The sequence below is a fragment of the Xenopus tropicalis genome, chromosome 5, assembly GCF_000004195.4.
Source record: "Xenopus tropicalis strain Nigerian chromosome 5, UCB_Xtro_10.0, whole genome shotgun sequence".
Taxonomy (NCBI): Eukaryota; Metazoa; Chordata; class Amphibia; order Anura; family Pipidae; genus Xenopus; species Xenopus tropicalis.
In genome coordinates this window covers 44085421-44157509 of record NC_030681.2, presented here as the reverse complement: position 1 = coordinate 44157509, position 72089 = coordinate 44085421, and the positions used below count along the sequence as shown (strand labels likewise).

General features: G+C 38.7%; 2 protein-coding genes across 5 annotated transcripts; one reads left to right on the top strand and one right to left on the bottom strand.

Moving 5' to 3' along the window:
• Window positions 1–34276: 34276 nt before the first annotated feature.
• On the bottom strand, window positions 34277–43397 carry sod2 (superoxide dismutase 2). Its single transcript, NM_001005694.1, has 5 exons — window positions 43327–43397; window positions 40515–40717; window positions 38163–38279; window positions 35853–36032; window positions 34277–35005 (listed from the first exon to the last, which is right to left on the bottom strand). The coding sequence occupies exons 1-5, from the start codon at window positions 43353–43355 to the stop codon at window positions 34860–34862; spliced, it is 675 nt and encodes a 224-aa protein (NP_001005694.1). The 5' UTR covers window positions 43356–43397; the 3' UTR covers window positions 34277–34859.
• Window positions 43398–47039: 3642 nt separating this feature from the next.
• wtap (WT1 associated protein) lies at window positions 47040–69851 on the top strand. 4 transcript variants are annotated; one of them, XM_012962846.3, is made up of 8 exons: window positions 47044–47350; window positions 52275–52310; window positions 52420–52475; window positions 53874–53932; window positions 55806–55933; window positions 57054–57232; window positions 66285–66439; window positions 68615–69851. In XM_012962846.3, exons 2-8 carry the CDS (start codon window positions 52281–52283, stop codon window positions 69187–69189), a joined length of 1182 nt encoding a protein of 393 aa, XP_012818300.1. In that variant the 5' UTR covers window positions 47044–47350; window positions 52275–52280; the 3' UTR covers window positions 69190–69851.
• The last annotated feature ends 2238 nt before the right edge of the window (window positions 69852–72089 follow it).

Sequence of the window (72089 nt, the reverse complement as noted above, 5' to 3'; positions counted from 1 at the left end):
GGGCAGCTATTGGGAAGGGGAAGAAGCACACCAGTGTGTCGGCAATGCCTTTAAATCATTTATTTGCAGAAATGAACAAACAGACCAAGCTTTCGGGGGTGACCCCTTCTTCAGGTGGACCTGAAGAAGGGGTCACCCCCGAAAGATTGTGCTGTTTGTTCATTTCTGCAAATAAATTATTTAAAGGCATTGCCAACACACTGGTGTGCTTCTTCCCCTTTGCAAAGATACATGGAAAAAAGCGGCTGTGGAAGTCAAGCATCCTTTGAGAACATGTATGTAAGTGGTGTGCTGAAGATTTTTCTTTATGTTGGGGAAGCTATTGGGGCATCTTTGGAGGCACAGATCTTCCCTGCTGGGGTTGCCTTGGGTTGGTACAGAATGCAAAGACATAATGTACAAGATTTCTAGCCTACTTCTTTTGTTAGGCTTTAGTTCTCTTTGGTATGGATGAGCCCAAGAATTCAATATAATTAATCCTATATCTGTATTGAAAAATCAGAGAGTAGGCTGTGGTTTCCTACAGACCTATTGCTCCGCACTTTCTCAATCCCCTGGAGTTAGTGTAGCTGTGACTTTCAAATCAGTGCCCACAATCCAACCAGTACCACCAGGTCAGAGGGCCGTTACCAGTCTCACCCTCTGAAATACCCCATAGTTATGGCCCTTGGAAAAGTCAGGAGTAATCAGCATCTTTACTTTGAGTAATGGTTTATAGTGCTACAATACACTTTCTTCTTCCTTAGCCCCCTCCTGTTTACTGAAGTGGAAAATTCTTCTAAAAGTCCCGGGGGCTCATTTATTACTGCCAGGGGTGATTTTGTGCCTTTAGCCACCCTAAACCGTGTTTTCTGAGGCATGGGTCGAGGGGGGGGCATAGCTAGAAGAGCCAAAATTCAGCAATGAGGCGCCCTTTAACCTGCTCCAATTCTGCAAGTTTAGTAACATGGCTGAGGGGAAAGAGCAATGTATCTGCTGCTCAAGTGGCAGCAGACCTGAAAGGACTCATTCACAGAGGTCAATGGGCAGCCATTAAACTCTCCACAGAATGCTGGCTGCAAATGACATTGGAAACCAAAGTTTCGGTGTGGGCGGAATTATGAGAATGCATTTGTGATGTCATGCTACAACATTTTCCTGTATCACTCTGTCAGTCCTTAATTTGTGTATATCTGGAGTATACATATCCTGGCGGAGAGATACAAGGGTCATAAATTAGCAATTTGAAAAGATGAAAGGAGGGAAATGATCTTTCCATGAGTTTCTTTGCACTGATCAACAAGATAGTTTTCACTAAACATGTGCCATCTATATTTGAAAACTTACAGACCCCTTTAGATGTACAGTTCAAACACATTGCACAATAGCATCCACAATGTGATATAGGCCACTTAACAGAGATGCCATTGTACTCTGTGTATCATCGTATTCTAACAACTGTTCATAATTTACCCCTGATGTACACAGATAGACAAATGAGGCTTTAATGCTTAAGGAGAACAAATGACTTCTATATTTAATATGCTTTTTATAATTCATTTGATTATAGAGGCATTTACTAGGAAACATACACTAAGCAATAACTTACATAACGATTCAATTTGCTTGATTACAGAAACACCATGGTATAAGCATCAGTGTTAAGGAATAGGATATTCACAGTATTCCGAGAAAAGAGACATATGGGCAAGCGGAGTTATCATTTACAATTACTTTTTCAGATGGAACAACTGAAGGAACTGAATGGAAAAGAAATTTGTCACTGGAGTAGGGGCATACTGAACAGTATTTTGACACATTTAAAACTCATGTGAACGTGTCACTTCAGTTTGAGGCATGGTAGGTTACAGTGAATGTAGTCTTGTCATGGCATTGAACTGGATTTTATTTACTTTTATACACAGGTAACTGTCAGGAGCTGCTAATTATAAAACATTTTAGAAATGTCCCCTGTAGGAAGCATCACCCCGTACCCCCCTCCCCCAGCTGCACCTCAATAAGTATGAGGTATGTGCATCTAGGAGTTTGTATATGTTCTCCTTATGTTTGCAGGGCCGGATTTCTCTATTGGGCGCCCCGAGGCTGGCTGGCCGGCCACCTCAGCACGCAAGCCTCGCGCATGCGCACCGCAATTCCCCGCACCCCCCCGGGCGTGCCACTTCATTCATTCAGAGCCGTGGGGAGAAGACACGCTAAAGTTTCGCCGCTTCCTCTCCCCATTACTCCGCATGGGGGCAAATTATTCTGGTGTGGCAGGGTGCCCCTAAATTTCTGCCGCCCTAGGCCTTGCCACAAATCCGGGCCTGTATGTTTGCATGGCCTTTCTCTCACACTCCAAAAATACACAGGCAGGTTAACTGGCTCCTCATAAAAATGACCATAGTGTACGTGATAAGGACCTACCTAAAATGTTCCACTCGGTGACCACTGACCCAGTTCTTAGCACAACAAGGAACTTGTCAGTATCATATTAATGTTGATTCAGAAACCATGCATGAATATAGAAATGACATGCAGGTACTAATTGGTCCAGTCTACAATATAGAACTGCTGGTCTGGAGCCACAAACACAAGCTCCTCGTATTTTGAGCAACACCGAGAGGAAAGTGATGCTTATGAACTTTCACTTAACCTCTCTCATGGGTCATTGCTGTGAATCGTTTGCCTTTTCTATTGATGTTTTAATTGCTTCCTCCCCAGATGTGCTTGAGTTCTGCAGGAAGAGAAAGGCAGTAGGAATACGGGATACTTATCTTGGAAATGAATGCAGTTATATGGGTCTCAGATGCACAAGTTTTATCTTTACTATAAGCTCTGTACTTTACAAGTTGTGAAGATATAGCAGAAATAATATTTCTCTATATATTTTAATTGTTTGCTGAAAAACATGTATGGACCAATAAAGATATCTAAAAGCCAGACAGGCCAGAACAAAGCTTAAACTTTTTTTTCCAAAAAGATATAGGTTTGGGATTTATAAACAGAAAGTTAAGGACCTGGGTTTTTCTCCACTTTTCTGAATTTTTATCAGTGCACAGAAACAGTAACACAAACATTACAATGTAGGGAATAACATAATCAGTTTCCAGATAGATCACACACACAAACCTGTAAACCATATGATATAGTAAAGTACTTTTTATTTTATAATTTATTAAGTTTATTGTTTGCAGCACTAATAGACTGGCCAAATTGGCCCTAGGGGCACATCCCTTTCTTTAAAAATCTTATATTTACACATGAGAAAGACAGAGAAAACTATCTTGGAATTCTCTGAACTATAAGCAAATATGTAACTATACTATAAATGTAATTGTTATTCAAAGCAGTATCTGGGGATTTGTTATTCCCTGCATTGCTGGCTCCGACTGTTGCAGAAGCTAGCTGAAAAAATCTATGCAGAAACATGTGTGGCATTTTCAATGAACTTTTGGAAACCATAGGGCTGATTCACTAAAGTGTGTTAATTTTTATCGTACGCTTTTTTGCGTTAAAATAGACGTGAAAATGAACGCACGATTCACTACAGTATTACCGTGTGCGTTAATTTGCGCACTGAAATAATATTAACGCATGATTCACAAACACTTAGACGCACTAAATATCGCATTAGTCTATGCGAAAATTAACACCTACTTGGGCCAGGCGGTAATTATAGAAAAGTACAGTTAATGAGCTTTTGGCAACACAATATGGACTTAGCAGTGGGATTTATTCAAGTCTGTGTTGGCCCTAGAGTTGTGCAGCCTCCAGTTTGCAGGGAAATGGTCATTTTCAGTACAGTAATTTTCCGCAAGTATTTGTATGTATGTCTAACATGGCGTGCGTTTATTCGCATGACTATTTATATGCTACTATTTATATGCTACTATTTATATGCTACTATTTATATGCGGCTACTATTTATATGCGGCTACTATTTATATGCGGCGACTATTTATGCGCGGCGACTATTTATACGCGGGGCGTTGATTAGCGCATGTACCATCAAATACCGCACGAAAATAGTCTTCGCGACTAAATTAACGCATGCAGTATCGTGCGTAAATTAACGCAAGTATGCTTTTAGTGAATCATGGGTTAAGTCGTGAAAAATTAGACGCGCTAAAAATTTTACCGCATGGTATAAATAGCACACGTTTTAACGCACTTTAGTGAATCGGCCCTCATATATTAGAAAGTGGCAAAATATTTCACATATATATTGGCAGCTTTTAGGACAGCTTTTTGTGTTTTGGGGTGGTTTTTCATCTGAGAGCAAAATAGATGTGCTGCATTCAACCACTCCATGATATGTTATCTTCCTTTAGTCATACTGGCCTTCTCTCCCTGTGTAACTCAGCCACAGCTGGAGAGGAAGCAATTAAAACATTAATAGAAAGAAATGGCAAATAATTCACATAAATGTGTTATAAGTTAGTGTTCACAGACATCACTGTTTCCTTTCAAAGATAAAAAAAATGAACTTGCATAAGCAATAAAGGTTCTAAGCAACGCACCATGGAACAACAGTAATACCTACAAAATAACGGAAAAAGACATTAAACCCTAAACTACACCTACAATGTTACGGAAAAAGTAATAAAACCCTAAACTAAACCCTAAAAAGGATTATGGTTAAAAATGCCATATTTTATACTGTATACTGTACTTACTGCACCAGCCTAAAGTGTCAGCATCTCAATAGCAGCAATGATCCAGGACTTGTCACAGAAGCTTCCCATCTTGTCAGTGACATTCACAATGTCAGTGTGCTCTGGGCAGCTGTGGGAAGCTAAGCTTAGGGAACTGCGCAAATTAACAACTAGAAAATGAGGTTGGCCTGTAATATAAGCTAATATACAGGGCTGGTTATTAAATCCTTATGCTAATTGCACTAGTTTCAGATTTGTCATACTGTATAGTAATTATTTGTATTAATTACTAATCAGCCATATATTGTGACATTTATATTCTGTATATACTGTATATTGTGCATCAGTCCCTAAGCTCAGTAACTGACAGCAGCACAGAGCATGTGCGGTAAATCAGCAGAAAAGAAGATGGGGGCTACTGGGGGCATCTGTGAAGGCACAGATGTGGATGCCTTGGACTGGTACAGAAACCCAAAATATAATGTAAACATTTCCTTTATTCTTTAGTTCTCCTTTAAGATCTTGAAATACTATATGGCAATTGCTATTTTATAACGTACTTCCCAAATAAATGATTACAAAGCATTTGTTAAAATATCAATAAGTTTTGCTAAACAGCACAAAACATGCACTTTGAAGTGTTGGGTGCATGCTGAGGCCTACTGCTATGGTAAACACAATGTAAAGACATTCGGATCATTAGTGTAGACCTTTTGAATAAGTGGCTAAAATGCAAATACTGGGCCTTAAGGAGACCATACACTAGTCAACCAGGTATTTTATCTGACTGATTAGCACATGGGCTGTAATAGCAGCCATACACACAGGCCCTGGCATGTCAATTACACAGAGGCCAAAAAAGCCTCCCCCCCCTCAGCCCCTCTGGCATTGGCCTGAATCCAAAGATTGCCAGTCCAGTGCTGCATTCGCAGCATGGTTGCCTTATGATTGATCCATTCATTTTTCAGAATAATCAGAACCGCAGAAAGTGAAGAGCAGCTACACTTCGTCATCTGCCAATGTACCTTGCACTAGCAGATAGGATTAAGAGGCCCAAATAAGAATACATATCCATAGTACATGGAAATTGGTTGGGATCATGAGGCCAATAATCAGAACAGGAGCAAGTAAAGAGGAGCTGCAGTTTTGGATCCTCGTGTGCCAGTGCATTCTTCATTAGTATACATGCTGCATTGACTGCTAAGATTTTCAAACTGTCCTGATAGTGAACCAACTGATGTCCATAATTTCCATAATCAGGTGAGATTTAGGGGCCACAATACATATGCCAAAAACTGTAAATTGTTTTTACTGAATTTATCAGTAGATGTAGGGCCAGCTTTACTTCACAACTTTATTAAATATTTGTTAAATTCTTTCTCTCTGTTTTATAGAGATCACGGGGTGTTTTACCCAATGCACCCCAGGCTAGTGGAAAGTAGATTATACTCCCATACCTACACTGCAGGAGACTTAATTATATACTGTGCTTGTTGCATTGCCATTGATGAGTCATGTTAGTATGGTTGCAATGTTCACTGTTATCACATCATCATTATTACATCACTCATAATGTTCCTAGGTGTTTTATAGAACTGAGTTCCTGGTTTCTGGCCTTATACTACTCCTGATTTTGTCTTGGCTGCACCCTATCCTGACCTGTGTCTGTTAAACCACAGTAACATCTCTAAAAATGCAATACGTTTATGTACTATACAGTTATATGGCCAACATTACATTGTTATCATATATGAAATGATGTCACTGTTTTATACTGAGGGTGGTAAGATGGAGAATTTGGTCCAAATTTTAAGAGTTCCGAATAACTAGCCTGATATAAGAGGGAGGCAGGGGAGAAGGTAGTTAACAAGTTGCTTTCCCCAATTTCTCTCTTTTACAAACTTCAGCTGAAGCCAGTTCTGAACAGAGGCTGGTTTCTGTGAGGTTCTGACATAAAGCTTGGCAAATTCCCCTTCTGAGCAGCTCATGGCTTTTGATTGACTTGATCATGACTTGATAATTTTTTTTGCTGAATCAACAGTGGAAATGAGCCTCCGCCTCCTTGGGCCTAAAGAGGACTGCCAAGTGGTAAGGTTCACTTTCACTGACTTACCTAAGTAGAAGTTTCATTGGCCCATTAGATGATTTGAGCAGAATAGGGGAGGGAGTAAAAGGAATGCACAGAGAAGCATAAGGGCCACTTTGTTGGCTGAAAGGATAAGAGGAGATGCGTTAAAGAATTGTAGGTAATGCTTGATGGGGTAGGGCAAGAAATGGAAAATTCAGATTCATTAATATTTAGTACTGGGTACTATCAAATGCATTTGGGAAGCCTGGACAGGTACAGTCTCGCAGGAAAAAAGAGCCAAAACTATTAATGGGAACCAAGCAGATTTACACCTTATGTAGTGTAAGGCGATAATTAAATGGAGGGACATGTTGCTTCAGGGACTATCAGCCTTACCAATATATATTTTATGCAACTCTTAATCTACAGGTGAGGGCCCTTGTGAAATGTTGTAGGCAGGGTGTTGTAGAACTATATAACTCAGGATAAATCAATAAAATGGATGCCAAGAGATAGGATATGACCCCCCTCATATACTCACAATTTCAAGCTCCCAGTTATCACTCCTAGCTTTCAGGATTGCTCTCAAGTGAAACGCAGAGAAGCTCCTCTACTCTCTAGGTCTGTACACTTTGTCCCTATTCTGGGCAGTAGTGCACCCAGTATTCTAATTCTTACTCTTTACTAAATCTCCTTGGTGGAGCTCAGGCTGCTCATCGCTAGCTAATCTGCTCATATTGATCACACCTAGGGGCATATTTATAATAGTGTGCAAGCCAACATCAACAATGATGTTGCCCATAGCAACCAATCAGCAATTAGAATTGAATGGTCACCTACAAGTTAGAAAATAAAATCTATGGGCAACATCATCATTGATGTTGGCTTACACACTATAATAAATATGCCCACTACTGTCAAGTTGGTTTTCATAAATGGAACTACAAGGGTCATACTTTGGCACAGGAAGAGAATCATATTTAGCTTCTAACACTAAGGACCCCCTTAGCTGTCTAACATCTAGGCGACTGCCTGAGATAAGGTGTAACTATTTTACCAGTCCTACATTACATTATTTGCAGCTGGCTTAATATCACCCCATAGAAGAAAAATATATTTAAAACGTCTGCATGTTCCTTGTCCCCATTAGTAAAGTCTTAGCATTTTTTAGTTCCCTGCATTTTTTCAATTTACATATATATGTTATTTTAGAAGTAGCTATTATATTGTATTAATTTATTGTCTGCAACCTGATTTCTGTTGTTACACATTGTGCTAGATCCTTTATAGTGACACATGTCTTTTAATTGAATTACCTTCATTTTATCCATAGTATCTTTTCCTTTTGGCACTTAAGTACAATAAAGAGCAAATTTAATATATTTTTTGATAAACTCTTTTCTATTGCTCGTGTTTGGAACTTGAGTTCTTATATTAAAAATGGACCTTTAGTCACTTGTAACAAGCTTATTTAAATATGTATTTCCTTTGTGTGAAATGCTCAGTTCTAGTATGTATGTATATATACAGTATATATATATATATATATATATATATATATATATATATATATATATATATACTATTTTATATTTTATCTATTTATTTTTAAATTTACTTGGCAGGTTGGAGTTTTTGTGTTTTCTCATACTTGGAGCTTGGAGCAATATTTTCATGATTCAACTTTACTTGTTCCTTACACATCTGTCTCTAGATAGCACCCTTGTAGAACCTTTGCATTTCAGCTTTAATTGATTGTTTTAAAAACAGTTTATAGATTGCAGTTTATAAACATGCACCTAAAATTCCTATATAAATGAATCAGTTAGGGAGTTCCACACTGGTGAACCATGGTAACCCTTATTTTTACTCTTTGACAAATATTCCCCGGTTCCTTAATGGCCATAATATCTGGTATTTGTGTAACCCTTACTTGGCACACTCACTTCTGATGGGCTGTATATTTGCTTAGATGGGAGATTTTGTCCTCTTTTGCTGATAAAAGGTACTGGGAACTACGATTCAGCACAGTGCCTCCACCTAATGGACACTGAGGAGCACACCTCAAGGGGATTTCCACTAGGAAATAATCACACACAGTTTGCAGCAAATATCAACTTTATATAGTTGTCTCAACTGCTGGCAAAACAACAACTTTATAAGCTGCTGGGCCCGCCCCTGATTTCTGGCTCCGCACCTAGGCACACCTTTCTCTCCCAACAGTGCACTGGGTCATCCAGCCAATTGGGTTCCACCCCAGTCTGTAGCCTGCTAGTGAAGGTGACAGTCCAAGTATTAATGTACAAATGTCACATTTATTGTTTAAACCAATGTACTTCTCCGGTGTTTAACAAACATCAAAACACAAAAAAGGTTACAGGTTACTGAAGCAGTACTGAATCCATTAATTTTAATACAAAATCTTGCTTCCTTGTCATGCACTCACCATTCTGAATTTCTTTTTTCTTACTCATGTTGGAATATTTTTTTAAAATTGCATTAGAAAGCTCACTGTTTCTAACATACTATATACCCAATGAACCAAAGTGCTTACTTCTATTTCAGTGCAGGTATAGGATCCATTATCCAGAACACCAAAACTCAGTTTTGTTTTTTTAAAACCACTGTAATGCTAAATGTTTATTTAACATTAAAAATCTGAATTAACAGTGCAGAGTGTACATCAGCACTAGTAAGTGGCACCATTTAGAGCTATCCATTCATAATTTTCCCTCTGTGTCAGCTCAGTACATAACAGTTTTAGGAAGAATGGTACCCAAATAGAAAACTCAAACACAGCTGTTATACTTACAAGCTCCAATGTCAGACAAATTAATCTAAATGTCAGCATTCACCAAACCCAAGCACTTCAAACTTTCCTAATGGCTTGGACCAATAGCCAACAGCTGATCTGACAGCAGGCAAGTGTCACCCAGCAGGAGCTGTCAGATCGCATGAAAAGTTGCAGACAGGAAAGTCTGATTCATTTAACAGAGAAATGGTAAAGAAAATACAGTGCAATAGAAACAAATCACAATTAATTGGGGAAATATTTATGAAAAGTCAAAATATAATTAAGGTATGGGATCTATTATCCAGAATGCTCGGGACCTGGGTTTTTCCAGAAAAGGGATTTATCTGTAATTTGGATCTCCATACCTTAGGTCTGCTAAATAATAATTTAAATATTAAATAAACACAATAGGATTGTTCTGCCTCCTGTAATGATTAATTATGTATTAGTTGGGATCAAGTACAAGGTACTGTTAAAACATAATAAGCAAATCATTTACATTTTTAAAAATGATTTCCTTTTTCTCTGTAATAATAAATTATTACAGAGAAAAAGGAAATCATTTTTAAAAATGTAAATGATTTGCTTATAATGAAGTCTATGGAAGATGGCCTTTCTGTAATTCAGAGCTTTCCGGATAACAGGTTTCCGGATAATGGATCCCATACCTATATAACCTTCACCCCGTCTTGCATTCACATGGTTGCAAAGATTCATTTGCAGGGACAATGGCTGGGCTTTTAGATAAGAAAGTTCCATCATAAGTTGCACCTATCACACATATTGAATGACTAAAATCAAACCCACAACAATAATTATTGTTAAAATGAATTCATGGCTTTGTATTTTTGGTCTTCCTAGGGTAATATGTATAAAGGGAATTTGATTTTCCTGAATGCAATTGACTAAAAAGAGGCATAGCCATGTAAATATTTGGTGGCCATGCTCTGTGTGTCGCTCCTATTTCCTATCCTCCAGGTTTCACATTCAAAATCTTCAAAAAAGCCTTGTAATCAGTTGTTAGCTAGTCAAGTCAGTCTGAGTAGCAAATGCTGGCTTGTATATAGGCAACTTTTAATCTGAATTTGGCCAAATGATCATTGTTATGCAGTTCATCACTTTTAAAAACGCAGAGACAGTTCAGGGACAAAAACTCAATTTAGCAGCAATTCCTGGAAATAAGAAACATCTGGCCACAATGCAGGTTTCCCTTTGTTTTGCTGCCTTTCATATTTCTTTAGCATTTTCAGGTTTCCGGTACTTAAAGATAAAACACTGACTTTGACTAATTCTGGCTAGAATAATATTCGTTCCATTGCCATTACTAGCAAAGCTTTTCTTAAAAAAAAAATCCTCGTAGACACGGCATCAATTTTCCTACAGCTGAAAATGTAGAGTATTCCTCAATCACTGTAATAGCCCTCTATTCTAGAACTGGAATTTGCAGGTCTTTTAAAACATTAAAATAAAGTATAAAGTATAAGTATAAGTATAAAGTTGTCGTCAGAGGAAAACCAGGTTAAACCATTAAAACAACTGTCAGACAAATCTTAGTTCCTTTTGTAGAAAGCATAACAAATGTTGTATAGGGAATTCTGAATAAATGATACATACTGTGCATGAGGGTCGGGCTGTCCAGATCAGTTCTGAGTGTCAGCTCTATTTTTAACTAATGAAGAAGACTAAGGGGCTGATTTACTTACCCACGAACGGGTCGAAATGAGTCCGATTGCGTTTTTTTCGTAATGATCGGTATTTTGCGATTTTTTCGTATGTTTTGCGATTTTTTCGGATTCTTTACGAATTTTTCGTTACCAATACGATTTTTGCGTAAAAACGCGAGTTTTTCGTATCCATTACGAAAGTTGCGTAAAAAGTTGCGCATTTTTCGTAGCGTTAAAACTTACGCGAAAAGTTGCGCATTTTTCGTAGGGTTAAAACTTACGCGAAAAATGCGCAACTTTTCGCGTAAGTTTTAACGCTACGAAAAATGCGCAACTTTTTACGCAACTTTCGTAATGGATACGAAAAACTCTCGTTTTTACGCAAAAATCGTATTGGTAACGAAAAATTCGTAAAGAATCCGAAAAAATCGCAAAACATACGAAAAAGTCGCAAAATGTTCGTTTTCAAGTCGGAACTTTTCCAATTCGGGTCGGATTCGTGGGTTAGTAAATCAGCCCCTAAATATTAAAGCAGAGTGTTCAGTGTGATGCTACACAGGGCCTGGCAGTGCTGGGCCAAATGGCAAGGGGGTCCATGGTAAATGCCTACCCTTGATCACCTCCACCCCCAGGCAAATCAATAGCCTAAACTTAGGATAGACAGGCAGATACATGCCCAGCACCCCCTGTTGTACCTGAGGCACGTGCCTCTTCTGTCTACCCCTATTTCAGGCCCTGGGGCCTGGCACAGGCCTGTTTTCTTTTTGAGAGAGTCAAAGAAGGAAGCAATAAATAACAAGAGTTTCAATTGATAACATTGGTGCAGGAAGGGGTTTAACATGTTTGCCAGATGGTTTAAAATGTATGTTTTCTATTATTATGATAGATAAATCACCCTGTTTTAGCATTTAGCCTGCAAACTTATACTTTTCTTCATTAACAAGATGCCACACTTATAAGTTCACAAGGGTGGAAATAAATTCCAAATAACAGCATTTTTGTTCTAATATTGTGTCTTGTGTAATTGCTTGTCTTTATCTGCTTAGTTGTGTATGTATCACACTACACATAAAGAAAAACAGAACACCAGAGTGATGCCTAATATTTTTATGTAGAGGCTCTACTGCAAGTTCACTAACCAAAGTGCAATTTCAAAGGCAATCACCATGTTTTTTAACCACAATGCATTTTTTTCCCAGAAATCCAGGATCATTGCAGTGCAGGGGGCTGATGCAATGTGGATGTGGTATACCTAATGCAATTGCATCCAAATTTGGAAAATTATCCACACTGCAAGTGAATTTTGTTGCAAGTTGGACACAAGTGCACGGAAGTCTGTCTGGCATAAATTCTTGTATTGGCGTGTTCCTGATTCTTTAGGCACTAGTGTGCTGCCCCTATTGACTCTGGGCACAGTCTACCCTGGAGCTACCGCAAGGGTAGGAGGTGGCAGGAGCCCATGGGTTCCCCTGTGTCAAAAGGTGTAGCAGTGCTTGATTTTAAACAGAAGTACCTTTAAGAAAAGGGGTTAAACACACAACTCACTGTGGGGAAAAAGGTGGGTGCACAACTTCGCTTGCAGATGTAAATAATGCGTTACAGTATATGGGCCTTATCATTTATTTCCAGAAGGAAAACATATTCCCTATTATTTACCAATGATTATCTTTAAGGTCTTGTGACAGATGGGGCGGATTCTCAGCAAACAGAAAAAAAGGCTTGCTGAGAATCAGCCACCCCGCTCTAAAAATCTTTAAGTTGTGCACAGAGCATAATTCTTCCTGAAACCACTCTAGAATGTAGTTTCAGCAGAAATACGCTGTATTTGCCTTCATTCGGATGGATTTAATGTTTCCAGGTGCAGACACAACTTAAAGAAATACCGTTGTGGGGAAAACATGTTTTTTTCAAAACATATCAGTTAATAGAGCTTCTCCATCAGAATCCTGCATTAAAATTTCTTTTTCAAAAACACAATCGATTTTTTTATAGTCAATTTTGAAATTTTACATGGGGCTAGTCATATTCCACATTTCCCAGGGTGCTACAGCCATGTGACCTGTGCTCTAATAAACTTCAGTCACAATTTACTGCTGACCTGTAAGTTGGAGTAATATCATACCTCCCAACATTTGAAAAATGAAAAGAGGGACAAGAAGACTTGGTGCGCGCAGCGCGGCAATTTTTTGACCACACCCACTTTTGTGGCCACGCCCCAATTACCACACCCCATTAACAAAATACTCCTTTTATATAGATGAAATGGCGGGATCAGACGCAAATGTGCTATACCCTCATACTGAACAACCTAAGGAAAACAATATAGCAACTCCTACATATAAAATACAAATATAGAGAGAAGGCAGTAAGTTATAAGTGAGTTATAACTATGTACCAGTTTTTCCCCCCATACACAGTACCCCCATACTTAGTAACCCCCCATACACAGTGCCCCAATACCCAGTAGCCCCCATACACAGTAGCCCCCCATACTCAGTAGCCTCCCATACACAGTAGCCCCATACACAGTAGCCCCCCATACACAGTAGCCCCCATACACAGTAGCCCCCCATACACAGTAACCCCCCATACACAGTAGCCCCCATACACAGTAGCCCCCCATACACAGTAGCCCCCATACACAGTAACCCCCCATACAGAGTAACCCCCCATACACAGTAGCCCCCCCACACACAGTAGCCCCCACACACAGTAGCCCCCATACACAGTAGCCCCCCCACACACAGTACCCCCATACACAGTAGCCCCCCCATACACAGTGCCCCCCACACACAGTACCCCCCATACACAGTAGCCCCCTATACACAGTACCCCCCATACACAGTAGCCCCCTATACACAGTACCCCCCATAGGGCTCCGCCTTCGTCTGCGGCTTCTCTCCTTATGCGGCTCCTTGTGCGGCTGCGACAGGCCCTTTTATAAGGTTGCGTCCGTGCGTAATGACGTCACACGTACCCAGGGGTGCAACCATATAAAAGGGCCTGTCGCGCTGTATATGGAGCCGCATAAGGAGAGAAGCCGCAGGAGAAGTCGGAACGTGCGGCTCCAGCCAGCGCATCCCGGATAGTTCCATGAATGTCCCGCATTGCGGGACATTAATGGAACTATCCGGGACAGCGGGATGCGCCATAAAAATCGGGACTGTCCCGCGAAAAGTGGGATAGTTGGGGGGTATGGTAATATCACCTCCAACTTGACTCTTTCTGAAAGTTCAGAATCAGGCACAATGCACTAAGACTGCTGCCTACACACCAATATTACAACTAAAAAAATACATTTGTTGGTTCAAGAATAAAATTTTAATGGTAGAGTCAATTATTTGCTATGTAAACAGTGTAATTTAGAAATAAAAAGTACTTAATAAAAATCATGACAGAGGGGATGATTCTCTGCAAGTGTTTTTCCACTTGCCGAAAGTCAGCGCCATCTGGCATTACCCTGAGGCTTTTAGAATGACACTTTATACAAGCATTTCAACAGGGGTCATCAGGGAATGTCTTTTTCATACAAGGTATAGGGGGTAACACTAGATGGGTAGGAACCATTAATAACCTCATAGAAGGTAAAAGTTACACATCAATCACATCAGCTAGTAAATCAATCACATCCACTAGTATGAGTAACTGTCCCCTATGCCCACTGCAGTGTTTACAAATTCACATGCAGTGCAAAATGTAGCTCCCAAAGTTATATAATTACATAGGGTTGAAAAAAGACCAGAGCCATCAAGTTCAACCCTTCCAAGTAAACCCAGCACACACAAACCTATACTTACATATCTATACACTCACATACATAAACTATATATACCAACATCAATACTAACTGTAGATTTTAGTATCATCTTCTGCAGAGGATGCTGGAAGTATTATTTCTGTAATATTTCTCTTATAGATGGTGTACCCTTTCACCCATCAAATGTCTGTTCATGGATCATAAGGCAAAAAATAAAAGACCTGAATAAATGTGGCTGTTTTTAAAGACTTTTGGGATAGTCAGGGCTGAATGGGAAGCTCTTTCTTAAGAGGTATAGGGCTTGTGCCCATTGGATGCACCACATCAGCCTTCTTAAAAAACACAGAAAAAAATTAAAATAAGGCAAGTTTATTGGGTCTTTAAATGCCCTTTATGACTAAAACATAAAAGGAGCAGCAGTGCTGTAACTAATTTGCCCTTTTGTGCTTAGGGGACATTATATCATAATTGTCAGAATAACCCTTGGACAGCAAGAGCTCATAATGATTCCAAACAAAGGCAGAAACACGGCAACTATAAAGATAAATATTAGAGTATCCAGGGGCTTACTAGAGAGAAAATATGCAGTTACCGACCCAAACACTGTATCCTTAGAGACACACACACACGGGTTAGTTTCAGTATGTTTTTAGTCTTTGAACATGTGTGACAGTCTGGAAAATTGGTGTGCAAATAAGCATAGAATTGGTTACATGCTGTATAATAGAATAACATGCTTTCCCTTTGTTTTTTTTAAATCCCTTTTAGTATCTTACCAATGAAGTATATGAATATTGCTGGCTCCTTTACATTCTAGGATTTAGTTTGCTTTGTCTAATTTCTGCCTCTCTGCTGCCAATCTGTTAACAGTAGGACATAGAATTGCATTTTAAGGTACTGTCTATTTAGTCAATAGTCTAATAGTTTTGGAAAATCTGCATATACTATATATATATATATACAGTATATATAGATATAGATATATATTTTTTTCTTTTTTTTAACATGAAATTTTAATTGCAAAACACCTTTACTTTCAGTACAGTGGTTATGATCTAAGGCTAAGCCATAAAGATGTGTTCCATTTGGCTTAGCAAATCACAATAAATGGGCACAGAGACAAATAAAAGGGGTCGATTGGCACAATTTGTTTATTTTGCCCCACAGTGTAGTGTTTTACCTAAATGCTATACCAAGGCTGTCCAGCTGGAAGCCCAAGGGCTGTATGTGGCCCTTCAAAAATTTTTTGGCCCTAAGTCTGCTCAGGGAATCCATACACTTCACTTATGAAATCATAATTTTAATTGAATCCATCCCCCCGGCATGCTGTATGAGAAATAATTGGCCCCCTACTTATAATAAGTTGGACAGCACTGTGCTACACCATATCACTTTCTCTTAGTCCTATCATTTCTGTTTATAATAAAGATACACTGCTGTATCCTCATTCACAGAAATAGAAGCAGGTTTAACAAAACAATTATTTGCCCAAGTCGGGCTTTAGAAGTTATGCATACAGCATTTTTAAAGTGTTCGTTAAGCCTCCTTTGAAACTATGTTACATAAATTCCTTGACTTCATATCTTAATCTCTGATGTAAACAAGCTGTAATTTGAAGTGCTGAAATATATAGAGCATTGGACCAGAGAAATCATCTCTGTGAATGTTATATAATCAAGTATAATGAATGCATTTGATGCTGGCCCTTGCATTTATCAGAAGCACTGCACCCAGATGCAGCCCACATACTAACATATGCTGAAGTAAATCCGCACTCATAGGTCCCAGACAAGAAGGTTGATTTAAAACATTCTTTCAGCTGTTACACCAGCCTTGAAAAACTAAAGCTGGCCATGCACTAGAATGTCCCTCATTTGGCAGGATCACCAAAGAAGCGGTTCTGGGCCTGACTTGGCTACCAACACACGCATGCGCCCTGCACGGCGGCGGGGAGGGGGTGGTACGGGGAGAGAGAGGTTTGTTTGCGCATGCGCACGCAAGGATGGGGGGGGGGCGAATGGGGGGGGGCGGCCTTGGGGTGCCATGGGGCCCATGATTGGTTCACATGGATGGGCTAACAGACCTGTCGGATGAGGACCACATGAATGTGCCTATGCAGTCCTTGTTGGAAAGTAAAAACTAACCTGCCCGATTGATATCTGCCTTTTAGCCAGATATTAGTCAGGCAGCCCCATTTGTGGGCCCCATACACGAGCCATTAAAGGACAAGGAAAGGCTAAGTCACTTGGGGGTGCCAAAATGTTAGGCACCCCCAAGTGACTTAAATCGCTTACCTTGTACCCCGGCCTGGTGCCCCTGTTCGGAGAAAACAGCACCAGCCCGGGGTACCTGTAGCGATGCGCTTCCTCTTTCCGCCTTCGCTTTTGGAAGGACTTAGGACAGGCGGAGAAGTAGAGTGAAAAGCCAACTTCTCTCCTAAAGTTCGGCTTTTCACTCTACTGCACATGCGCGCGCACGTGAAGACGGAAGGAGGAAGCACTGTAGCTATCCCAGGCTGGTGCTGTTCTCTCTTAACAGGGGCACCAGCCCGGGGTAGAAGGTAAGCGATTTAAGTCACTTGGGGGTGCCTAACATTTTGGCACCCCAAGTGACTTAGCCTTTCCATGTCCTTTAAGTAGCCAACTCAGTCTGGAAGGACAGCAATGGCAGCTTATATCAGCCCAGGTTTGGCTACCTTACTTTGTACTGATTATACTAAATTGATCTTTTTGACCAAGGTAATTTCTGTGAGTGAGGATTGCCTTCAACACATGTAAATATACCACATAATAACTGCAAATGCATGACCTGTATTAATTGATTAATGCACTGGCACAAATATGTTCATTTTTTCTATTGTTGAACAAATCTGCTGACTATTTTGGGAAACGGAGAAAAATTCACAAAATGCGGATACTGCATCACTTTATTTTAACGCGCATGACTTTTTTGATGTGACCGCAACTTGTTTGATGTGACAGGAAATTTTTGCGGCAGTTTCATGAAAAAAGTTACCAACTGCAAATGCTGCGAATCCATGCCTGCCGAAAAAAATTTGCTCATCGCTAATTGTAGAATGAATTATTTGCCATGTAACCATTGTAATTTAGAAATAAAAATTATACCATAATAATCATGACAGAATCCATTTAATCTCAGTGAATGCTGTTCATTCTGGTACAATTACTTAAACAGCTTGCCTAATCTATAAAGCAGTGAGAACAAGTGTTAATTTTACTGGGAGGAAGTGGGCTAACGGACAAGGAGAGACAGTTTTATCAAGCACCAGATTTGCTGTTGGGGTGCCCCAAGATCACACCAATGCACATTTGCGACAACACCCCACTGTGCACATGTGCATTAGCGCTTCCTTCAAACTCACATACAGAGCTGTGGGGAGCTCCGTATGTCAGCAAAATTTGGGGTCGGCTTGGGCGGCACGCCGCCCCTAAATTTGGACCACCCTAGGCCCCGGCCTTTGCGGCCTCACCACAAATGGTTTTATCCATGAAATGTAATAAAATGTTTAATGTTTCAGGCTAGATATAAACAACTTATTATCAAACCAAACAGTATGTATAAAACATAACATTTCCACTGAATTAACTTGTTCATTCATTCATTGTTGTTATGTTCAGGAATTTAAAATTAGCATAAAGAACACTCAATGTATATATATAATACATTCAGTTCATCGTAGCTGATTGTAACAGTTAAACAACTTGGACATGCCCTCTATATAAACAGATGCATCTATTAAGGTTGTTCACCTTTGAGTTAACTTTTGGTATGATGTAGAGAGTAATATTCTAAGACAATTGGCAGTTGGTGTTCATTTTTCTATTATTTGTGGTTTTATAATTATTTCACTTTTTAGCAACTCTCCAATTTAGAATTCCAGCAGTTATCTGGTTGCTAGGGTTCAAATTGCCTTAAAAAATAGGGAGTGGTTGGAATGAGAGACTGGTATATGAGCAGGAAAGGACCTGAATTGGAAAATAAGTAAAAGAAAGTAACAATAACATTAAAATTGTAGCCTCACAGAGCAGACTTTTTTGGAAGCTGGGGTCAGTGACCCCCATGTGAAAGCTGTTAACAGTCATTAGAAAAAAGGCAAATAATTTAAAAACACTATAAAAAATGAAAGAGTTGGCCATTAAAAGTGTACCCTCACAGAGCAAAGGATTTTGGCAGCTGGGGTCAGTGGCCCCCTTGTGAAAGCTGGAAAGAATCAGAAGAAAAAGGCAATTAAAAAAACTATAAAAAAAATAAATAATGAAGACCAGTTGAAGAGTAGCCAGAAAAATCCCAGAAACATCCATCGCTGTGATTCTGGCATTTTTAGAGCATGAGGCTTTTCCACATCATAAAGTAACCAAGGTCAGCCAAATATGCACACATTTGAGCCTCATCTATAGCCAGTAAAATTCCAACTTGGGCCACATACATGGGCGTCCGCAGAAAATTTTCCAAGGAGGGGCAAGTAAGCTAGCATCATCCTGCAACAGACAAGTATATATTTATATATATTTTTTTTTTTTGCAGGATGATACTAGGGGAGGCTAAAGATGGCCCATACACAGACTGACCTACAGCTAATTTGACACTTAGCGGATTCGCTGCTGGCGTAAAAAGTTAACCTCCCAACTACCTCTTGCCGTTCCCACTGACTCCCAGGGATACTGTACAAAAGTGCGGGTGGGGGTGCTTTTTTTTTTACCCTAAAATGTTTAGTATGTAAAAGTATTCATACGCGCACTTCTGTTAGGGGTTCTGCAAACATTTGTGTTTGTGATCAGTTAGCTTCAAGGGGTAGGTCGCATTCGAATTCACTTTTATTTTTAATGGTTTTTCAGTTATTTAGCTTTTTGTTCAGCAGCTCTCCATTTGGTATTTCAGCAGCTATCTGGTTGCCAGGGTCTTATTTACCCTAGCAACCAGGTAGTGGTTTAAACAAGAGATGGGAATATGAATAGTTAAGGGGCCTACTTGGAAAAATAAGTAATACAAAATTATAATAATAATAAAATTGTAGCCTCACAGAGCAATATTTTTTGGCCCCCATTTGAAATCTGTATAGAGGCAGAACAGAGGCAAATTATTCAAAAAAATTAATTAGGAAGACCAATTGCAAAGTTGCTAGGAATAGGCCATTTTATAACATACTAAAGGTTAACTTAAAAGTGAACCACCCCTTCAGATGTGTTTATGTTAGTTTTATAGCAAGAAAGGCAGTGGGTACTGACTCCCCATTATATACAGTGAGACGCAGTCCGTATTTACAAACCCAGTACATTATATACAGTGAAATACAGTGGGTACTGATGGCAGATATTCAGGCCCTGGCACTATAACACTGGCACTGATACACAGGATTGTCCCCACTGTAACTTACTATAAATGAACAAAACAATGACAAAAAAAAAAAAAATAGTAAGTGCAAAAAACAACAACAAATATACAAACACACAATGAGCTTTTTCAGAGGGAAAGAGTTAACTTACCCTCCATCTGTTAGGGTAGGGGATAGATTATAAATTATTATAGATGTCAGGTCAGGCAAAAAACAATTTAATGTCAGCTAGTGATTCTTTAGAACTGTATAGTACCTGTGTATAGTGCCTGTGTATAGTACCTGTGTATAGTACCTGTGTATAGTGCCTGTGTATAGTGCCTGTGTATAGTACCTGTGTATAGTACCTGTGTATAGTGCCTGTGTATAGTACCTGTGTATAGTACCTGTGTATAGTGCCTGTGTATAGTGCCTGGGTATAGTCCCTGTGTATAGTCCCTGTGTATAGTACCTGTGTATAGTGCCTGTGTATAGTACCTGTGTATAGTCCCTGTGTATAGTACCTGTGTATAGTACCTGTGTATAGTACCTGTGGGATGAAATCTGCAGCAAAAGTTGAGAGTTGGTTCTTAGGTAAAGTTACAGCTGCAGATTCTTCTTTTCAGTCTTCATTTCTGTTTCCAGTTTGCAAAATCTCCCGATCCCTGTGTGCATCTGTGCTCTGATTGGTCAATTTTACTGTCTGTCAAGGAAGCTGTGCTCTGATTGGAGAATCCACAAGAAGAAAGATCCAATCGGAGCACAGCAAAACAGTGCAGAAACGGAGTAAGGTTTTTTTTTTTTTTTGCTACTTTTCTAGGGGGGGGCAAGTGCCCCCTCTTGCCCCCTTCTGTGGACGCCCATGGCCACATATTGCACCTTGTGAGACTGGTTAGTAATGCATAACATTTTTTCTTTTATATAGTGTATCCTTGCACTAAATACAAGATTCCTTTTGTTTGGCAACATCTGGCTTGCTCCTGTAACACCTATGGTCTACATCTAGACTAGGGTGGCTACCTTTCTGTTTGAGGCACTCCAGGCAGTGGGCGGGTGCTGATGTCACAAGGCTGGTGATGTCATGGGGTGGGATGCGTGATTTGGGGCAGGACTATGGTATCAGGAGGCAGGGCTATGACACAATGGTCAGCAATTGGATGGTTCCCATGCTCATTTATGATGGCAGGACAATGTACATGCCTGTTTGCACCTTTAGGCGCATCTCTTTGTGCTCACAAAATGGAGCACAAAAGTTGTATTCTATGTAGTTACAGGAGCACTTACTGGTCTTGCATATATGTGGAAGGTGGATGGGATACAGCCATCCTTTGGCAAGCACCCTACCTTGTATGTTATTTAGATGCACTTCCTATGGCAAATATTAAGTGCAGGGCTCTTTTGTGCCCAACAGTGTTGCACTTGTTCCTTGCTCAAGATTTTATGCAGGTTATAGAATGTTAGGCTACCTGTATGATCTCGCAACATACTCATATTATACTGTGTAATACTATATCTAAAGTACATAGTTTATTAGTATATTACACACAAAAGCTAAAATTATTCTGTAAAATATATGCTTATAAATGCTGCTTAGTGATCAGTTGATGCTTTGGAATTCCAGAACAAGGTAAGTTTGCCACCTTTGAAAAATATATCTGCCTTCCTATATCTCAGTGTTTCTTAACCTTTGTTTTTTAAAGGGCCCAAATGTCATCACAGAAGTAGTGTTGTGGTTTAAAATATTGGTTTGTTATACACAAGAACCTTGAATATCCTGTAAATGATATCCTTTTAAATTGGGCTTGGTTATATTATCAGTTGTAAGTGGTGCTTAGTGATGTAATTTGTATCACTAAAAATCATATATAATTCCATATATAATGTACCCCCTGTTGTAAAATATCAGGATATTCAATGTCACTTTAGATCTTTATGACCTGTATAAATGCACTCAGCCTGCTGCCTCGTTCTTTTATATGGCCATATAAGGGAGATGCATTATTCTATCTACGGTATATAGTGAACCAGCCGATGTTCTAAACATTCCCTTGGGATCAAATAACAATGTCCCTGCTAGGCTTCATACAACAGATGAACTTTCTCTTTCCCATGACAACACCCTTAATGAAACATCTCCTAGCTCACCTTGAACATTGAAACAGTTTTGAATAACTTTATGTATTTACTTTTAGCAACTCACAATAACAATGGGATTGCCCCCAATATATTATTATACATTACTCACAATAAGTTTTTTAACATGCTTTAACACTAAATACTTGGGGATTTCTGGATAAGGTAATTTGAATCACAGTATCTTAAATCTAAAACTTTAAACATTAATTAAACCAAGTTTGGATTGTTTTGCCACCAATATGGATTCATGCAGCTTACTGACCAAGTACAAGGTACTGTTTTATTATTACAGAGAAAAAGGAATTCTGTATCTGTACCTACATTTTAGTGCTTTAACATTTGGCCAATGCTCAATGTACATTTATTCTGCACTAGACCACATTTCAATATGACAGCACTTACAATACCTCTGAACTTCTGTTTTATAAACATATGACCGACCAGATCTCATCATAAAATAGGGCTACTCAAGAATCATGTTTCTGTCTTTGCCCTCTCCATGGTATTGTCTTGTGGCGGGTACCATGTCAGTGGTACTTTATTATCCCACTTGGAGAGGTCTCTGTGCAATGATTTGCAAAGCAAGACTTCACCTTCCATTTGTTTCGGTGTTCCTCATAGTGCCAAACTCTGTTTAACAGACACTGGAATATTAAGTTTCCTATTTTTAATTAGTAAAAGCATGACCAGTCATTATGCCATAGTTCCAGGCTATTAGGAAGGAACAGTAACTCCAACAAACGAAAGTTGTTTACAGTAATAACATTTAATGTACTGCTGCCCCGCACTGATAAAAGCTGTGTAAATTATAGTTTATATATATAAGCTGCTGTGTATCCACGTGGCAGCCATTCAAAATGGAAAAAAAGCAGAAAAGGCACAGGTTACATAGCAGATAACAAATAAACTCAGTAAAATACAAGGGTATTTAACAGAGCTTATCTGTTATCTGCTATGTAACCTGCACCATTTAGCCCTATTTCAACTTCAATAGCTGCCCCCATGACTACACTGCAGCTTTGTTTATATAAACAATAGTAGTGATTCCAAAGCAAACACAAAATCACAAAAAACAAAATCAGTTTTACTAGTGCAGGGGGACTGTACATTATATTTTAATTACTTTGATACACTTTAATTTTTTGGTGTTACTGTTGCTTTAAGGAAAGTCAACGCTTGTTTTCTGCATTTTGTCCCTATTTCTAGTGCTGAAGTAGCACTAATTGTGGGTTATTGAGCAATCATACAGCATTACAGACAATCTCATTAATTCCTATTTTTACAACCTACAGGTGTTTTAAATATATCCCTAGTGATTATTAGAATCAGAGCTGGAATTCTCAGTTTTGTTATTATAGGACAACAAGCACCAGTTGTCTGTCCTCTGTGTACTATGTTCTGTTATACTGCTTTCTTTTCTTATTGGTTCATAAAATAGATTTTTTCATTTGGCTTGAATGCTATGAGGCATTCTTTAACAAATGCTTTATCTGTAATGCCTGGACTCTTAGTTTAAAGAACAAGGAAAGTCTAAGTCACTTGGGGGTGCCAAAATGTTAGGCACCCCCAAGTGACTTAGACTTTCCTTCTCCTTTAATGCCTGCAAGACTTAGGGGCAGATTCATCAAAGTATGAGTTTGAATCCCGAAATGGGTAAAATTTGGATTAGATACGATCATTTCTGATGATCGGAAATGTCACGAATATGCTTACGAAAAAATTGTAATAGTCATGATAATATCGTATTGGCGATCCAAAAGTCACAAAATTTTCGCATCCGAATGATCATAAACGGCAGGAAAACCTCTAAGTTTGATCTTTCTGTGCATGTTTTTAGAAGACTCCCATAGAACTCAATGGCACTCTGCAGCTCCAACCTGGCACAAGGAAAGTCACGATAATGAAGCTTTAATGAATCCGAAACTTTCGTATTCGGCGCGTCAAATACGTTTTTGTTGCGCAAATTGTCGCAAGGTACAAAAAAGTTGCGCAAATTAATGAAAAAGTCAGAAAAAATACCCACAGTTCGAAAACTTAGAAGAAATACGATTTTTTTTGTATTCAGATACAATAGTACTTTAATGAATGTGCCCCTTACTTTTGTCTAACTTTGGGATCCTGTGTGCTTCTGTGCTTGCTTGGAGTTAGGTTCTGCATATCTGCTCAATAAATATGATGGCATACTAGCATGAGTGGGTGCCCTGAAAAACTATTTCATGGATAATCTGTAGTGATGAGCGTAAAATTGTGAAAAATTCTCAAAACGCAAAAAAAATTGTGAAATGCGGCTACCACGCGATTTTTTTTAATGCAACTGCAATTTATTTGCTGTGAAAAAAATCACTAGTCCTCTGTACTAGAACACAGTACTAAACTTTAAGGCACTATGCTACAGCTTGCACAGGAACACTTTCTAACTGCCATTAGATAAAGTTGTCATCAATGTTCATTCTACATATATGTGCTGCTAAGAGTGGTTCGGCTGCCGTGAAAAAGAATTATACATGGCTTGCAGTATTGCTACAGGGCGTATTTATTAATTTCAGTCAGTTTTTTACCTCACTGTGCCACAGTGTAATGCAGGTAGTAGATATGACACATAATACATATATGTATTATGCAATGACGCATAATACATATAAGATAGCAGACCTGAAGAGGGTAGTACAATTCTGTATTTAGGTGCCACCCTAGGCACCAGACCTAAGTGTACCCCCCAGGCTTGCAGTCTGCACATGACATCACTTACACCAACACCGCCTAATTATGGACCAGGTACCCAAAATGTTGAGAACAGCAGCACAGCGGTTGTTTTGAAAAAGTGATAGCTTTACTCAAGTGCCAAAGGCAACATTTCAGGCTTCAATCCAGCCCTTTATCAAGCCTACTAATACAAATACAACCCAGTGTTTAAATACCCACAGGAAGAGGAGGGACCATCAATGTTAACTTCCATTTAACCCATAACATTCTGTGAATAGATTATATGCAAAAAAACAAACTAAGTGCCTGTGTGTAATCATTGAATACGATATAATAAGTGCCCTGTGGCATATATCACATATGACAAGTTAACCAAATATTGTAATGGACAGTGATGAATGACTTACTTCAGTGTATTTCCATCCACCAAATATCTTTCTGGCTGAACTACTATGGATCAGGAGCTTCCACATCTTTAAATCTTACTGTTTTATATAAACATCATGGACCAGGTACCCCTCACCCCCCAGCTCTGCCTCTGGAGCAGCTGGGGACATTTTTTTTCTTGAAAAAAAATTACATTTATCATAGAGCCGTCCCCTATAACTGTCACCCTATACACAGGCCATTGGCTGCCTATTTATAAATATGGCCCTGGGTATGCAGCAATTTGTAGAGGTAAATTTTGACAGCATGGGAGAAGGTGCATTTGATATAGGGGATTATAAGCAAGAACTAGGCAATATAAATAAGTAATACAATTAAGTGGAGATATTGCAAGCTCTGTCCTCTTTGAAATGACACAAAATTAAATGATACAAATAGAAACTATACTGGGTGACTGGAAATTATTTTAATTGCTTGAGACATTTTAACTAACCAAAAAGAGATTAAGTTTTAACTAAAAAACATTTCCTAAGGTGTGTCAAATACAGTATATAGTGCCTTTTCTCTTTTTGTATAGTATAATATAAATCAGTTCACAGGATTAAATTTCCATTTCTGGCTCATCTTGTTAAACTTGACCCCAGGATGTATGTTACCAGCCTTCCCTACAAGAGACGGAGATCCAACTCTTCAAAATACTTTTACAAAGAGTGTTAGATGCAGACATAGAATGGGGTGTTAGTGCCACCTTGTGGAGCATTGCTAGTTCTTGTTTTATATGAATGGAGTGTCTAGCCTACTTGAATTATCTTTTTAAACTTTTAGGGACCTTTTGTCAGATGGTGTTGGATCGACAAAACGCGTCCTATAAGTTAGATGTAGTTGCATGGGTCAAAATATAATGGGACCAATCCAAAAATCTAATGGTAGAATTTATCTTAATGTATCTTAATGCTAGAATGTACCATTTCAAAGCATTGTCTGGTCTATCTCTATGTATGTTTACAAATTGAGGAAAATTAGTGCTACCAATAAAAATTAGTAGATATGTGAAGTTCCATGCATTACCAAATGGTACTTTTTGCAGAAGTACCTTGTGTATACAAGGCCACATAACCAGCATGTAAATCTTTAATTTACATAAATAACTAAGTTATCTAAATAACTTTATTCAGCATGTCATATATAAGATGATTGTAACCCATCCTACTAACTGTTCTAATATGTAACATATATAACATGTATAAATTATATTACCTGTAGTATAGGAAAGGTTCCATTGGCCCATCCTCTGGTCCAACTACTATGGCAGTATACAAAACTGGTCCTACAAAACATTGAGGAAGCACTAGACCCTGCAGTACTTTACTGCAAGAAATCGACTCAAGAGTAAACAAATAACATATAATATCACATTATTGACATGTGATGTATAATTTGTAGGAGGACCAAACAAAGCATTAAAGTAAACTAAATAATAACACATTATAAACTGTCTACTTACAAATCAATATATATATTTTGTTCAATACACTGATTGGCTTTGTGAATCTGTAATTTCTAGGTCTCCCAGAAATTTTCTCCATAGCTGCATGTAGCCACCATGTACAGGAGATGGGCCACAAGATGTATTTTGCAGGGGGTTGTGAATGACCTGCTTACTAGATGGAGGATTGTCAAATGTGTGTTCTGGATATGGTTGTTCTTGTGTGTGTCTTGGTGGATGAACAGAATGACTGTATGCATGAAATTGTCTGTATGGTACTGAAGGAGTGTGGCGTATGCTTATATGTGGTAGATTGTATGTACAGTGGCTTGCAAAAGTATTCGGCCCCCTTGAACTTTTCCACAGTTTGTCACATTACAGCCACAAACATGAATCAATTTTATTGGAATTCCACGTGAAAGACCAATACAAAGTGGTGTACACGTGAGAAGTGGAACGAAAATCATACATGATTCCAAAAATTTTTTACAAATAAATAACTGCAAAGTGGGTTGTGCATAATTATTCAGCCCCCTTTGGTCTGAGTGCAGTCAGTTGCCCACAGACATTGCCTGATGAGTGCTAATGGCTAAATAGAGTGCACCTGTGTGTAATCTAATGTCAGTACAAATACAGCTGCTCTGTGACGGCCTCAGAGGTTGTCTAAGAGAATATTGGGAGCAACAACACCATGAAGTCCAAAGAAAACACCAGACAGGTCAGGGATAAAGTTATTGAGAAATTTAAAGCTGTAGATCTCTGCAGCTCGTCCAGAGTCACCATGGGCCTCTTGGCTGCATTTCTGATCAGCGCTCTCCTTGTTCGGCCTGTGAGTTTAGCTGGACGGCCTTGTCTTGGTAGGTTTACAGTTGTGCCATACTCCTTCCATTTGCCATACTCCTTCCATTTCTGAATGAAAAAGATTTCCAAAGCCTTGAACATCCCACGGAGCACTGTTCAAGCGATCATTCAGAAATGGAAGGAGTATGGCACAAAGTTGGCCTTTATGGAAGAGTGGCAAGAAGAAAGCCATTGTTAACAGAAAACCATAAGAAGTCCCGTTTGCAGTTTGCCACAAGCCAGGTAGGGGACACAGCAAACATGTGGAAGAAGGTGCTCTGGTCAGATGAGACCAAAATGGAACTTTTTGGCCAAAATGCAAAACCCTATGTGTGGCGGAAAACTAACACTGCACATCACTCTGAACACACCATCCCCACTGTCAAATATGGTGGTGGCAGCATCATGCTCTGAGGGTGCTTCTCTTCAGCAGGGACAGGGAAGCTGGTCAGAGTTGATGGGAAGATGGATGGAGCCAAATACAGGGCAATCTTGGAAGAAAACCTCTTGGTGTCTGCAAAAGACTTGAGACTGGGGCGGAGGTTCACCTTCCAGCAGGACAACGACCCTAAACATAAAGCCAGGGCAACAATGGAATGGTTTAAAACAGTGCTGTCCAACTTCTGTGGTACCGAAGGCCGGAATTTTTCTTGCCTACATGGTGGAGGGCCGATAATGGAAGCCAGTTTTGACCACTCCCCTTTTTTAAACCACACCCACTTCAAACTACACCCATGCTATCACAAGAGCTTTTAAGACCATCCCCACATTAATGGTGGCAACACAGCAAAAACCCAATGGTTGGTGCTCACTGAAGGGATATCACCCTTAATTTATATATGAAAGAATTATATTATGTCATACACTTAAATCGATATGCCTCCTCCTCTTCTGTGGATAGCAGAGCAGCCCCCCAGCATATAATTACACCCCTTGGGGACCATATAATGACTATTTCCAAATGCCAAACTCCAGGAACAAACCCCTGCCAGGTTCACCTTCCACAGGCAGCATAGGGCAGGGAGAGTATGGCACACACAGGCAGCATAGGAAAGGCAGAGTATGGCACACACAGGCAACATAGGGAAGGCAGAGTATGGCACACACAGGCAGCATAGGGGAGGCATAGAGAAGGCAGAGTACTGCTTGCCCTACCCCTCCTGTGTGTGCCATACTATGCTTGCCCTCCCCTTCCTATGTGTGCCATACTATGCTTGCCCTCCCCTGCCTATGTGTGCCATACTATGCTTGCCCTCCCCTTCCTATGTGTGCCATACTATGCTTGCCCTACCCTGCCTATGTGTGCCATACTATGCCTGCCCCCCCTGCCTATGTGTGCCATACTATTCCTGCCCACCCCTGCCTATGTGTGCCATACTATTCCTGCCCTCCCCTGCCTATGTGTGCCATACTATGCCTGCCCCCCCTGCCTATGTGTGCCATACTATTCCTGCCCACCCCTGCCTATGTGTGCCATACTATTCCTGCCCTCCCCTGCCTATGCGTGCCATACTATGCTTGCCCTCCCCTGCCTATGTGTGCCATACTATGCTTGCCCTCCCCTGCCTATATGTGCCATACTATGCCTGCCCCCCCGCCTATGTGTGCCATACTATTCCTGTCCACCCCTGCCTATGTGTGCCATACTATTCCTGCCCACCCCTGCCTATGTGTGCCATACTATGCCTGCCCTATTGCACACACAGGCAGCATACAGTGACACAATGCTGGATGTGTCAGAGGGAATGTCTGAGGTGTGAACAGGGGAACAATGTGGGTGATTACAGCCAGAGCCTGAGGTGTGAACACTGCAGGGGGAAAACAATGAAGGCATTAAAAGGTGTGAACAGTACAGGGGATTACATGATTAAACAATACAGGGGGATTACAGCCTGAATCTGAGGTGTGAACACTGCAGGGGGAAAACAATGAAGGCATTAAAAGGTGTGAACAGTACAGGGGATTACATGATTAAACAATACAGGGGGATTACAGCCTGAATCTGAGGTGTGAACACTGCAGGGGGAAAACAATGAAGGCATTAAAAGGTGTGAACAGTACAGGGGATTACATGATTAAACAATACAGGGGGATTACAGCCTGAATCTGAGGTGTGAACACTGCAGGGGGAAAACAATGAAGGCATTAAAAGGTGTGAACAGTACAGGGGATTACATGATTAAACAATACAGGGGGATTACAGCCTGAATCTGAGGTGTGAACACTGCAGGGGGAAAACAATGAAGGCATTAAAAGGTGTGAACAGTACAGGGGATTACATGATTAAACAATACAGGGGGATTACAGCCTGAATCTGAGGTGTGAACACTGCAGGGGGAAAACAATGAAGGCATTAAAAGGTGTGAACAGTACAGGGGATTACATGATTAAACAATACAGGGGGATTACAGCCTGAATCTGAGGTGTGAGCAATGCAGGGGGGCAGTTAATCTCAGTACTGATACCATTTAAAGGTAATACACAAAGGTTAGCCATCAAAGCAGCCAGACAGGTGGGGGGCCACACAGAGGGCCGCCAGTTGGACAGCCCTGGTTTAAAACAAAACATATCCATGTGTTAGAATGGCCCAGTCAAAGTCCAGATCTAAATCCAATCGAGAATCTGTGGCATGATCTGAAAACTGCTGTTCCCAAACGCTGTCCATCTAATCTGACTGAGCTGGAGCTGTTTTGCAAAGAAGAATGGGCAAGGATTTCAGTCTGTAGATGTGTAAAGCTGGTAGAGAGATACCGTAAAAGCCTGGCAGCTGTAATTGCAGCAAAAGGTGGTTCTACAAAGTATTGACTTAGGGGGCTGAATAATTACGCACACCCCACTTTGCAGTTATTTATTTGTAAAAAAATGTTTGGAATCATGTATGATTTTCGTTCCACTTCTCACGTCTACACCACTTTGTATTGGTCTTTTACGTGGAATTCCAATAAAATTGATTCATGTTTGTGGCTGTAATGTAACAAAATATGGAAAAGTTCAAGGGGGCCGAATACTTTTGCAAGCCACTGTATATTCAGCAGGAGTACAGTATCCATAATGTTGCTCTCTTGATGAAGCTGGTGGTTGGGAAGATAAATGTTACTTCTTGGCATATTTAAGTACTATAAAGATCTCCATTTTTGCATCTAGCTTGCAATCAGAATCAATCTTTTTGAAATATGGTAATTATAATCTTCATGGCACACTAACTGCCCCTGAGTGAGGGACGTTCTCTTAAGGGTGTAATTCTGAATGTTCATTTTGCTCAAGAAGGCATTTCAGTCACATTGTCTGGAGTTCAATAAATAATTGAATTTGTTTGCACAAAACCATGGTGGTCCTGGTCTTTACCAAAGCAAGGCTGTTGGAGTGGGCAGTCTCAAAGATAATTGTTGTGGTACAGATGCTGTGAGTTAAGGTCCCCATACACGGGCCGATAGTAGCTGCCGATATCGATCCCTTGGACTGATTCGGCAGCTAATCGGCCCGTGTATGGGCACTCCCGACAGGCCTGCCCGACCGAGATCTGGCCTGAAATCGGGCAGATCTCGATCGGGCAGGTTAGAAAATCTGGTCGGATCGGGGACCGCATCGGATGGTTGATGCGGTCCCCGAACCGACTTTGCATTTGCCCGTTGTTGTAATTCGATCGCTTGGCCCCAGGGCCAAACGATCGTATTACCCTGGATTCTCCCGATATCGCCCACCCATAGGTGGGGGATATCGGGAGAAGATCCACTCGCTTGGCGACATCGCCAAGCGAGCGGATCTTATAGTGTATGGGGACCTTTAGATGGAGTTGCTCCCCATTGTGCCATCTTATAGTGATTTATGGGTAATTCCACACAACCCACAGACACTCTCACTACTACTAAAGCTAACATCTATGAATATACTACATCTGTAAATGATCTTAATGGTCCTAAATTGTGCTTAGTGATGTCACTCAGGGCAGCCATCAGAAATCACGGGGCCCCTCACAACACAATTTTCAGGGAGTTCTTTAAAGGGGGCCCGAGCTAAAAAACTGTATCACGGCCGGGCCCCCTTTAAAGCAACCATCGTCTGGGCCCGGGACAACTGTCCCCCCTGATGTCACTTGTCACAACTTACTAAAACTTGTGTATTATAATCAATAATTGACCTCCTCCATATGGTCTCTGGTGACTTTTAGTATTCGTATAAGTTACTGTGGCCGGGGGTGTACATATATATATATATATAAATATATATATATATTGTATAAAACTTCTGCAATTTATGCAGCTTCTGCAAAAACTACTGTACCTAGGAACTAATGTAACTTGCCAAAGACAGGCAGAGGCAAACTCCATTAACCACCAATAAATTAAAAATAATTAAGGTAAATTCCAAGGTCCACCAATGATTGACTTATTAGCATATTATTCATTTTACCTATTTATATTAAATGCTTATTATAAAGTAACATCGGTTATTTATATTGGGAACTATTTACTAAATTATTTGAACGTCTCCTATATGAACTTTCCAGCAGTTCGATGATTTTGGAATCCAGTCATTTGTTGCAGAATTAAATTAATTGCCCACAACTGTGAAATTCACATTATCTGGATGAAAAGTTTGTAAATTTTGCACATAGCTTTCACCCTCCTGCTTTATTAAAGGGGATGTTTACCCTTGAGAAAACTTATAGTATGACGCAGAGAGTAATATTCTGAGACAATTTGCAGTTAGTCTTTATTATTTGTAGTTTTTTAATTTTTTTAATAATTGTGCAGTGACTCTCCAGCAATCTGGTTGCTAGGGTCTAAATTACCTTAGCAACCAGGGAGTGGCTTGAATGAGAGACTGGTATATGAATAGGAGAGGGACTGAATAGAAAAAAAGTTACAAAAAGTAATAATAACAATAAAACTATAGCCTCACAGAGTAATAGGTTTTGGCTGGTGGGGTCAGTGACCCCCTTTGAAAGCTGGAAGGCAGCAAATAATTAATAACTATAAGAAATAAATAGTGAAGACCAATTGAAAAGTTAATTAGAATTGTTCATTCTATAATATACTAAGGGGCCGATTCACTGAAGGGCGATAAAACAAGCGCTATTTATAGCATGCGTTAAAAATTTTATTGCTTATTTTTTGCGACAACGCTCAATTCAATAAAAGGACAGGCGTCATAATTAAGACGCAATGTTCTTTGCGTTATTTAACTCACGATGAGCGTTTTTCTTGCGTTAATTCCCGCCACGTGCGTTATTTCCCGCAGCACCCGATATATTTCCCAATATATTTCACCACTTGCTATATTAGTGCACGATTATACGCACGTAACCATTACTTTTGGAAAACTACTGTTCTGGAAATGACCATTTCCCTGAAAACTGGAGGCTGCATCACTCTAGGGCCAACACATACTGCAATCCCACTGCAAAGTCCTTATTGTGTTGCCAAAAGCTCACGAACCACAATTTTCTTTTAGTACCACCTGCCCCAAGCAGGTGTTAATATTCACACAGACTAATGCGATATTTTGCATGTTTAACGATTTATATGTGTTTGTGAATCATGCGTTAGTATTATTTCTATGCGAAAATTAATGCAATGCGAGATACATAACATGTGTTTTTTTGCGCAGGCGATATGCAAAATGACTTTGATGATTTGGGACTTAATTATTGCATGATTTTTAATGCAAAAAAGCATGCGATAAGCGTTATCAACCTTTAGTGAATCGGCCCCTAAAAGTTAGATTAAAGGTGAACCAACCTTTAAGATAAATTCTCAATTTTTGCTGGTGTTCCATAATAACTCTAATGTAGAGGTGGCCTATAATCAAGCAATGGACATGCTCGAGAGGTTTACGGAGAGAAGGTACACCTGGAGAAAAAAAACTAAAGAAGGCACTGATGGATAGTCAAAGAAACAATAGTACATACATTACTAAAGAGAATAGTAGTCTGGGTTTTACTTCGGATTATACATGGAGGAGTAAGAGTGGAGGAGAATTGGCAAATTCTACAATTGGATTCAAATTTACCGTTTTTGTTTGTAAAGGAAAATCTTTGGGGGATCTATTGATGGTCACTGACCTTTCAGTGGATAATAAAGGCCCAGGGGGCTGGTTTACCGGATTAAAAACTAGTTGGTACCACTGTAATGGGTGTCGCACTTGTAGTTTTTTGTTGACCGGTCAATCCTTTCCACCTTCACAGACAGGGAAGCGCTTCTTCATCAAGAGTAGGTTGACATGCTTATCAAATTATGTGGTGTACTACATTACTTGTGCCTGTGGACTATATTATGTTGGCAAATGTGTTATCTCATTCAGACTGAGGATGAATATCCATCAATCCAGCATAAGAACTGCTTTAACCAGGAAGACAGACAAACACAGGAGAATACCCAATGTATTTATAGAAGATAAAGGTTGATTTATATATAGCGGAAATATAAAGGCTGTGATTTAGAAAAAGAGAAATCAGACTAAGGAAATAAACATATTAATGGTGAGTTTTGCTAACACTTTTATTGTGACTGTAATTTTAGTAGTTTTGGTTCAAATAGGTGTTTTATAATAGGCATATGAGGCCTTGGAGAAAAGCAGTTGAGAACCATAGCTCTAGCTTTCTGCCAGTTAAAAATCTAATGTCACATGATGACATTGATTAAGTGAATTTTCATGCTGTACTTGTCAAAAATATAATTTATATTACAAAAAAAACCAATTTACTAAGGAATCGGCACATTGTTCAACAATTTATAGTTATTAAAGAAATCTACACATATAGAAAAGTATGCAAGAAAAAAATTAACATTGCTGCTGCCTTTATTATTGAATTGCAAAATGTTATTTTCACAACAGACCACCAGTAAAGCTCAAGCTATGAAAAGGATTGATTCTACAGGCTTCTAAGTGCTCACAGATTGGACGTGGCCTGTAAGTCTAGTAAGTGCATTCAGTCTGAGGGATGTGTGAGAAGCAACAATTCTCTTTGAAAACAGACAGATAATCTTTAACTATAGATGCTGTATAGATGTGTTACACTGGCTGTAACGGACAGAACAGAGAACAGATCTAGCACTTTATTTTTTGGAAGCCCGGTATCTTTCGGCTACATTCTCCCAGTTGATAACATTCCAGATCGCTTTCATATAGTCTGGTCTAACGTTTTTATATTGCAAGTAATAAGCATGCTCCCACACATCAATTCCAAGCAGAGGTATAAGACCTGAGAAACAAAAAAACAATAGAAAAAGGCAAAGAAATGTAACTGCAATACAAAACCTTTTCAAAAGTATTATGGAACAGTTTATGTAAAAGAAAATTTAAGTATAAAGATCTGTCTAAAAACTGGTTACACAAAGCAGATTTTGTGTGTTATTAAGCTAACACCTCTTTTTACAAAACAGTATGACACTTGACTACACCTTAGTATAAAATCATTACACAGTAATAAAGATGCTATATGAGATACTAAGGGGCACATTTACTAACCCACGAACGGGCCGAATTCGTCCGATTGCGTTTTTTTCGTAATGATCGGTAATTTTGCGATTTTGTTCGTATTTTTTGCGATTTTTTCAGCGTCTTTACGATTTTTGCGAAAAAACGCGAGTTTTTCGTAGCCATTACGAAAGTTGCGCAAAGTCGCGATTTTTTCGTAGCGTTAAAACTTGCGCGAAACGTCGCGCCTTTTAAGTTTTAACGCTACAAAAAAGGCGCGACTTTGCGCGCAAGTGTTAACGCTACGAAAAAAATCGCGACTTTGCGCAACTTTCGTAATGGCTACGAAAAACTCGCATTTTTCGCAAAAATCGTAAAGACGCCGAAAAAATCGCAAAAAATACGAAAAAGTCGCAAAATGTTCGTTTACAATCGGAATTTTTCCAATTCAGATTCGAAATCGTGTCTTAGTAAATCAGCCCCTAAGTGAAGTTTTTTTACCCATTTATATTTATGTATGTCAAGACTTTTAGTTTTACCCTTACAGGTAACAGGTCCCCTCTAATATTTCCACTAATCTACATGTGTTAGTGTGGTGCAGAAACTCAGACAGTAACAAGAAAATTGGTTACCTGTTGTTCCTTGTAGAGGGTCTTGATTGGCACAGGCAGCCAGTTGAAGTCTATTAGATTCCTTGTTATAACCCAACCATCCCCACCCTGATCCCTGGACTCCAACTGACACAGTACTTAATTTCTCCTTAAATTTCTCAAAGGAGCCAAAGTCTCTCTTTATGGCATCTAGAAGTTCTCCTGATTGATTGAAGGCAAAAAAGTAATGAGAAGCAGAATTCTGACAGAACCCTTTAAGGCAAATTCTGATTACACAGAAAAGCGTTCATACACTTGTACTTTAGAGGATGAATCTCACAAGTGCACACAATGCTGATGGCGCAATAAACTATTCTTTTACTAAGTATGTAGACATTATATAATAATATAAAATATTAACAAGGAGTAATGTACTAACCCAAATCATAATACTAGTGGCGTAACAACAATGCACTGTGCCCTCCACAAAAAAAATCTTTGGAAGGGCCCCGCGTACACAGCAGTCCCTGTCCGGCACTCTTTGGTCAAACCAATTTTCTCCACTTGAAAAATGTGCAAAGTAATGTAATCAACATTTTCTATTCAACTGAAATTGCCAGGAGAAGACGACAGTCTGTTTTTTTTGTTGTTTTTTTTTGTTTTTGTTTCTGAAAACATCAGATAGGGTTAAACACTCTCTCATTTTACAAGTTTAAATGTGCAGCCACGCAGTTATAGTTACCAACCTTAGAGCGTTCCCAGCATCATACCCAAGCAAATGTCTTTGTAGGAAACTATTTACTCTGATAATAATACAAACTGGCAAAGGATATCCCTGTTTGACGCTGGTCACTCATTGCCACTTAAATTACAGTTTGTGGTGAGCAGAAGAGGCTCAGGTCAGAGATAATTTCTGTTCTGCCATTCCACTATGATTGTAGATTTTTAAGCTCTTGAAACAGCCAATTCATTTCTAAATAAAATGTTATTACAGGTTTAGAACCGTTATCCAGAATACTGGGGACCAATGGTATTCTGGATAAGGGGTCTTTCCATAATTTGGATCACCTTACCTTAAGTCTACTAAAAAATCAATAAAACATTAATTAAACCCAATAGGATTGTTTTGCATCCAATAAGGATTATTTATATCTTAGTTGGGATCAATTACAAGGTACTGTTTTATTACTACAGAGGAAAAGGAAATCAGTTTTAAAATTCTAAATTATTTGATTAAAATGGAGTCTATGGGAGATGGGCTTTCCGTAATTCAGAGCTTTCTGGAAACGGGATCCCATACCTGTATATACATTTTACAAATCAAAAAATATTGATTTTTATATTATGATTTGGATAATACATTACTGCTTGGGGAATTAGTCTCTTTTCTCTTCAACTGGTAATAAAATCATGTAAGGTGGAAGACTGATTTAAATATAGTATATATAGTAAATATAAGTATGATATAAAGACATTGTGCTTTGATTCTGGTTAAAAATAAAACAAAAGGTATGGGATCAGTTATCTGAAAACCCTTTACCCAAAAAGTATTTACTTACTGATTTAAGGGAAAGGCCAATTCCTACAGACTTCATTATAAGCAAATAATTCAAATTTTTACAAATGTATTTGTTCTCTGTAGTAATAAAACAGAAGCTTGTACTTAATGGTAACTAAGCCATAAGTAATCCTTATTGAGGCAAAAAAATCTTATGGGTTTAATTAATGTTTAAATTATTTTTTAGAAGACTTAGGTACGGAGACCCAAATTACAAAAAGATCCTTTATCTAGAAAACGCCAGATCCTGAGCATTCTGGATCAAAGTTCTCATACCTGTAGTATGATATGTTGAACCTCCAGATTTTTCATCTCCATCTCCCCCTCTGCTGCAGTACTGAAAACACATCTGTGCATTTGGTTCCTATTGCAGATGTCACCACTAGTGGGGCAGGTCAGCACAGTTTTACTGCCGAATCATAACAGGGCAACTCCATGTTTCATATGGATCCCCTATTTCACAGGAGCAATTTTCCTCAAATATTTACACACTTTGTTGGTACAGAATAAACTACAAATTTTACATACAGCATTGCTACTGGTAGCTATCAAAATGTTAATTCCACATTCATTTATAGGTCTCAGACCCTTATTCCAATTTAACAGTCTGGCCTACCTGGGCCTTCTCTGCGGAGGCTTTTTACAAAAACTCTTTTTAGATACATTTAACAGAAAAGACTTTAGGGTATTGTCCCATACAAGCTAGACCATTACATTCACTCACATAAGATCTTCAGATCCTTACCTCCCAGGATTACAGCAACACTGAAAAACACACATTGACATGCACTTACCTTGTGGTTCCCCTCCACCATTAGGGGAAAGGTTTGTCCAGAAGATTGTGTGATTGATATGGCCACCACCATTAAATTTAAGTGCAGCTTGAAGAGAGACTTGAGTTGTAACATCCCCTTAAAAATATAATATACATTTTATCTTTAATTGGTGGTCTAAATCCCTTATATAAGTCCAGTTATCATACCATATAGTATTATAATATGTTGAGTTTAACCTCTAGTTATACCAGAGGTTGGGCTTCTAGTTATTGCACTGGCTATAGAATATGCCCTTTTTAAAATGCAGTTTACAATGTTATTAAATTATATTAACAAATTGTGCAATGTTTCCATTGTTACTGGTTCTGAGTTTACTTCTGCTCTGGAAGGGGTTTGTATGTTTTGTGTGTGGGGGTGTCCTATGAGTAGGACATACAGGCAGGTTGTGTTCTTAAAAACATCTATCACAAAATGTGTGAATGTGAACTCAGACTGTAATCTCCACTGGGTCGGATATGATGGCTACACAAAGAACAATAAAAATAAAATAACATGATACAATTTTTAAGTAACTGGGCACATGAAATATATACTTTACCCTAAGCAACCAACATATTTCACTCCAACCCCACCAACTAAATAAGGTTTTGGGAAACAAGTACTGGTTCTGTTAAACATTACTTGAATGGATTGGCCTTTGGCCTGTGAGCAAATCAAGCTAAATCAGCAGTTGTGTGCTAAATAAAATGGTATTTTAAAGGGGTGGTTTTAACTTTACATTAACTATTAGTATGCTAAAGAATGGCCAATTCTAAGCAACTTTTTAATTGGTCTTCAATATTTATAGTTTATAGCTTTTGAAATATTTGTCTTCTTCTAACACTTTGCAACTTTTTAAATAGGGGCCGCTGACTGCACCAGGACAAAAACTATTGCTTTGCGAGGCTACAGTTTTATTGATGCTTTTTAGAAATTATTTTTCTATTTAGGTTCTCCCCTATTCGTATAGCAGTCTTTAATTCAAACCACTTACTGGTTGCTAAGGTAATATGGCCCCTAGGACCAGATAGCTGAAGAGCTGCTGAACCAAAATTAAAATAATTAAAAAACTATATAGAACACGGTTACTGAGGCAAGCTTTCCATTAACTCAAAATCTTGTTTATGCGTCAGAATGAGGGACCTAAGGACCATGCCTATACACAGGCTACAGGATTATAGACAGTGAGAAGGGAACGGTAATGAGATGAGTGCAATAACATCTAGCAAGTGCAGAATAAAAAGTGAAAGTAATTGCCTGACATAGAGGTGAGGCAGGCAATATATGATTGACAGCGGAAACTTTTAAAATACATTTATAACAAGCATATGTATTTTAATTTAAAAAAGAACCTTTTGTTAATGTTTAATTGGAAAATGGCTTTGATTATACAGCTTTTTATATCGGGAGGCAGGTCCTCTTTAAAGCTAAATAAACAAAAAAAAATAATTAAAAATGCTGCTTTGCTTTTCAAGAGATTACAAACTCTACTAGGGGTCTTCAAAATTTCTCTGCCTCAGATATCTTTGCTCTTAAATGAAAAAGAAAATATGTCTCCTCAAAAAGAAACACAAGCTAATATACAGCAAACAGAAGCAGAACCATGTATTCATGGTGAGATGCATTGTGTTGACTTTGAGAGCTTCCGAACAGTGAATTTGTTGGATCCTTTATCTCGTCTAAATTTAACTTTTTATCATCCAAGTATGATCAAGGAGTTGAGCAACAAAATATGGCAACTTTAAAAGAAAAGAATTGGATATGGATTTTTGCTGGACTATGCAACCTAGCCCAGATTACCCAAGTCCTGGCCGTGTCATGGTCTAGAAATTCCCCTTGACATAGGCTTTTTTGACAAAACGTTGGGGGTTTTCTCATTTTTTTGCAAGGGTATGCGCTCTCTTACTGTGTTTCATGTTTGCTTATCTGGTGGTATGTATTATATGTGATTAATTGTACTTCAACATAAGAGCAATATTGTGCTGTATTATGATCCTTTAAAAATATCTTTATAAAGTGTATTTTTTTTGTGATAATACCACTGGTGTGAACTGCAAGCCCTATCTTTCTATTTCCATGTCTAGGGACAGAGTACACATTACTGGCCCAGTAAAAGCTAAATTTCCTTTTTAAAACAGGAGTTTTATATACACTTTATGGGCAGCTTCCTCAGGAGTACAGCCTGAAGTGAGGTTCTAACCTTGCCTCATGATTGAAAGGTTCCTGCCTCTACATGGACAGCGCTGGCCACATGCACCTAATGCAAATGTGTAAAGAAACCTTTCAGCTGCAAGGGGAAAAGATGAAATATAAACCAACTGGAACACTCACCTTTAGCCAGGGCCTCTGCATATTTTTCTTCTGTAATATTAAGGTTGTTCACATAAGTAGCATGGTGTTTACTGTGGTGTAGTTGCATGATTTCAGCACTGATGTGGGGCTGCAGAGCACCATAATCATATGGTAAGTCAGGCAGAGTATGCTTTTCCCTGGACGTAAAGTATGTCAAGGCTGGAGCACATCTAAGCCTTCCCCTGCACAAGAAACAAGAACACTAGATTTCTATCAAGTTAAAAGGGCAATGTTGAAAAAAATATCTCAGTAAAACTAAAAAAGATTTGTGGTGTGCAGCTTTCTAAACAGATGAATAGTAACCCTAAATGCATATTTTGTAAGTTGAAGGGCAGCAACTTTGATCAACCTTGGGTCCAGGGCCCACTGGGGCATCACGTTGCCTTCCATACACTTGCAGAAAGCCCCCCCTATGCATGCACGTTGTGCCACGTTACTTTTATTTGTGGCTGAGTGGTACGCACAAGTTCCAGGAAGGGAGCGGACCTGGGTCAGCGGGGCCCACCGGGTTTTTTCCAGGTGTCCTGCCGGCCCAGTCTAACCCTGGCCAGAGATCAGCCATATATCAACCAGGCAGGTATGAAAATCTGATCACATGAGAATAGTTTGTTTTGTTAAGTCCTCTCCTGGTAGGTCTACTCTGGCAACACTGTGGTTCAAACATTGGTTTGGCTGGCCAGATCTGAAAAAGATCTGCTTACTTGGCACTTTAAGGGGCAGATTTACTAAAACTGGAATTTCCTGGCCTTGAAACTCGTAAAAACTGGACTTGGTATTTTTTTTAATAAAACACAATCATTCTTGCATTTATTAAATGCCACAATACTGTAGGGTAGGGTCAAACACAAATATTGAGTTTATTGTCCGAAAAGCACAATTTTTTCAAGCAGAAAAACTCAAAAAATTTGTGAAATTCAAATGGCTGTTCATTTCCATGAATCCTCTTTATTTTTCCCAAACAGGAATTGCTCCAGCTGCCATTTTAGGAGCACTGGTGCTCAATTCTTGGAAAACAATGTGTTTAGGTCCACTGTGTGCAAGAGAAAACAATGGTGGGATTAAGTTCCCCTTGAAACTGGGTGAAATAGTAAATGATGGAATAACTTTCCCTTGAAACTGGGTGAAATAGTAAACAATGATGGAATTAACTTCCCCTTAAAAAATGTGTGAAATTAAAAACAATGTTTTTAACTTCCCCTTTAAAATGCGTGAAATTAAAAACAATGTTTTTAACTTCCCCTTTAAAATGCGTCAAGGAGAGGCTGATTATTATTTCTCTACTATTCTGAGCCTCCATAGGACTCAATGGTTCTCACAAGCTTAAACCTTTTTGTTAGTCAAAAAAATCACGTACAGTTTTATAAATCTGTTTGTGGTTTTTATTAAAATATTAAGAATTATCTTGAATTTTTAGAGAAAAGAAAAACAAAACAATCATATACTGCCAAAAAACATTAAAAAAAAAATGAACCTTTCTCAGGAAACCTTAGGGGCTGATTTACTAAGACACGATTTCGAATCCGAATTGGAAAAATTCCGATTGGAAACGAACATTTTGCGACTTTTTCGTATTTTTTCGGCGTCTTTACGATTTTTGCGTAAAAACGCGAGTTTTTCGTAGCCATTACGAAAGTTGCGCAAAGTCGCGATTTTTTCGTAGCGTTAACACTTGCGCGCAAAGTCGTGCCTTTTTTGTAGCGTTAAAACTTAAAAGGCGCGACGTTTCACGCAAGTTTTAACGCTACGAAAAGATCGCGACTTTGCACAACTTTTGTAATGGCTACGAAAAACTCGCGTTTTTACGCAAAAATCGTAAAGACGCCGAAAAAAATCGCAAAATTACCGATCATTACGAAAAAAACGCAATCGGACGCATTCGGCCCGTTCGTGGGTTAGTAAATGTGCCCCTTAGTGTATGTATTATAATACTTTTCTTTGGCAGCCTAAAACTCTGAAAATCCAGAAACCATTAAAGATAGAAAGTGAATGTGAAGAGCAAAACTGCTTAGAAAAGCACATTATTTTACTGAAATAAATATCGCCAAGTGTTTTTATGACACAAAGATGACCAGTCAGCAATACCTTTGTAAGTACTGCAACTGAAACCCAATGGATCACAATGGATCAGGGCAATGGTCTGCAAATTCAAGAACTACTGAATTAAGCATAGTACGACCATTTGAACACAATGGAGTCCATTTACTAAAGTTTGGTAAATTGAATTCATTGCCAAATGAGCAAAAATATTTTTGCGGCCAAAGTAACACAGCCAGAAATTTAGGTAAACTCCAGTTACTGCTAGGATATTTGTAGTAAAAAGAAATGAATACATATGAATCATCAAAAAACTATATTAATCATTACCCACTTAGCATCATACTGTTAAATGAATTATGACTAATTATTAGCTGCTAGTTTGTTAGAATCCAACACTGGGACAGACTGATAAGTTATCTGCAGGGTAAAACAGTCCAACACTTCACCACAGGTACAAAAACAAAATAGCCCAGCGCTCCAATAAAATGCTATGTTTCTGCAATTGCAGTAACTTTGTTGGTGTTGGCTCCTTATTTGATAGAAGTTACCCAAATATCATACGGTACATATATTAGCTACTGCATAAACCACACTCAACTTGCTGTTCTATAGAACCTGCCTGCTACAAATAAGATGCTGCATCATGTGAGCAAACAGCACAGCCCATGCTGTGAATACCACACGGTGTGCAGCTCCTCTCCCTGTCCCACAAAGTCCTTAGGCTGCTGCTCCTTTATGGGAACCGTTCGCTCACCTGCCACAAACACTGAGCCTGCACAGCATGTCTGCGGTCAAGTGCAAGTTCGACAACGAAAAGGAGTCTGCTGGTTGCCCCCTGTCAGCTCCGTCAGTATAACTCTCTGCCCTTGTACCTTCTGCCCCGCCCCCTGCCGCCGATCTACTTCCGGGCTATATTATTCCCCTCCCACCCCTGCTGCTGTCACTCTCCGCTCGTTTCGGGGCAAGGCAGGTGGCGAGCTGTATTGTGTAACACTTGGCTGTTCTTTTTGTTGGAATGAGGCTATAGTAAGCAGAGGAGAATAGCGCTAGTCGATATGACTGGCACAGGGAGGACTAAACAGGGACGAGAGTAATAAGGAGAATACTACTAAAAAGTATATATTTTTTAATTTTAGTGAAGCAGGGGTTTTGCATATGAGCTTGTTTATGCAATATATTTTTAAGAGACCTACATTGTTTTGGGGTATAGTTTTCCTTTAATGTGAGATGGAATGGCTACTGTTGTAGGTAAGCCCCTGATATATGATTACCCCATGAGAAAGTGTCTGCCGGGTTTAGTTGTGCTTCATATACTTTAATTGATAAAGATGAATAACTGTGCACAACAATATTTAGAAATAAACAGATTCACCATGTAAATTATGTTGTAAGTAAGGTTGTTCGAAGGTTGTGTGTTCCTCATTGCTCCACATGCAGCCCTGAGCCTCTTCTGAAAGTTTCATTTTAAAATGGACACAAACCTCTCAGACTGTTGTACTTTCCCCATTGTAATACTTTTCAACTGGGGAGTGCAAAAATATTAAGCACCCCCCCCCCCCCCAACGAAATAGATCGCTAACTTTTTTTTTACCAGGCTGGTGCTGTTAGGACAGAAGCACACCTGCTGGTGTAAAAAACTGAGTGCCATGCAGTTTTTTTTTTTTTTTACCTTTCTACTGGTGTCCCAGACATTCCCTGTGCAAATTCCTTTCCTCCATGAGCAGTAGAATATACCTGTTAAGATTTACTCTACTGTACATGGGCAGAATGCAAGCACCTAGCAAAAAGATAGTAAGGTAATGAGATACAGGAGCTGCGCTCGTTTTTTTTCCCCAAAGGCTAGTTTAGTTCTCTCCTAACAGGACCACCAGCCTGGGAAAAAAACTTAGTGATCTATTTCACTGGGGGGTGCTTTGACCATGCCCTGTTATACCCAGTTAAATCCCCAATCTGTCCAATTAGGATGTGTTCGAAACTCCATGTATACATTTGGGAGACTACAGGAAAATGTGGGGAAGCTGACATCTCTGTGTAAATCACGTGTTCAGAGGGGATCTGAACACTTTAGTTTTCTTAAAATACATAGTGACAGAAAGCATTGTTTTGGTGTATTAAGAGGAAAAGAAAAAGATAACTTTTGAATAAACTTTAATCAGATGCATTTATTGATATTAAAGTTATTTGTAATTGCTATTCAAAGCAGTATCTATTTGTCTGTTTGTCTATGAAGATTCTCATTCATCCAGGTCATGATATACAGTATCTAGTAAGCGTCTTCCCCAAGCGTCCTCCAGCTCCCCCAACTCTCCCCCCCAGCATTCCCTAACTCTCCCACCAGCATCCCCCAACTCTTCCCCAAGCGTCCTCCAGCTCCCCCAACTCTCCCCCCCAGCATCCAACAGCTCCCTCAACTCTTTCCCAAGTGTCCTCCAGCTCCCCCAACTCTCCCCCCAGCATCTCTCAACTCTCCCCCCAGCATCCCTCAACTCTCCCCCCAGCATGCCCCAACTCTCCCCCCAGAATCCAACAGCTCCCTCAACTCTTCCCCAAGCATCCTCCAGCTCCCCCAACTCTCCCCCCCCCCAGCATCCTCCAGCTCTGTCAACTTTCCCCCAGGCCTCCCCCAGCTCCCCCAACTCTACCCCCAGCGCCCACCTGCTTCATCCAGGAAAGCCCTGGAGCTATAAGCGCAGGGGCTGCATGACAAGGGATCCAAATAACCAGCAGCCAGATTACACTGGTTTATGTTTAGAGATTGGAGAACTAGGTTCAACTGTGATTAGGTGAGAAGGAAAGAATTAAGGCAGGAGAAAGCCGGCCTGGGGGGCGGAGAAAATGAGAGGGATGTGATGTCAGAAAAAGAGGGCACTCACGTCCGTATCTTCTGAGGAGGAAGAAACATCCCACCCACCCTCCCTCTTTTTGCATATTTTGCAAAATGTCAGGAATTTCTCTTCTTTTTGATTTCATAATATCTATTAATAACTGAATCTGGATGTTTTCCTGAATGCATTGTTATATTGTGCTTTCTCTATCTTTATACGGTATAAGGATATAGGATATCCTATCATCAAGACACTGCAGATCCAGGACCAGCAGCAGGGCTGCTGAACTTCACTCATGGTTGGTAATGCAGCTCCTGCTGGTATCAGAGTTTCCTCTCTGTAGGTAGAGGCAGTCTAATACTCATTCAAGTCTTCAGCGAGGAACGGCAGAGCATAGTATCGACCTCTTATGAAATTATGGCTTAAGAATATTGCCTTGGGTTAGGCTTGCAAGGTCCTATTTATTTGATAAAATGTGAATAAATGCTGTGGCCATTTTCTCCACCTCTGTCTCCTGTTGTTTCATTAAGGTATGTAACAAGGGGGTTCAGTAGGGTGCCTCAAGGCAAAGGGTCAATTGAGGAGTCCCCTTGTCATGCTCTTTCTCAGCGTCCCCCTGCTCCTCCTCCAGCTGGCCGCTGCTTGCATCCTCTGGCTCACTGTGTCCTCACTTTTAAAGGTTGCGCCCTGTGCATACTGATGTCACATATACGCACAGGGCGCGACCAATCAAATTACCCGCTGACCACCAATGAAAAGGCTCGTCATTTTTAAAGGGAACCCGGGCTAAAAAAAAAAAGAGGTGTATCACGGCGGGGCCCCCATTGGCGCGGGCCCGATTGCAGCAATAGGTCCAATCGGCCTAGGGCCGGCCCTGTATTCTACAGAGCGTATCGCCTATGTTACCTGTGCCATTTAGGGCAGTGACACACAGGGAGATTAGTCGCGCTGCAACACAATTTTATTTTGCTCAGTCTATGTATTTTGCCTAGTTTTGTTTTTACACTGAACTGCTCCTTTAAAGCACTTCATTTTTGGTGTTACTGGTCCTTTAAAGCTTTACATCATAACTACTGCAAAATGCTCCAGTGTTTACAAAAATAGTGTTTTTTTCAAGGTTACATACATACAGGTATCGGACCCCTTATCCGGAAACCCGAATTACGGAGAGGCCATCTCCTTGTACTTGATCCTAACTAAGATATAATTAATCCTTATTGGAACAAAACCATCCTAAGGTAGGAGATCCAAATTACAGAAAGACCCCTTATCTGGAAAGCCCCAGGACCCGAGCGTTCTGGATAATGGGTCCTATACTAAATATCAGTAAAAGTTCTAAATGCAACTTGCCTTTAAGTTTGTGTGTGCAACTGCTATTGCATGGCATGGGGCAGCCAACTTGTCTACAAACTGTCCCTTGTCCCTAAAACATGAAATCATGCCAAATATATGAAGTGAAAATTGGCAATGTTTTTACAATTATAGAGTTTTGAATAAACAATTTTGTATACATAAGGCACTTTAAAATATATATGTGTGTGTGTTGATATACTATATACACACTCACAAATATATATTACACATAAAGCACGTTTTCCTAATAAAATTTCGTGCTCCAGTTCAGTCAAGAGAATGCGTATCTCTCTCATGGCAGGGGGTGTGACTGAGAAATGACTCCCGCCTCATTTCCTCCGCTGCCGCCATTTTGTGTCGGAGACATCTAGAGGAGGAAGAGACGAGAGAAAAGCAACATTCGGAGACCTGATAAGACTGACCGAAACTACGAATTTGCCTGTAGCGATTTAAAGTCGCACAAGCCATATTAATTGTTGCCGGTGTCAATAGGAACTCTTTCTCTGAGCACCGCGGAATTGCGAGTACCAGGACAGGAGCCGCCCGGGCTGCGCAGCTCACTCACCGCATAAGGTGGGAGGCAGAAGCGGAGAGGACACGGTGGGTTTGAGTTGTGAGGTATTAAGCAGAAACCATGTGCTAGTTTGTACGTTTTGGGACTATTGGTGACTCAATCTCTTCTGTGTATGTGTGTGTGTGTGGTGGGCACCAGGATTGTCTGTATCTGTTCCTTCCAAAAAAAAAAAAAAAAATGGCGGAACTCGGAAGGCTGCGGCCTTCTCGTGACTGACCTTAGAATCGGGGCTGTAGTTAAAGGAGAGGGCATTGCAGGAAATCTGCAGCTCCCATCCGAGGAGGGATGTACGTGACTTAGGGATGTCCAACTGCAGTCCCCGCTGGGATTAGTCGGAGTGGTGGGAGCTGCTGTCGCAAACGAACATAAGCTGAAGGACTTCCCTGATGTAAATTGAAAATAACACGTTAACCTTTGTCACTATGCTTTTCCAAAGGCTCTGATAGTGGAGAGGGGCAGTGAAATTCACCCAATTACCGTGTTTCCAGTTATATGCAAAGTATATGAGCAGTCACTTGTCTGCCAGTGAGCAGGAAAGCGCTGTACAGTTACATGGAAGTGAAACTACTGGATGTGGCAATGCTTACAGTTTCACATGCTGCTTTTTTGGAAGGAATATAATTGGGGAAAATAAATGAGAGACCTCAGCTTATTTAAAAGTGCACATATTTGCAGAAGCCATGTTTGTTAGACATTTTGAGACCCCCCCCCCCCAATTTTCCCACCATTTTGTTTATAAATACTCTGCTTTACAAGCAGAATAACCTTTGTTCATGTAAATACAACATTTTAAAGATTTGGTTACTAAAGTAAGTGAAGCAAGGTGACTTAAAAATCCTAGTTCACATGGGAGTTTGTTTTGCCTGTTTGTGCTTTATTCCATGCTGTGATTGCATGGAGTACTAACTACCCTGAGAGCAGATGCTGCCCCTATGGAGGTGACTTGCAGGTATATGCAGCAATATGTGAAAATATGTTGCACATATAAGCATTTTTACCTGTGTCCCATTGTAAGTTTAGTGATTGTTTCCAAGAGAGTACAGTAAAATGTAGCCTTGCTAGCACTGTTTGTGTTTATTGGCTGGAATCTTTATCCAGTACTTCTGAGGTTTTCACTTGCCACATAGACTTCACTTCTAGGTAATCTTGATTCTAAGATGATCTAAATATTTAAATTATTTTCAAATAAAGAATTAAAACAAGAAGATTAAAAAAGAAATGTCAATGCCATTAAACAATAGAATTGCAGTGATACTACAATAAATCAAATCTTCATGCAGTTAGCATATGATTCACATGGAGCATCATACATGGCATCTTCATTAGATTCAAAGATGAGATGGTTAATCTTTATGGAAGATAAAGGGTAGTAGTACCAAAATACCTTTCTGTTGCTGGTAGTTTGTTATATGCTGTCAACCAGCTGATGCCATGTCCCTTAGAGAATTGTTTTTTGACAAACATTGTAATTGTGGAACGTAGTTATACTCACTGGAGAACCAGGAAAGCCCTGGGGTATCAACGTGAGAAGTCCAAGTGTCCAATAAAGCTCTGAAATGCATTGCATATTACAGGTATTTTATGTTAATGTTGCATGTGTAACACAACATTTTTTGGTGTATAGATGCTTATAGTAAGCCCACACATTTTGTCAATATAAATTGGAAGCAGTTTGAATCCATCTGGTGTTATTGTTGCTGTGGTTTGACTAAGGGAAACATACTTTGTACAGTTCTCTTAGCTGATTCATAATGCATGTTTTGGAGGTAGACAAGGTATCGGACACTATCAGCCCACCAGTTTTTTGGTTTTTTTTTTTTAGGTTTTGACACTTTCATTTTGGAATATAATAAACCTGAGTGTGTTTCTTGTTAATTCCTAGTTATTGCCCTGCAATCTTGTTAACCCTCCTGGTGCATTATTAGTCATTCTCAGATCTATGTTGCCATATTAGATTTCATTTTTATTCTGCGAAAGTAGAGTTAAAAGCAAAATGTTTAACATGATCTTGTTGGTGACATTGTTTTTTTAGTTATAGAGGAGTGAGTAAAAGTTTTGAGAAAGCTGTCATGCAGTCCTGCAAAGCAAATTAGGTTAGCCCTCTCCTGCCTTTTATGTGGAAAGTGCCACAATTGCCTCTTTCTTAGTGCTCTTTTTATACAGAAAGGGCATGTTATATCTTTGATGATATTTCCTGATGCTGGCAAGCAACAAAAACTGCTCATGAAAACATTGTAAATATCAATATAGTTCTGTAGGGAAAGGGATACAGAGTACATACACTTAAAGGCTTATTTTGGCATGCAGGGAATCAAGCTAGAATGCAGTTTAATATGAAATCATTGTGCATCACATTCGCACACTGGCTGCCTCAAAAAATGGTTAAATTCTTAGTGGCCAGGTCCTCCCATAGTTTATGGTTTTTCACTGTAGTCTACTTGAAAATGCACAGTTTGTGCATTTTATGCATCAGTTAGCTACTTGGTAAATAAATATGTAACCGGATACAGTGTACACTCAGTTATCATCTTAAGCCACACTTCTTTCAGTCAGTAGTTCAAGAGATACAGGCTCCTGAAACCATTGGCAGATCCAGGTGTTTTCTCATGAACTGACAGCCATACCAATCAAGTAATTCTAATTGATTAGAATGATTTTACTTTTCTCTCTAATCAAATAGTCCAGTGTACTCAATCGCAACTTAACTTCATGAATCCATATTGGTGGCAAAACAATCCTGTTGGGTTTATGTAATGTTTCATTTTTTTAGCAAACTTAAAGTAGAAGGAAAGGCTAATTCACTTGGGGGTGCCAACATGTTAGGCACCCCCAAGTGACTTTAACCGCTTACCTTTTACCCCGGACTGGTGCCCCTGTTAGGAGAAAACCTCACCAGCCTGGGGTTGCTGCGAGTATAGTGAAAAGCCGAACTTTAACAACGCTACAGGTACACCGGGCTGGTGCAGTTTTCTCCTAACAGGGGCACCAGCATGGGGTAAAAGGTAAGCGATTAAAGTCACTTGGGGGTGCCTAATATATTGGCCTTTCCTTCTCTTTTAAGGTATGGTGTTCCAAATTACAGAAAGATCCCTTATCTGGAAAAACACAGGTCACAAGCATTCCATATAATGGATCCTGTACCTTTGCCGTCTGTACATTAAGGAAGTAAGCAAAGTTAAAACATGCTAGCTTCAAGGTCCTTCTCTACCCTTGAAACAACAGACATCCTTAGTAAGCCACCTCATAAATTTAGCGTAACCTTCTTTTTACGAAGACACATTCGCATTATGCCAGAAAGTTTAGCAAGTTGCCAGAGTACAGTTCTTGTGTAAAAAAATGCTTTGAAACTTCTAATAGAGATCAGTGATATTCAGCTAAGTACAAGCCCATGTGGATATTCACAGTAAAACTTATTGTATCAGACGAGTGAAATTTTTCATTATGGTTTCAGAATCCTATTATTGCCTAACCTAAGCCACACAGACCTATAACCACTGGAATAGAGGAACAAAAAATTGGTACTATTATCTTGGTATTTGAAATCATGTGACTTGTAATACTCATTTGTTACAGAGGCACCATGTGCCAAACCGTTCTGTTGACTGATATTTATTGCTTTGTTGTTTATGACTATTGTCCTAAAGTAGATCATGGTGTTAAGGAGGCCATTTGTTGGCTAGGCCTCCATAGAATCCAATCAGTTAACTAGATAGGGGCTATAACAGGGAATACAAAAGATTAATGGAAGTTTTTAGCCATTATCTCACTATCTGTATTTATTATTATTTATTTGGGATGACTGCCAGAACTATCAAAACTACAGCAAATGAAGATGAGTTGTAGCGCCACTTCATTTGCTCGTCTGCCAAGTACACCTACTGACATGGTACTTTAGGTAAAGTTTTAAAACCAGTCCCTGACCTGGCATGCAGGCATAATCTAGCATGATATCTGGCAGTATGGTTGATCAGCTAAACTGCCTGACAGAATCTGGGCATGTAATGTAAACCCTCTCCCACCAGTATACGCAGGAGTATCTCTTGTCAGTTTTTGCAGACCACCTCTGCCCAATGCCCTTCTGAAGATTTCATTCATTTCATTCTAATCTGTCAAACAAATTTTCAACTGAATTTATAAAACAAACTTTTTTTAATTGTGTTGCCTGTTTTTCTGGTGATTTGCCTTTATAATTATACAATCAGAGGTTTATATTGAGGTACAGGTTTATGCATGCATAGTATTTGTTTTACTGTTGTAGAGCTGGGTTTTTTTTTAATTGATGGTGCAGCTGGTGGACAAAATAGTGCAACTCCAAGGACCAATCCATTGAGAAAAACAAGGTTCTCTACTGATAAAAAAGTATAATGCCTTCACCCTAATCTGTCCTTTCTCTCTCTTATACTTTCACCCTAAGATGTCCCTGCTGAAGCGAGCAACAATAATAAGAGCATTAGTGAACAAGCACACAGCTATAAAAGCAATCTGTACCAAGCCCATACTACACTTAAGATGTAAAATTTGTCATTCTGCATACAGTTGATATGTTGAATATCTTTTGTCTCTTTTCTTTCTGAAAAATCAATAAAATTAAAATTACAAAAAAACAAAAAATGTGATACTTATGTGCAAGTAAGATAGTGTGCATAAACCAATTAATATAAAATGTTTGGGTAATACTGAATTCATTGTTAATTTCCCAGTACTATAATAACATTTTTGCAAACACCAGCTGATATTTTATTATCGGTAAAATATTTAGATGTATGTGATGTGGCCATACATGACCATATACGGTGTTAATATTGTTTGTGCAGATCTGAACAGCAGGAAGTGTCCTAAATTCATTATTCTACCATTCATTTTGTCCCCTCACTTGAGATGAAAAAAGCTTGGTGTTTTCAAACAAATATCTGATCATTGAATATCTATATATATATTTTTGTTATTCAGGTCACCATGACCAACGAAGAACCTCTCCCAAAAAAGGTAATATTTTTTTTTTTGCTTTTTTTTTTTTTTTTTTTTCCCATGTCTTTTAATTCCACCGATATTGCTTAAAACCTTAAACTAAAATAAATTTATATAATTTTTTTAGGTTCGTCTCAACGAGTCAGACTTTAAGGTCTTACCCAGAGAAGAGCTATTGCAAAGGTAAATTAAAAGACTGGGCAGAATGCATTTCAACACTGATTCTGTTTATTGTGCTCGTTTTTAGAAAAGGTACCAGTCCAACTCACCACAGCCCTTTAGTAGTGATGATTTGTTCCCCCAAAGATGTCCACTGTAGCTTCCAATATTCTGTACAAATGTTTTGCTATTATGAAGTCTTGACATTAGAGGTGCAGTAAACTCCTATGTACACCTTTGCTAAAATAATGCCAATAGTTACAAATTGTATAAATTTATATTTTCCTTTTTTTGCCATTGGAAATGTGATTTCTTGGCGCACACACAGGTGGGGTAGGGCAGGCAGAGTATGTCACACACAGGCAGCATAGGGCAGGCAGGGTAGGGCATGTAGATTATGGAACACAGGGGCAGCATAGGGCAGGCAGAGTATGGCACTCATGGGCAGTGTGTGCCATACTCTGCCTGCCCTATGCTGCCTGTGGGAGTTGAACCTAGCAGAGGTTTGTTCTGGGAGTCTGTTAGCAGTTGGAAATAGCCAATAAATGGTCCCTAAGGTGTGTAATAATGTGCTGGGTGTTGCTGCGCTATCCACAGGGGAGAAGGAGGCATATAGATTTAAGGGTGTGTCTTAACATGACATAATTTACTTCTTTCACGTATGAATGATGGTTGATATCCCTGCAGTGAGCACCAAGCATTTGGGTTTTTGCTGCACTACCACCATTAATGTGGGCATGGTCTTGTGATAACATGGGTGTGGTTTGAAGTGGGTGAGGTTTAAAAATAGGAGTGGTCAGAACTGGCTTCCATTAGCGGCCCTCCACTATGTATGCTAGAGAAATTCCGGCCCTCTGCACCACATAAGTTGGACAGCACTGAGTTAGGCCATTGGTTTAAACAAATATAAGGTATGTATAAACAAACCCTTAGCCTTTGTTAGGCTTTGCGATAACAAGCAGCTAACTATACAGGGGGCTTATCTGTGAAGTAGTTATTTGTTTTACTAGTTTCTCCCCTGCAAACTGTGACTCAGCAGTGCCAAAGTGAAATGGGGTTATGGCTTAGGGCCATGGTGGACGGGGAGATTAGTCGCCGTGCGACAAATCTCCCCGAAATGCCATCCCACCGGCTAGAATGTAAATCGCCAGTGGGATGACGTTTCAGGGAGATTAGTTGCCCGCGACAAGGGAGATTTGTTGCGGGCTATTAATCTCCCCGTCTGTCACCACCTTTAATCATTTTATTCATAAATATGGTTAGAGATCTTGTCCTAAATATCTTTGCTAATTCACAAAGGTTGGTGCAGAGAGTAGTTCATGCACTTTTGAATGTGTAGTTAGTTGTTAAACCTTGCCACTTTAACTTCCCAGATAATTTATTCAGTATTTTAATTAGATTTTGTTTTTTTCCCACAACTAGGTGGAAGCAGTTTGAAGCATATGTGCAAGCTCTGGAAAATAAATACACAGATCTTAACTGTAAGTGGGAAATCATACTTCTTATGCATTAAAAAAAAATGAAGGTTCACATTTGCAGATGTAGCTACGTGAAGTAATACTTATGCTGCTTTTGTGCCATGTATGTTTCATGCAGAGAAATACATAGACTGATTACAGTTGTGGAGCCTTGTTTGAAAAGTAGGTTTTGTTTAGGGATACACTGAATTCATATTTTTTGAGTATTGAATACTTTTGTGTATGAAAACAATTTCTGCCTATGACTGACTTGTAATCTAAGGTTGTGATGTTAACTGGTTGGATTAGGACACCTTTCTAAAAGGTTTAAATTCAGTCAAATACAAGATCAGGTGTATCCCTAATTTTGTTAAAGGATAGTAAGCCATTTATTTTAAAAATCACATAAAATGACTTTAAACAGACCCCAAAATAACACCCCTTAATCCCTGCTTGCAGATTTATTTACTTTCCCTATTACCAGCAGCTGACCTGCACCTTTTACAGACTTCCTTGTCTAGCTTGAAGCTCTGCCCCCTTTTGCTTTTATTGAGCACTTCTCTTTACGACAATGAAGCTCAAAGAAGTGCCTACTGGGCAGGCTCACTGCCTCTGCACCAATTAAAATCAATCAGGCATACGCATTCAGCACCTTTTTGAGATTATCGTAGTCTGAGAGAGGAGGAGTGCTCAGAAAGTGGGTGAGCTTCAGACAAGGAAGTCTGTAAAAGACTAGTTGAACTGGCTGTAATAAAAAAGGCAAATCTGGATACATAGAAAAAGGTATGTTATTCCGAGGGCTGAATAGAGTAATTTTTACAGATTTAGAAGAAAAAAAAAAGTAATTCAGTTGTCAAATATAGTAATGCCTCATTCTATTACATAAATTGCATGAGGAGAAATCTTATTGTTATAGTATTTTATAGGTGTCTCTATTAAAAGCATCTATTCAAGTGGCTCAAATTATCTATTTTGTATGTTTTCTTCAATTGGCCTTTCTGGTTATCAGGGTTGAAGGAATAACCGTGTTATTGTTAATCTAATTTTTTATTGACACTGCCCTAGAAGTCTATACTTTGTTCAACCTCAGTTTAATAAACTAAACTTTTTGTTGAAATATTTCATGTTTTTTAAATTAAACAAAACTAAAATATATAGCTCTTTTACTTTCCTGCTTTTTGGTGTTTAGGAGCAACTGTCAGGTGGGAAATAAGTTTATCAACAATACCAGTCCACTGATATGTCTTCTGTTTAATGAGCTTCTCCTTACCAAATGCCTGACACAGATGGCAGCTGGGGGAATAGAGGGGTTTGTTTAAGAAGAGCTTTAAAGAAGATTTTTAAAGGAGAAGGAAAGTCATTTTGGCATTTTACTGCCAATATATTAGCCACATTAGTGCCACCTAGAACAATATATTTATTCTGCAGGAAGCTTTACCATACCTGAGTAAAGAGCCCTAGAAGCTCCCTCCGTTTGTTTAAGATAGCAGCTGCCATTTTAGCTTGGTCTTCATAGCTTCCTGCTGCAGTTGTAGCCTAAAGGAGAAATAGGTTTTTTTTTTTTTTTTTGCTTTAAAGGGTTAGTGGTCAGTGATTCCTGATAAAAGCTGGAAAGATGCAGATATGTAAGGCAAAAAAATAAAATAAAAAGACCAATTGTATGCGATTGCCTTGTCATAGGAAAAACATGGACTTTTATTCTAATTAAAAAGGTAGAAAACTGTTTAAACACAAGTGCTATTCATTATTTAGAACAAAGTGTATGTAGGTGTATAAAAGACCAACTGTAACGTATATTGATTTCAAAGACCTAAAATGTAATCTTGAAGTGAACAGTCCCTTTTACATTACACTTAAAGGTAAGCCTATTCCATTAAAATATTTTTAATGATTTCAGCTAATGATGTCACTGGACTGAGGGAGTCAGAGGAGAAGCTAAAGCAGCAACAGCAAGATTCTGCCCGAAGAGAAAATATATTGGTGATGAGACTGGCCACGAAGGAACAGGAGATGCAGGAATGCACGGTTAGTGTTGGCCCAGTTTTTTTTTTTTTTTTTTTTACTTTCAGTATAGCAATAAAGTAGACCACTTGGTTCACAGCATCAATGATGCATATTTCTAGCGTAAGTTTTTGTCATCAGTTTTCTTATTTCTGCAGTTAACATCTTGTGGGGATGAAAAACTTCTTAAAAAAAAAAAGTAGTATGTCAAAAATACTCAACTGGGCACTTTTGGGGTTTAGATTTATTTTTTCACATACGCTGACAGTGTCTACAGCAATTTAAGCATCCTCCCGAGTCATTAAATAATTTGGCTTTTTGTTATGCACCTGCAATAATTTTGCAGTGCACATCAATAAATGTTATAAAATTCACGGCATCAAAATGTAAAGTAAAAATTTCTTGTTTATTTAATCATCGCATCAACGCGTTTTGATCCTCATAGGATCGTTGTCAGGATGGGGAAGGGAAGTGAGGTGCAACCATAAATACAAAATTTATTTTGTATTTATGGTTGCACCTCACTTCCCTTCAATATCTCAAACCATTCATACTGATTATTCCTGACAATCTGCACATATATATATATATATATATATATATATATATATATATACACACAATTTTAAAATTATGTTCTTGATAGTGAAAATATTTTTCTTGTCAAGATTTGTATTGTAGGTTGACATTTTGTTTGATTAATCCTAGCCTAATGATGCCTTTACTGTCTCGTATGCTTTTCACATGTTATAGATAGGTGTATTGGGATTATGTCATGTGTGGAAGTTTAGGTGTACTGTTTCTAGTAATTTTACAAAATATTTATTTCATAGTGATTCTCATTTGCCTCTATAGAGCCAAAAAGGAGAGTCAAATGTGTTGTTAATCTCTGTATTATGTGAATATCACACATAGTAAGGAGCTGGAAGTATGTTGAGTTCCTTGCTACATCTAAAAATGCAAATAGGAAGAAGATATTCATTGATAAGTAGGAAGCATACAATTTAAACACAAGGCTTATGTAGTGGTTGGTATGTATTTTCTGTAACTCCCAGCAATTTGATTTTTAGTGCTATTTAGAGTACATTGCCTTTTGTGGTATTGCTGACATGTTTGTAACTGTCAACATTTGAAACCTCTGCAGACTCAGATACAGCATCTCAAGCAAGTACAGCAGCCAAGCGTTGCCCAGCTGAGAGCAACTATGGTCGACCCAGCCATCAACTTGTTTTTCATCAAAATGAAAGCGGAACTGGAACAGACAAAAGACAAACTGGAACAAGCCCAAAATGAACTGAGTGCCTGGAAATTTACGCCTGATAGGTAAACAAAACAAATACTCCCCAGTCAAGACTTCCCTGACAGTCCCACTACGAGAATGCTATGGTGGGATGGCCAAGTACTCGTTTTGCACACCAAGACTCAGACTCTTGTGAGCCAAAAAGCCACATTCTTACACTGTCCAGCTTATAATGCTTAATGTAAAACTTATCAGGTGAACCTTGTATTTCAGCTTTTTATTTTCCTCCCCTCATTTGCTTCAGAGGCCTGAGAGCGTCGGACTATTCCGAAGATGTGGCCACATCCGCCAGTGTTCCCATTTCTAGAACGCTTAGAAACTTGCAAAAGTGGTTCTGTTTGAAGAAAATACAGGGAGAAAAAGAAGTCTTAAGCATGGCACAATGTGTCGGCAACCATTTTGTGGAGGAGAGAACCTAGTGATTCTATTTTTCTTTTGATATAAATCACGAATTGAACATGTAAAATTCCTATAAAATGCTAAACATGGAATGTTTCTAACTTTGAGACTAGTGACTTATAGACACTGTAAGTCCTTATTTCCAAATAAGACTCTGGACTTCATGATTGTTCACTGAACTGTTGGGTCCAAACTCAAGCTAAGGTGATTTTTATTGTAATGGGGAGTACATAGACATGGGCATGTATTAATGAAAATTGACACCAGAGTAGTGCATGCTTCTAAATAACCAGCTAGTATTGTATTTTTGATTTTTTAAGTACTCAGCTGGTATTTAGCTTGGTTCAAGCGCATTTCTCTGATGGTTGGTAATGCAACGGACCTTTAAAAAACACATACACACAATATGAAGGTGTGATAATCACCTTCATGGAAAGCTAAGCTTGGAACTTGATGGTGTTTACAACTATGACAAAGATAGAAGTATCAAAAGTTGTTTGAAATTGTACTAGATCTCTCTCTATAGCACAAGCTATTTGGCTTCATTTTTGAAGCGTTAAACTCTGCTATAACATGGCCGTGCACATTTTTTTTAGGTTTTTAAAAGCATTTAACGTTTGCCTTTTATGCTGCTGACCATTCTTATTTGTATGTTGCTATAGCATAACTGGCTTAAGGGGAGGGCTTTATATGGTTTTATTTAATATTTCCTAAGGAAATTATATATGTGTGTAGTTTTGACTCTTCAGAGTCTAGGCTTTAAAACAATTAATACCGAAAGCATCTAAAAATAACAGTTTTATCACTAGGCTATGTTAGGTTTGTATGTTATTAATTGTTGCAAAATTGCTTTCTTTTCTTAGGTTTCACTTGGACCTTTTTAAGAACTGTAGTAATTCTTTACATTAGACCTAATATATAAAAATTTAAACATACATTCAAGATTTCTTAGAAATATAACCATGCACTGCTTATCTTTGCAAGGACCAGGTAAGCATTTGGACAGAGCCCTTGACAGCATTTAAAAGTTATTGGGAACTTACACATTGATTGCAGTAGTTTTAGGAGACAGGAAAATGTCTGAGCAGTTATTTATATATTTTAATATAAATACATTTATTTAATTGCTGAGTGGTATGTCTTTTTTAGAAACTACCAAAAATAAATATATACATTTTTTTTTTTTATCATGCATTCTTACATTGTGTGGAAGCCTCTGACTCTTGGGGACCAATAGCGACCACTCATTCAACCCATCCCTTGCTTTTTTTTATGTTAAAGTAATGAATTTGGGGACTTGAAGTCCCTTTACTTTTCAGCATCAATTGCCATGGCAAGCAAGTCCCACAATCCCTTACTTCAACATGGAACAAAATGAGGGAGGGGTAAAATGACTGCTAGCCTAAAAGGGGTGGTGAAATGGTCATTGCAAGTCAGAGGAAGATTTCTCTGAATAACTGCTATAACGATATATAGTATATCTTATTTTTTCAGTTCAGGTAGTGGTTATGCACCTTTTTCTAAAATAAAAACAAACAAAAATATCTTATTTTTGAATAGGGGATATTTTTAAATACATGTCTGTTTATCTTTTCTTTAGACTGCAAATGAGAAAAGTATTGTTTAATATATACATTGGATTTCACCCTTTACAGTGAATTTAAAAAGAAAACCCCTTGTTATAAATGATGGCTGTTTTCTGTGTAAGACGGAAAGTGATTTAAATTTTACTTTGCAAAATACTGTTAAAGCACCTGCAAATTCTCTAAAGAAATAGCAGTAGCATTTAAAAGGTTTTATGGTCTTTTAATCATTGGACATGGATTGATCATAAAAAAAATGAGGGAAAGAACTCTTTTTCCAAATGATTTAAGAATGTTTATGGACTTGCATTTTGATACATCTTCATGACCATTGAGGAGCAGTACTTTTGATTGCAAACTGTGTTTTCAGTCTTTAAGTTTGGTTCATCTTTTTAATTTGCGTGTTTTTACTTTAAAGTTAAAAACAGGAAAAATTACAGCATTGTGAATGAAAAGTCCATGCTTTGCAAAACCTCTTTTTAAGGAGCCCATAACCCAAAGTAATACCCATTTGTTCAGTTTGTGTTTTAAAATGCCACCATTATATCTGTTATGAAATCTATAATCTTTTCAATTTGACCTCAAATTACATTTTCAAATTCTGCCAAAACCTTTAGTTCCAAAGTTAATTGGACTTGGGCTTATATTTATATATAAAATATACATATTGACAATTTTAAAGAGAAGGAAATGTTAAGTGTTTTGGACTCAAAGGAAAAGAGCATTAAATTCAAGGAACACACAAAGTGCGTGTGCTTTTTTTGGAAGTAGTTACGGGCTCTTTAAATTTTGATTTTTAAAACCTGAACAATGGTTTTCCTCCTTTCAGAAATATTTTAGGCTTATGGCATATAAGGCATTTGTACCTGTGTTCAGTTTATCATGTAGCAATTCAAATGAACTGTAACTGACAGTATTAGTCTTTTTGTCATAGACTTAAAGACTTACCATAGGTATGTTGGATTAAGTTGATTATTTTGCTTTAAATAGCCCCAGTCGATGTTATCCAATTTTCTCAGAGATCAGTACTCCCATTTGCCAGATTATCCGGTAAAACAGCCAGGTGCCATAAGCCTTAAATCAAATTGCAGATAATTCATGAGTAATAGGGTGTGCAGAAAAAGAATTGTGCCAGCTATTTCTGTAGCCCGTGAAATTATATGTAAAGTGATAAATGCTGTATCATCAGTAGAATTTCATATAGAAGTACACATGTAGATCTGTGTGCCAGACACACACTTCTTCGAACAAAAGGTAAACTGTATTGGATGTTAATATATTGAACAGGATATGCCTTCTTAGAGCTTCATTTGACTCACTCTTTATAGGTTGTGGTGTCCAGGCAGTTTCTTTTTGCCCTAGGTCTAGGACAATTTAATATTCTTGATCTCTCAATTCTGGACTGTCCCTCTTGAGTTACAGTATAAGCCTTTATATGACCTTTACAATCATTTGAGGAAATAGTTGCAAATGAGTACACAAAGCTAAATTGAACACACTCTTTACTGGCCTATAGTCTGCTTCATTTTTCTGGTTATAAAGTTGTGATCAATACTAATTGTTCAGATTGCCCTTCATAGGCCTAAACACTTTTGTATAGGTTGATTGTTTACAGATCCTCTGTGAAATTACTGATTTACAGCAGCACTGATAACCATTGATTCTGTTCTCCCCTTTCTTCTTTGTCTAATGTTGATTTGCCCCTTCCTTCCGGACCACTTTTTACTTTTGTCAGTGCATGTTCATAAGAGCACTTGAATACCCATGGTGCCTAGTAAAAATTAAGAAATACCTGCAGCACCTAGAAAGAGAAATGTGTAAATGGGGATTAGCATAAATATGGAGGAGGAGGAGAATAGGTGAATTGGTGATTTTTATCTGCAACAAATGTGCCCTTAAATGTGTAAGTTGTGTTCAGTAATGCTTTTAGAACAAGTGTTGTGGGAGGGAAGTTTTTAAAAGTAGCACATGGGCATTTTTCTCCAGCAGCATATTTCATCTACAATGAAGCACCCAAGCTGCTCTTGTTGGCTCCCATTCACACCTGACCATTTTTCTTTACTCCCTGGCACTTAGGCCTTCTGTATTGTTTTGTGGGGCCCTGGACCTTATCCAGTTGATTTGTCCACTTGTTAAGATGTTGGTCTAAGTTTATTTTTAATGCAATTATTTTGATTATTTCAAGGCTGTGTTAAGATCAGTTTGCCAAATATATTTAGTCCCACTTTCCATTGCAAAATGAGAGCAAAAGATGAAGGTAAAGGGAACATCATCATAATGGAACACTGCTTTGTCTTTATCTGTGGATGAAACAACTGAAACTGGTTGCAGCTGCCATTGATTTGAATTTCAACCACCTGTAGCATGTACAATGGATTTCAACCCAACAATGCACACATTGCACGTTTCAGGTGTTTCACCACTGACTGACAACTCTTGGTGTTCAATTAGCCTAATCTCTCTGCTATATAATCATTTATGTTCATAGTGCAAGGTAACATACTGAATATACTTTCTAGCATATTACCTGGAAAGAAATTAAAGGAAGTGGTTGCGTTCTTTTATTTTTACTCCTGTTCGGCCTTTTATCAGTTTTTTGGGGGGTTTTTCACCATGCTTCAAAGTAAATCGGACAATGACACTGAGTGCCATTAAAATGAAGAATGACTTATTTATTAGGGGATGATTAGGATAACTGAAAAATCCAAAACTAAATAGCTTGCGGAATAATTGTGAAGTGGTACTACAAGCAAAACTATATAATACTGTACTGTTCTGCAATAACGTTATAAAGAACTTATAGAATGGCAGACGCCTTGCACTGACTCTAGAAAGCAATTCCTTTGCATTGTCTTTGCATTATTTTCATAATTTTGCCTTAGAAGTATTTGTGTGATGTATTTACATTACCTATCTGATCCCCCATGTTCCTCTATGAGGGGGGCGGCCATATTTGTGCAGCAGTAGGCTGTTAGCATTAGAAGCTATAATCTACAGATTGAGAAGGGACAGTCAGGTTGGCAAAACAGTCAGGTTTAGGAACTTCCAAGTAACAATAACAGACCTATTGGTGAAAAGCAAAATGGCTTTAAGGTCATTTTTAATGTACATGAATATTTTGAAGAGAAGTTCTTAGTGTCATTCTCACTTTAAGCAAAGAGAATGTATGTGTTTTATTGTGCTCTTAAGGTTAGTAACTATAAATTATGTATTTTATTTGATGCAAAATGTAATGTAAATTTAGATCAAATTCTAATTAAGTGGTCATTTTCGTCTGTAATAGTCCATTTATTCTGCAGAAGTAAAATTTGTAATTTTCAAGGGTGCAATGGCAGTAGTCTGTCATCCATTTTAATGTTATATCCAAGGTGTACTGTATAAACCTTAGGGTCTAGTTTGGTTTTGATCTTTATTATTGATAATTCTAGTATTTGTAAAGCACTAGCATATTTTTTAGTACCCTACCAACCAACTAGCACAAGCTGTTTTTATGTATGTAATGTATAACTTTATGTAGCGATGTTGGGATACATGCCACTATAGGTGTGCAGTCTGCTGATTTGTGTTCACAAATGAGACCACATACTATGTATTGATAGATATCAATTTCAATTGTGGACACACGGCAAACAAAGTCTCTAACTATAAGCAGGCTTTATTTTTGGGATCAGCCAGGACAGATAACCATGGGTAGTACAACCAAATATAGTACATGTATAGGACCTCTTCTATAGAATACCTCAAAGGCAAGGCTTGCTAATTAAGGTAATTTCCTGGTATTTGGAACAATAAAATTATATCTACACTAACTTACATCTGACCATGGGTAATTTGCTCCTCTGCTTGTGGCAGGCATATGCATTCTGCTCCCAAATTCTGACGAGCACATTTGACAATGTTCATGGATTATAAGAACATACAGTAGTCGTAAGCCGTATGTGTGATGTGTGAAATAGCAGTGCTTTCTTTTTATGTAGTGACCCAGTTGTTCATAGCACAGCTGTGTGCCAAGGCACATGTAGTTGATGGGAAAATCATAGACATGGTAACGTTATTCCATTATTGACATTAGGGAGGCACTAAATGCAGGGTCCGTTCTGGTATTTTAGTTTGAGATCTGGCTCTATACGGACACTTGATTTTGTAATTTCCCCCCCCACAATTTTCTAAACTGACATTTACAGAAGTTCAGTGTTAATGGTAAAGTACAAATCAAATGTAATTGATTAGTTTCACCAAAGTTATTTAGTATTTTGGAGTTAGTATTCTGGCAAGTTAAAAATAGTGGTGTGCATGTATTTTATGGTAGACTTAAAATACATTCTAAATGTACAATGTACATTTTAAAATACAATTTCTAACTGGCCAAAGAAAGTATCCATTGGGAGAATACCATGGTTAGTCTGCTGTTCCTGACACATTCCTGTCACTACAAGTCGTTAAACAGAGCCCCAGTTTGTCCCAGATGCTCATTGTTTCTGGTTATATTAGAAAACTGAATGTATAATACATAAGAGACATTTATGTTGCCTGTGTTTGTATTTTAAGTATGCTATACTCACTTGGGTGGTGTCAACAGACATCTGTCAATAGAGAGGAACATACTGTATTTTGGAGTATACAGGTATGGGATCCTTTAGGGCTCTGGCACATGGGGAGATTAGTCGCCCGCGACAAATCTCCTGTGTCTCGGGCGACTAATCTCCCCAAAATGCCATCCCACTGGCGAAAATGTAAATCGCCGTTGGGATGGCAAACGCGGCGGCGTTTTCCTCTCGAGGCAACGTGTGCTATTTCAGTGAAATCGCCGCCGCGTATGCCATCCCACCAGCAATTTACATTTTCGCCGGTGGCATGGCAATCCGGGGAGATTAGTCGCCCGCGAACAGGGAGTTTTGTCGCGGGCGACTAATCTCCCCGTGTGCCAGAGCCCTTATCTGGAAACCTATTATCAGGAAAGCTACAAATTACAGGAAGGCCATCCCCCATAGATTTCATTTTGATAATTCAAATATTTAAAAGATTTCCTTTTTCTCTGTAATAAATGGTACTTTGCTTTGAATCCAACTGAGCTAATGAATCCTTAAAGGGGGCAAAACCATTCTGTTGGGTTTATTTAATGTTAAAATGCTTTTTAGAAGATATAAGTTATGGAGATCCGGATTACAGAAAGACCCCTGACTCAGAAAACCCCAGGGACCAAGCATTTTGGATAAAATGTCCCTCACCTGTACTTGTTTAACTTGTATTAACATATATAGTGAACATGTTTAAATATATTTTCTACATACCTAGTAAAATCTGATGTTAGGCCCTTAATGCAGCTATGCATTCATTACAAAGCAGCATAGTAGTAGTATTTCTTAATCTTAACTAACATGCTAAATTCTTTGTAGATGACATTGCATTAAATGGAGTAGTTCAACTTTTGATGAAACTTTAGGGTGAAGACACATGGGATGATTACTTGTCACGATTTGTTAAAAAGACTTGCACCGACTTTCCCACCATAGGTTACTATACAAGTCACAGCTACTAATCGCCACATATGTCTTCTCCCTAAAGCATATTATTGAATGTCCTATTCTTAGCAACTTTGCAATTGGTCTTTAAGTTACTTGCTTTTCTCGTATTTACCTCTTTCCTGACTTTAAATTGGGTCCAGTGACCCCGGCAGCAAAAAAAAAAAAAAAAGATAGCTCTGTGAGTTACATGTCTCATTGTTAAGCCTTTCATTTTTCTTTTTCAAACTACGGTGTAATTTTTTGTGTAAGTTAGACCACAGCTGCTCAACAAAAAGCTAAATCATTCAAAAAATAAAAAATGACAAGTTGCAATTTGTCTCAGAATATTACAGTCTATCAGAATTTAAAGGTGAACTGCTAAGTTGTTTTCCACCTGTATATATCTATCGCAGCACAACCTATTTGGCTATTTATCGAAGGAAAGAAGAAACCTGAAATAACACAAATCACTGATTTTTAACTGTTCGGTATTTCCCTGCCTTTAATAACTAGTTATTTAGAGCAAAAAGTTATGCGAACAGAGTTAGGTATTCTACCATACATTTGTTTTTAATCTGAGAGCAATGAATAAATTAGGGGCACCTTGCTGGCCAACTAGGATTATTTTTGGGGTGAATTCTTCTAAAATCATATGCTGAGCCACAAAAGACCCTCATACTTCAGCTGAAACTGCAAGTGTTGTAGGGATTCTGGGGAATTGTTCCTCAATTGTGTGACCCCTGCTCTTTAGTCAGTTTAAGCATGACTGAGTACTACATAGAAATGGGTCTTCAATGCTCACTGCATTTATACTGGAAACAATAGGCATTTTAGCAGCAGAAAGTGGTGTGTGTACAAGTTAAGAAGGAAAGTTCTACAGGATAAACACAATGTACTAAATTTTTACAATACATTTGGTTTCAGCATTTATCACTTTACATTTGTATAGTTTCTTCAGTATCTGGACATACAGTATTTTTAGCATTATAATTTGAGCAAATAGAATACCTCAAGCTGTACTTTTACTTAGGAGGCAGACTCTCTACTCTGTGTTGGTCAGCCAAGCCTACAGTTTTATTCATACTTGTATAGTGATAACACATTAAATGTATGAAGAACATGGATAACTGAACAGGACTTTTGGCTTCATTTAAAGGCAGATCAAGTAATTGCAGTGCATTATACCTGCCACAAGTTTGATCGAAATGAACCCTTGTCAAATCACATTCATTATAATGGTATTACCAGAAGTAGTGAAAGCAAGCAGTTATTGGTGGAAACCAAACAGATACCTGTAGGTGTGGTTGCTAGCTGAATTATACTGAAGCAGTTATGCCAACAGGTAGTTGTGGTAGAAAATAAATGATCCTTATGTGTGCCTGGTGTATCTGGCCACTAATGTAAATTATTTTAGAATAACGCATTATTTCCATGCTCTGCAAGTAACTTGGTTAACTACAGTCAGGAGTCCTGCCTTTGGGTTGTTAATATAACCTATATAACACATGTGTAGTTACTTACCACTGCAGTGGTTCCACAAAATATCAGTCATTTCTTCATGTTTTGATGGGTAACTCTTTCCCTTACAGCCAAACAGGCAAAAAGCTAATGGCAAAGTGTCGAATGCTTATCCAAGAGAACCAAGAGCTGGGGAGGCAGCTGTCCCAAGGACGCATTGCCCAACTCGAGGCTGAGTTGGCTTTGCAGAAGAAATATAGCGAGGAACTTAAAAGCAGCCAAGATGGTAAGGCCATTGTTTTGAAATAGTTAACAACTTCCTGTGTGATGATCATGGTTGTCAATTTGTATAGAGATTGGACAGTACAGTAACAGTTAAGAGTTAAATTGAATCCTTGGAGATGAAGTGCCAGACAGAGAAAGGTGTAGTTCCCTGCCCCCACAACACTAAGGAGTGGACTTAGCAAAATTTGAGTTTGCGAGAAAAAAAAAAACCACAAGTAAAAGAACAACCACAATAAAACTTGCGTGACTGTTCTTGTCGGATGCTAGATTATTTAAGGAAAAATGTGACAAATGCTGGTAAGAATCAAAATTTCAGTGAGGCTAAAAAGGCAATGATGCCGAAAAGAAAAAAAAAATAAAGACAACCCTCTGCTTAGTGAATTTTTTTCTGCCGAATTTTTCTTTCTTTAAAAATTTGGTTTTATTTTTTTTTTCCTGCGTTTCCTTCAATTGTGAACAAAATGCCAACTTGAATTTTCATAAAACGACCACTGAGCATTCAGTTATTTAAGTACCAAATGGGTCATATGACATGCACAAAATTTTATGAAGCTTTTTTACATCTTAAATTATGCTTTTTTATGTATATTGTTTTTTCTAATAAAAGAATATCAATGTATTGGCCAATATTTTACCACAACTGAAAGGTTTATCCACTAGCCTTAATGCAAGGACTGTACAGGCAAAAAAGTTGTGTGGTCCTGCCCATTAATGCAATTTTTAGAAGCAAAGCTACATTGGCAGCCTCTGTAGCTTTCTGACCCTAGGTACAGGTGAAGGTAGTTTTCCCCGTAATGTATGTATTAACATAGTGGAGAGAATTCCAGTGACAGGCCACAACTCAGTTTGCTAGTGCTGCAAAAGATGCCAGTGAAAATAAGGGATGTGTCTTAATCACTTACTGTAGGAATGTCCCCTGTAATGTTCTCTGTGACTCATCACTGTTGACTGCAGCTTTACAATGGCTCTTGTACATCACCTCTTGTGGTTAAATAAGGGCTAAGACACACAGAGTTACTTAGAAGTTTCTCGTCACGGCTACAAAACACCAAGAAAATGAGAATTGTCTGTGCTAAAACACAGACAATTATCAGTAAATTATCAACTTTGTCTATTTTTGAAACCACTACAAGTAGCTCCCCATGTCTTAGCCCTAACGTGGCAGAGTAAGAGACCTAAAGTATTGAAAAAAAAATAAAAAACAAGATGATATAAAATTCCAAAAAGAGACACTTATAACAATATATTTTTTTTTTACAGCTGAAAAGTTTATAAATATATTTCCTGTGTATGTTTTATGCATATTTTTTGCATATGGGTACCTGCATTAAGTTTGTTACACTATGGCTTACTGCCTTGAGATATTTGTGTTTCAAATGTCATACTAGTCTGTTCTGACTCCTTACGGTTTAGAAGAACTGGCATAACCCTACAAGGGCCAGTAAGATTCAGATGTTTCCAGGAGTTATGAAGACATCTATATGTAATAAATATGCATAAAACATTGAGATTTTTTTTTCTATTATAATACTCTTAAATATAAACATGATGTAATTTCTCCACATTACTCACATGCTTCTGTATTATAATAAATACTGTAAAATATAAGAATAGTATAAGTTTTGGCGTTTAATGACCTTCATCCTTGTGTCTTTATATGGCTGTGGAACTCCTTGGTGACTTATAATATCTATATATTTTACAATAGGTGGGTACACTATGTGATGTATAACCAGTCAAGTGTTATATGTCTATAAAAAGACACAAGGCTAAAGGCTAAGTTCTTTAAATAGAAGGCACCTCAGAGTTCCATGCCCTAATATGCTCATATTTTACAAAATGAGGTACATTTATTATAATACACAAGTTTTCATGAGTCTTGTGCAGATAATTACATAACTAAGCACCAGTTATAACTGAAGACATTACCAAGCTCTGTTTATAAGGATTTATTTACATGATATTCATGGCTCTTATGTATTTTAAAAAAAAAGCACACGGATGGCACATGATAAATTCCCCTTCATTGCTGGTGCAGTATTATTATTATTAACATTTACTTATAAAGCACCAACATATTCCGCAGCGCTGTACAATAAGTAAGCATCATTCTTTTTTTTTTTTGGTAATTATAAATGTGTTTGCAATTTATTGATCCTTTTTTTGTTGAATACAGAACTGAATGACTTCATTATTCAGCTTGATGAGGAGGTGGAAGGAATGCAGAGCACAATCTTAGTTCTGCAGCAACAGCTGAAAGACTCCCGTCAGCAGTTATCCCAGTTCCAGCAACAGATCCAAACATCTGGTAACAGGACTCCTTCGTCGGAATCCAAGGATGAGGGCGAGGCTTCTGGAAAGGATTGTGGCCGTATACTAAATGGACCAAGCAATGGTGGCTCTTCCCATCAGAGAACACACAGCTCAGTTGGTCTTTATAGGGAGGGCAGTAGCACAGAAGAGGATTTTTCAGCCTCCCCTATCAATGAGGGAAAGCTCCCAAACCACTCAGAAGAGAGAACTAGTAGAGGTGGGAGCAGCTATATGAATCAGCTTAGTACTGGGTATGAAAGTGTAGATTCCCCAACTGGCAGTGAGAACTCTCTAACTCACCAGTCCAATGACACAGACTCTAATCATGACTCCCAGGAGGAGAAGCCAGTGAGTGGAAAAGGCAATAGAACTGTAAGCTCCCGTCACCTTCAAAACGGTTTGGACTCCAGTGTAAATGTACAGGGTTCTGTTTTGTGAAAACAAAAAAAAGTAACATTTTGAACTTGTTTTTTTTTTATACGTCATTTAATTTCAGAGAACATTTTTTTTGCCCAGAAATCCAACATTTTTTTTGTCGCATATTTGCCTTCCTTAGGATTTCTTCCGGCATTGTTGCTTGATGTAATACCTCTGCCAATTTGGACATTTTAACAGTTAATTATGTTGTTGCTAAAATTGCCATTTGTGTTCACCAGTTACGTTTCTAGAGGTCAAGGAACAATGTTAAACTCCAAACATTAACAATGACTGTACAAATGTTATAACCTAAAACCTTTGCTGTGTAAGGGCACAAATCCCCCATTCCATTATTATACTTAGACCTAAATAACAATTTGGTATTGTGAGGGTTTGACTGCCAAAGTTTACCCAGTAATGTAGTTTTTATCAACAAATTTGGACACCTAGATATATCCTGTGGTAGTTTGTGTTAATCATTGTTTTCTTTTTCCTCTTCAAATGACATTTGTACATATCTTATTTTTCTTCTATAGATGGCTGAATGTTTGAGACTTGTGCATAGTTACTCAGTTTGAAGAACTGTTGTACCTTGTTTATGCATATGCCTCTGTGACTCCAATAATACCTTGCCTGTACTGACCAAACCAAAATAAAGATTTTTAATAATGTCGTCACACAAACTTTTGTCTGTCATACACATAAATTCCTTGAATAAAGTTTAATGAAGGTTTTCATTTATCCAGTTAATGATGGTACACATTATCTAGTTTTGTATGTTTAAATGAGTGGTGAAGTGGTTTCAAGATTACTCAGCAAGTCCAGTTGCTTACCACTACTAGATATGGTATTCAAAAAAAAAAAAAAAATATATATAGTTATATAGTTATATATATAGTTGAGGTCAAATTATTTTCTTTTTAACAAGTTCTGATACTGCATGGGCAGTACAATGGGGTGAATCCTAGATGTATATAGGGTCATAAGTGATCCAGTTTTCCCATATATCTGTAACCTTGTTACGATGTAAGAGGATCCCTGGCCAAGGATTGGACTACCAAGTAGGGCCTGAAATCTGGAAGAGCTCTACTTTCCATATTTATGCAGCACTGGCATTTTCTGCAGTGTCTTTAAAGAGAATACATCATTCACTGACCAGTGGAGCTTTAATTTAGCGGTCCTATTGCTTTCACGTATACTGCATGGGCAATTTTATCAGGAACCAATTAACGTGCCTGTGTTTTTGGAGTGGAAAGAATTTATGGTACCTTGAAGAAATCCACAGGAGAAAATACAGGCTCCTTGGTGATAGTGCCCTGGTTGAAATTGATTGCAGCACTCTAGCAGTGCTATCTGTTATACCACCGTATTGCTCCTATTAAAGGCAGCTATACCCTGGCCACACAGTTATGCACAACCAATCATCCCATGGACTTAAAAAGATGAAGAGCATAAGAGGGGCTATGGACATCTTTTGTCTTGATCGTTCCATAAACAGCCACCATTTTATTTCTGAGTTGAGACAGGGCTTCAGGGTGCCAGTGTAGGGACTGATTCTCGGCCTGTGTTTTTTCAGCAGGCCAAGAATTTGCCTGTGGTGTGGCACCAGCCTAAGTGGTGGCCATACATTTAAGCTGCTGATTCGAGTCCTGTAGACTGATTTGGTAGCTTTTCTGCCCATGCATTAGACGACACAACCTCGCCAGACGAGCGTCTCTTACCGTGTATGGCCACGAGGAATGAATCCAGTACAAAGCGGTTCTCATTCAGCAGGGAAACAAAGTCACGTAAGGCTAATGCCCCACAGAAAGATTAGTCGCCACAAGCTAAATTTCTCCTACCGCGTTTCCACTGGCAAAGTGAATCGCAGGTGGAAAGGCATGCGCGTTGCTTCAATTTTTCAAAGTTTCCTCCTGCAGGCAACTTCATGCTGTAAACAAAGTGACGCATATACCTTTCCCTGGCGATTCATTTTGTTGCTGGTGGAAAGGCATTTCTGAGAGAAGTGGCCTGCAGTAACAGATTTATCATGGGCAACTAATCTCTCCATGGGGCATAATTATGGGCAAGGGCAGACAAAGCATATCCTACACTTCTCTACACAACAGTGCAGATACAGGAAATTGCTGTTTAGAGCAGATATGCAGAGAAAAGCAAAGGATTTACTTTGTCTCTGCACTTAGGGAAATGGCCATGGGGAGATTAGTCCTGCAGGAGGAAACTTCAGAAAACCTTCAGTTTATTTTCTAAGGTGTGAGCTAAGGACATTTTAGCTTTTTAGCTTACATTGTGACCAGTTCTAAATTGGGTAGGATTAATGCTGGCCATACATTAGAAGACATTAAAAAGGCCATACATTAAGTTCACCAAACAAGCAGATCTTTCCCCAATATGGCTACCTGAGGTGAGTGATATTGTACTGATCTTATTGTTTGGGCCTAGGGCCAAATGGTCGGACTACAATGATGAGGATACAGGCCTCTGGGGGCAAGGTCTGCATCAACGAACCAATGCAGTCCTCGATCCAACAGGAAAAATAAACCTGCCCGATCAACATCTGTCAGATATTGGTCGGATAGGCCCATCAGTACAGTAGGCCCTGTATAAGGGCAGATAGAATGATGATCTGATGGGGCTGAATTGGCAGCTTAAATCTGCCCTTGTATGGCCACCTTAAGAGATACTCTGGGAAATCAGATTAACAAATGATATAAAAGTACCTTGGAAACTAATCCTGGTCAATAAACTGGTCATTAATGGAAATTCCAGTAACCATAATTGGTATAGGATATGTGGGGGTATTTTTGTGTCTCGTGTAAAAACAGAAAGGAAATTTGCCCACTTCCTGCAGTTGTTTGAGAAGCCTGAATCAACTGGCTAGTACTAACACTAGATGCTGATAGATTGCTCTAAGTAAAATT

What these genes read in the sequence shown, in the direction of transcription:
- sod2 (NM_001005694.1), bottom strand. Translation starts at nt 43,355, where the DNA reads ATGCTGTGCAGGCTCAGTGTTTGTGGCAG. An exon ending in TGCAGAGGCCCTGGCTAAAG is followed by an intron (nt 38,280 to 40,514) that starts GTGAGTGTTCCA and finishes TATATTTTTAAG; the next exon opens with GGGATGTTACAACTCAAGTC. An exon ending in CCCTCTACAAGGAACAACAG is followed by an intron (nt 35,006 to 35,852) that starts GTAACCAATTTT and finishes TTTGTTTCTCAG; the next exon opens with GTCTTATACCTCTGCTTGGA.
- wtap (XM_012962846.3), top strand. Translation starts at nt 52,281, where the DNA reads ATGACCAACGAAGAACCTCTCCCAAAAAAG. An exon ending in AAGAACCTCTCCCAAAAAAG is followed by an intron (nt 52,311 to 52,419) that starts GTAATATTTTTT and finishes TAATTTTTTTAG; the next exon opens with GTTCGTCTCAACGAGTCAGA. An exon ending in AGGAGATGCAGGAATGCACG is followed by an intron (nt 55,934 to 57,053) that starts GTTAGTGTTGGC and finishes AAACCTCTGCAG; the next exon opens with ACTCAGATACAGCATCTCAA.